This window comes from Mus caroli, unplaced genomic scaffold (assembly GCF_978045245.1).
Source record: "Mus caroli unplaced genomic scaffold, Mus_caroli_1 scaffold_17, whole genome shotgun sequence".
In the NCBI taxonomy this organism is placed as follows: Eukaryota; Metazoa; Chordata; class Mammalia; order Rodentia; family Muridae; genus Mus; species Mus caroli.
Window position 1 is genome coordinate 92,268,960 of NW_028227272.1, and position 72,089 is coordinate 92,341,048.

The 72,089-nt window shown below is 45.6% G+C and overlaps 1 protein-coding gene across 12 annotated transcripts; it reads left to right on the top strand.

Annotated features, from left to right (window-relative positions):
• The first annotated feature begins 14,282 nt into the window (after positions 1–14,282).
• Positions 14,283–58,715, top strand: Kcnj15 (potassium inwardly rectifying channel subfamily J member 15). Of its 12 annotated transcripts, XM_029470454.2 has the most exons (5): positions 14,284–14,413; positions 14,916–15,088; positions 47,966–48,072; positions 49,918–50,003; positions 53,689–58,715. In XM_029470454.2, the coding sequence occupies exons 4-5, from the start codon at positions 49,934–49,936 to the stop codon at positions 54,825–54,827; spliced, it is 1,209 nt and encodes a 402-aa protein (XP_029326314.1). In that variant the 5' UTR covers positions 14,284–14,413; positions 14,916–15,088; positions 47,966–48,072; positions 49,918–49,933; the 3' UTR covers positions 54,828–58,715. The 12 variants fall into 12 exon arrangements, with proteins under 12 accessions (XP_029326318.1, XP_029326319.1, XP_029326314.1 ...); XM_029470456.2 differs by lacking the exon at positions 47,966–48,072 and having other exon boundaries at positions 15,065–15,088; XM_029470452.2 differs by lacking the exon at positions 47,966–48,072 and having other exon boundaries at positions 14,285–14,413; positions 14,916–15,165.
• The last annotated feature ends 13,374 nt before the right edge of the window (positions 58,716–72,089 follow it).

Consider the following 72,089-nt stretch of genomic DNA (forward strand, 5'->3'; position numbering starts at 1 on the left):
CCACGCAGACAATGCACCCAAAGGCCTGGTCGTCTGATGGTGACGGGTTTGAAGTTGTTCTTCCCACAAGTCTTTCTCCCATGCTGGTTTCTGCCACATGAGCACTAGTCTGGCGTCACCTGAGAGCCCAGAGTTCACACAGGGTCACTTGTGAAAAAGCATTCTACAGTTTCACTCTCACACACTGATTCTCTCAAGTGTGGAGGGACTTGCCAGGACAAGCTAGGAAGACAGCTGGGAGTGAGGGGGAAGACCTTGATGAGAAGATTTGAGGTTGGGGAGGTGGCTTAGTCAGTAGAGGGCTTGCCACATAAGCCTGGGGATCCATGTCTGATACACACACACACACACACACACACACACACACACACACACACATGCCTGTAATCCCAACACTGGGCAGAGACAGGAGGATTCCTGGGTTTGTTGCCCAGCCTGTCCAGCTGAATCAGTGTACTCCAGGTTCAGTAGAAGACCTTGTCCCAAAAAGTAAGGTTGGAGGTGACTATGGAACACAATCATGGCATAGATAGTCCCTACACACACACACACACACACACACACACACACACACACACACAGAGTACAGGGAGAAGAGGACTTCATTCATCATTTAACTACTGAAGATTCCCAAAGCCACCTTGTACCCAAGTTCTTAAACCAGTGTGTGTAACTCTGCATGCCCTCTTGCTGAAATCCCTCCCCACTCATCCAGCCAATCCCAGTGCCAGGCTCCCCCACTAAGGCTTTATCTGTGTCTCTGCTGGTTAACTGCTCCGCCCCAAAGGGATCTTACAGCAGTCAGCTAGATCTTCCTGCTCCCATCTACCCTCCCAGCAAAGGCAGCTGGACATGGTTGGTTTTATTTATCATTGTTACCGTAACACAAGAAGAGTGTCCACCTACAATAGATGCTTAACTACAGCTTGGTAGATGCTAAGTAAATAAAATTACTTTACCAAATGGTACAATGCCCAGGAAGAAACAAACTAGAAGGATTCTACCTTTGCCTTCCTTATTTAGAAACTCAGTTGCACAGTTGGGAACAGTGCATTTTATGCTCTTTAGTCTACTAAACCAAGAGTTGGCAATCTAATTCTGATCTAGAAAAGGCTTGCAAGTATTCTTAGCTTGTGCTTTGTCAAAACCATCTAAATGTGACAATTGACCAGGAGAGTCTTGGTAAATAATCTGCAAATATGTGGACATGGCTGTGTTGCAATAAAACTTTATTAAAACAGGTGGTGGGTTGCATTTGTTCTGGACTGTCTGCTTGGTCTTTCATCACCATCAAGGAGCCATTTCCTAAGAGTTGGAATGTGCTGTGTTTCTGAGTTAGGAACATGAGGCAACTTTTCTTTCATTTAAAACTGAGTCCCTTAGTACTCAGACCGGGACTTGCTAAGTGGCTCTTCCTCTTGACTCTGTCTTTACATTTGATAACACCTGACCCACCTAAGAAATGCCCTAAGCTCTCTCTTCTCTCCTCCTCCTCCTCTCTCTCTTCAGCTCAGTCCAACAGACCAGGCCTATAGCCCAACCAGCCTTAAACCCCCTGCCTGAGCCTCTGGAGTGCTGGGGTGGCAGGCAGGTCACCGTTCATGTTTCCTGCAGTGCTGGGAATTGAACTCATGGCTTCTGCAAGCTTAGCAAGTGCTCAGCCAACCGACCACCCATCCCAGACTTCATTTCCCTTTTCTGCCTCATTAAAAAAAAAAAAAAAGTCTTTGAGAGCATCTTGTTTACTTAGACTACAGAGCTATAGTGCAGGGTTCCTGAGTTCTCTGTGGTTAAACTGGTTTCTCAACCAGCAGATTCTAGAAAGGAAAAGAAAGGCCTGGGGCGGATTAGACAGCTCTGTCAGGGCACTTGAGTGTAGAAGCCAAGCTGTGCCTCCTTCAGTGTACCTCAGAGTTAAGTGCTCAGGGCACCGTGTGGAACATAAAGTCAGCATAAAGGAGTGGACTCTAGCTCCTTTCTCACCAATCAGCTGACCACGGGTTCTTTTCCTTTTTGTGGACAGGGCTAAGATAGCAGTGTGATCTGGCCCCATGTAACATCTCTCGGCCTGAGGACAGTTCCGTGCAACTCTTTGGGTGACCAGAGGCCACAGGTTCTTCTTACTGGCTCCTTTTTTTTTTTATCAGTTCCCAGCTGTCACCAGTCACCCCTCTGCCTCCCCTTCCCTTCTTCCCACCCTGGACTCTCTCAGACTATTCAGTTACTGTTGTTGTCAGTGGCAACTAACAGGCCTCTGGGCACTGCCTCTGTTGCAGCAGCACGGGAGAGCCATACTGCAACTTGGATACCTGCTTGCTCAGGAGCCAGGGGAGCCAGAGGGCTGTTCAGTAACTGGGTGCCAGGTTCAGGACCACACATTTGTAGGCCTGCCCTCTCATCGGGAGGGCAGGATCCTGGCAGGTGTGAGGGATTGTCTAGAAGGGTTGGGGGGCTGTCAGGCTCCATCAGGTACATTCTGCCTGTGCTGCTGCTGTTGCTGGGTGGGGCCATGGCCTCCTTCAGCCCTCAGCAGATGTTTGGTGAGCTCTGCTGTAAGAAGAGCAATGCCAGAGTTTTTCTCTGGTCATCCAGGGCCCAACAGCAGACCAACACTGGGCTAGTGTGTGGTACTGAGTTTTCACGTGACAACAGGAAGTCTAGGGTCGACGGTGATCAGCAAACCACCTCTGTCGCCATCCTTGTCTGATGTGTTTTTCTTTACGCTTCCAGCAGCAGCCTGCATTGATGAACAGAGGCAAGGAGAGAGCGCTCTAAGGAGACCTGCTGTTGCAATACCAGATGAGGCAGCCTGGCAGAGTGTCTGCCAGCCTACTCTGTGAGCTTAAGCAACCTGCTATGCAGCCCCAGAAGGGGTCTTTGGACCAATCACAGCTACTTGTTTGGCCAGTCACTAGCTAAAGAGATTAAGACTTATGTATTGGGCAGGTTATGCTCTGTCCTTTAGCATTTACTGAAGAAAGTAAGAGCCTCCCCCAGCCAAGGTGGACACGGTTATTTGAAGGTCAAGGCTTCAGACTAGCAGGCTAAACTGTTTTAAACAACTCTGGGTGGGGCTGAACCTTTAAGATCCACAGAGACCAAACACAAGCTTTTATATAGCTGTCTCAAGGTATGTTTAAGGAGTGATGAAGATACCTGGTGCTGGTGTAACATAGTCTGTCTGTCTGTCTGTCATACTGATAGACCTTTTGCTCTGGGAGCTTGGGTAGTGCAAGAGACTCTAGTCTGCCAGCTGCTAACTAGATAGTCTTTATTCTCTGCTTTGAGAAAAATGAACAACAGAGAGAGTGCTTACAATCTGAGTTTATAGAACTTCTGTGAACAGGAGCATTGGTTTTTAGCAGATCTCAACTGTGCTTTGACAATACTTCATCCCTGTCTAGTGACCAGAGAGAGGTAGGCCCTGGTCTGTCTCACCCTCATTGACTCTAAAGCTAGCAAGGTAGCAGAGTCTATATTCCAGGCTGAACACAGACACCCAAGCAGAACCTGACCTTAGGACCTGAGTATAGGCAACCTGTCTCTCCTTAGTCTACTATGACCTGGAATGATCTTAGGTTTCCTCTACAAGAACAGGAGTAGACCTCCCTGGCAGCATGGGACACCCTGAATCTCTCTAACTCTCCAGCTGTGCTTTCTAGGCAGAACTGAATCCAACAGCTCCAAAGAGATCAGCATCTCTGGTTCCAGCCTTGGCTCTGCACACTGCAGAGTTCAGGGTTTCTCAGGTAAAACTGTTCATCCCGGGCACTGTGGACAGGAGTACGTGTGACTAATGACAGTGGTAGTAAGGCTTGTGACAATTAGAAATAATAGTGTGTGTGTATGTATATGTATGTGTTTGTGTGTGCATATGTGTATGTATGTATGTGTATGTATGTATATGTACGTGTTTGTGTATGTATATGTATGTGTTTGTATATGTGTATGTATGTGTGTATGTGTATGTATATGCATTATGTGTGTATATATATGTATATGTATGTGTTTATGTGTGTGTGTATATATATGTATGTATATATGTATGTGTATGTATATGTATGTCTGTTTCTGTGTGTGCATGTATGTGTGTATATATATGTATATGTATGTGTTTATGTGTGTTTGTGTATATATATATATGCCTGTGTTTATGGGTGTATGTATATATGTGTATGTATATGTGTGTTTCTGTGTGTGTGTGTGTGTGTGTGTGTGTGTGTGTAGGGGGGAAACATGTCTGTGTGCATGCAGAGGCCAGAAGACAGCATCGGGCATCTTCCTATATTATTCTGTGACAATTCATTTCAAACAGGGTCTCTTCTGATCCTGGAATGAGCATTTTATTATTTCTCTTAGCTGGTCTGAAAGGCAGCAAACTCCAGGATCACTCCCATCTCCATTGTCTTTGGACCTGGGTTCCAGGTACCTTCAGGATGCCAGGCTTGGTACTGGCATCCAAATTCTAGTCCTCACTATTACTTAGCAAGCACTCTTAACTGCTGAGCCATCTCTCCAGCCCCAAGCTTGTGACTTCTAAGGTATTTATTTTATAAAACAGAGAGCTACCAATAAGTCCTCTGGACCAATGAGAGTCTTCTCCTTCTTAATAAAAGATATTCTAAGTGATTGGATTGTGGGTTGAATGCAGTCCAGATGGCTAGCTAAGGAAACTGGACACATCCTGATGCAGATGACCACACGGGCATTGTTGGTCTGAGATGCTCTTTGAAGGGTGGTGACTGGCTCATAGCTGGCAGAAAAAGGCAGAGCCACCACCATGCCCACAAGAGGTTGCTATAGGTACCATCATCACAGACTCTGGGAATAGCAGAAAGGCCAGGGAAAGGCATACTGAGCCAGAGACCATGAGAAGTCTTGGGGAAGGAGGCAAGAAGGGGCAAGGAGCTGGAGACCCAATTCTAAATCCAACTCCATCCTTGTTGCTGGTTACTGTCAGTGTAAAATGATGATACCAAAGGCATCTTTCTACAATGCGGAGCAGATTATTCCGGGTCGGCCTTGGCTTTCTTGGCCATCTGTATGAGGGCTGTGACTACTGTTGGGGCCCCTACTCTGTATGAAAGGGTCCACAGATGGCCTGGAGGAAGTATATTAAAAGTCCTGTAAGGAAGTGTGGGGCTCAAGACAAAACTACAGCTGTAACACCTGAGAATCATGGTGATGGTATCTGCCTCAATCCACGAGTTAACATGTGGAGATTGTTCTCTATACTTCAATAACTTGTGCTTGAGACCCAGCTGGGATGGAACCTTCTGACAGGAGGTTTTTCACATCAGAAGTTATCCTCAGCCACAATTTCAAGAGCAACCAAGCTCAAAAGTGAAAGCGACGTGAGTACTGTCATGACTTGAAGAAGAACTTTTTTTTCGGATGACCCATGCTTTGAAGTCATGATTCCTCAGCTAGGGGTACATTATTTTGGAGGTTCTGGAAACTTTACATGTGACCTAATTATAGAAAGTAGGTCCCTGGGGTCGGGTGGATCCTTGGAGGTGTCTTGTGCTTGATCTCTCACGGTATCTTTATGTTCTCCCTATAGAGAGCTGACGAGGTCTCTAGGCCCACACTCGCTCTGCCATAATGTCCTGCTCAACTATCAAACGTGGATCAACCTGTCTGTAGCCATGAGCCAAGGAGCCCTATTCCTTCAGATTGGTTATGGCAGGTATTCAGTCACAGTGGCACATAAGAAAATGGTGCATGTCAATAGAGACAGACATTGATAGAAAGATTGGCTGGAGTCAGTCACTGGCGTCAATGCTGTCCCTGCAGTTCTGAGAGCTCCTATGCCCTTCACAGCCTCTTGTCAAGTTCACCTCAGAAGAGCGAGTTGGCTTTACTCTTATCGTTTCCAGTTCATCTTCTGCCTGAGCTCTTTGTTTTCTCACAGGCATGCATCCAGCACTCAGAACTGAGGGAAGTACTTTTCACTTCCTGCCTTCTCCACACCCCCCCCCCACTCCCTGAATTCTGAGGAAGAAACTCAATACCCAGCAAACACTGGAAAGTGCCCTGCTGACGCAGACTACCCTCTTAACCTAAAATTCCATCTCCAGGACCCACTGAATGATCAACTGTTGTTACTTCTAAATGTGGGCCATCCTGGCTCTGCTCATGTGAGTTTCTGTGATTCCAATGGCAGTTTGGACACAGAGGCAAGCAGACAGCGTTATATACACACCGCACTTGCTCAGATCACTATACTGCCTCTGTTGATTTGGCCCAAGGTTGGACAGCATTAGGACTCCATTAGCAAACAAACAGAAAGGTTGTTCCAAGCACCATCAAATATTATCTCAGGTTCTATAACTACGAGAGGAGATAGACTCTTGCACTTGATTTCTGGGAATGCATGCATGTGATCAAAGTCAGAAAATAATCCTAAATAAACCTTACAAATTATTGTTGCAGCACAAGAAGCTCCAGGAAAATCAGCTTGGTTAAATTTCAATTTCCTAAGAACCAGCTAATGAAATTCTGTTCATTTGAGTAATACAACCTACTTAGCCACTCAAATGACTTGACCCTCCCCCCAAAACAGCAGTAGAGTAAGGAGAGGGAAAACAGTGTTCCTCCATGTTCTTGGGGGAGACTCTGGTTCTTTAAGGGATGTAAAATTTCAGAAGTATTTTAAGGTAGTTCAGGGTCACAGGGTACAGATTTTGATCTCACAGTTCTCGAAGGGACTGGATTGTGCACAAAGTCAAGAAGCAAGTACCTGGGATGTGCCCAGGGTGGGCGGTTCCTGCACACAAGCACACGTTAAAAACACAGCAAAGAACTTGCCACAGAGAGGAGCAAAAGGAAAGCAGGAGGTGAACCTTGATTTTTGCCATTATTGAAGCCTGCTTCTCAGTGTCTTCTAACAGGAGACACAGGACATGGGGTCCTATGATTCCCATGCTTATGACATGGGGTCATGTGACTCCTGTGCTCACAACATGGGGCCATGTGACTCCCGTGCGTGCTCTCTGCTATCAGCATCTTGCAGGAGCCCTGGAGGAAAAATTTTTGTGCTCAGTTGACTAGTGCAAAAAGCAGTTCAGGTAAAATTTAGCTTTTCCTAGGTCTGAACCAATGGCTAAGAGAAAACCTTAACCCCTCCACTCGCCCCACAGCTGCTCAACTTCTTGCCAAGAAGGACTAGCTTTGTCAGTGACCTGGGCAAGGACTACAGCACCGTTCTGTTCACTATAGCCATGAAGTGGCTCAGAAGATCAGCCACTGAGGAACTCAAAAGACCTGTTTGCCCAAGACATTAAAAGGAGGCTAAATTGAAAATCGAGCACTCTAGTTGGGGTGCATTCTTCAGGGAGTATAATGAATTCTTCGCTTATTCATAAATCAGAGCCTTACTGTAACCTCCCCCCTCAGCCTGAAATCTGGCTGATCAGGTTTGACTGTTAGCACCATGAGAGCATCTGGGGTGGAGCCTGCCACCCTATCGTTCTGCCACTCCCACTGCTACTACCTGCCACCTAGCTGTTCTGGAGCCAACACGTGGTCACCTGCAACTGGACTCCAAGGATGATTTGGCGGGAATGGGCCCCTCTCTCTTCTTCATAACCCCATGTCTCCGAATAGTAAAATTGAACCTTGATCAAACTAATGTCTTGGTTTCATCTTTTCTCGTGCTGCCTAGGTCCCTCTTTTCTTCCAGATTCCAAGATGCCTCCCAGGCTCGAACCCAGACATGTGAGCTTCTGGCCAGCTCCAACACCTTACAGTGTCACAAATACCACTGCCTAACAAATACACACGGGAAAATTCGGAAGGGAAGTCAGCTGAGCTGGGGTAGCCAGAGATTAGTGGAAGTTGCTCAGTGAAAGTCATTTGGAGAAGGACAAGTCCTCACTCAGGTCCACTGTGGGTTAGAATGGCCACAAGAACAAAGCAGGCCAGAAGGACAGGGCAAGAGGCAGAGGCAGAGGCAGAGGCAGAGGCAGAGGCAGAGGCAGAGGCAGAGGCAGAGGCAGAGGCAGAGGCAGAGGCAGAGGCAGAGGCAGAGGCAGAGGCAGAGGCAGAGGCAGAGGCAGAGGCAGAGGCAGAGGCAGAGGCAGAGGCAGAGGCAGAGGCAGAGGCAGAGGCAGAGGCAGAGGCAGAGGCAGAGGAAGAGGAAGAGGAAGAGGAAGAGGAAGAGGCAGTATCTCTCCTTCTGTATGTGACCAAGAATGAATGCAGCAAAAAAGCTGGGGAGATGGCTCAGTGGATAAAGTGCTTGCCACACAAGCATGAGGGCTCGGTCTCAACTCCCGACATCAGTGAAAAAAGCCAGCCAGTGTAGAACACACTAGTAATTCCAGCACTCTGGAGGCAGAGACCATTGGATCCCTAGGGCTTGCTGGCCAGTCATACTAGCCGAATGCCTGAGCCCAATATCTCAGTGAGAGACTCTCAAAAATCAAAGTGGATGGTCCGAGGAATGATACCTGAGGTTGACTTCTGGCCTTCACACATACACACAAGCACCTGTACACATAGGAACACATGAACACACACACACAAACACACACACACACACACACACACACACACAGTTGAGAGACAGAGACAGAAAGACACAGAGAGAGAATAGATAAACACTAGTTCTCTTTCTTAATGGAGTTGCTCAGTAAATCCAATCACTCTGTTTTGAGTCTGAGTGTAAACGCTCAGGAAATCAACGGTGTCTGAATATGGTTTGGGAAGCTTGACCTTGGCTTCTTTGTAACTCTCCAGATGATTTAATTTTCTATGCTGGCTTGTTGAGGAAAAGGATGGTCAAAATGTAATCTCCAGGGTGTCTCTTGGTGTGCGCTTCTCTCAGATAGACTTGAGGGGTGAGTCCTGTGAGGTGACCATGGATTTGGCAGCAGAGCAGATATCAGGGCCCAGCTCTTTCCTCTCAGCACAGTCTTTCATGTGCTATGTGGACATTGCTTTCTACACAATGTCGCACTAATTCCAACTGTGATTTAGCTAAAAAAAAAAAGAAAGAAAGAAAAGTGGGGTTTGCAGGCAGGTCTAGAAGTCAGGAGCGCCCTCTTTTCCCACTCCTATTCCTTCTTCAGCACACATTCTTGGAGACCTTAATGACAGCTTGGCTGAGCTCTGTCACTTGGCATCATTACGCCAATTTTCATTGCTCAGTTTTTCCACAATAACTGGAATATTTGGCAAGAAGTGACAGTTGTGCAATGGGAAAATTTCCAACATCAAACCCCAGAAAAGCACAGGTGTTCCCCCTTCCCTGCCTATAACGAACTCTGAGGGTATGCTTGGAGGTGCCCAAGCTTTTCTGCCTGTATGCACAAAGGGGACAGGGTACATATGAAGAAGCAGGGTTCCTACAAGGAATCCATCATGGTGCTTTAGGGTCACAACATGGCTCTACCACTAAATGCTAAGTTAGACAAAATAATGCCTCCCACCCCCCAAATTTCCCATCGTCTCTGGCAGAAGCTAGGTACTTACTCGGGGAAAGTAGTAAAGAGGCCCCGTCTATGTCCAGGAGTGGAAGTATCCTTAAAAGGCATATAAGAACAAGGGAGACCTAAGAGGTGGAGTCTTTGGGCAACATGACTGAAGGCTCTCAGTAGATAGAATTACTGCCCCCATTGATGGCTGTCACTACCCCAAAAGGAGAGGTACCCCAATACAATATCCAAATGATCATCAAGGACCCATTGGGGAATTATAAACACAGGGAAAAGTGAAACAACCTGTAACTGTCTTCTCCAGTTAGTCTTTGAAGTTACATAGGGTGTGACCATCCCAGGGCCTACAACACTCTATTTCAATATATAAAAGTGATCCTTGCAGTATTAGGCTGAGGAGAATCAGCCTACTGTACATGATAGTCTCTGCTTGCGATCTGGTGGAGACATGCCCATTAGAAGCTCACTGTCTGGTTTAGGGAGTTACCCATCTACTCTATGCAGAGTTAAATATCAATAAGACTCAGTAGAAGAGTTAACATAAGCCAGCACACAAGCACACCTTTGGATAGATGTCCAGGTTAGAGTATGGAAGGGAGGGTAGATGTGAATGCAGTGGACCAGACCTGGTGACTCCACCCTGCAGGCAATGCTTTGCCATTTACCAGTTCACACTGTCAACAGTGCCTTTGTTTGTCTTTGATGGGAACAGCTTGGAAATGGTTCCATTGCCTGAAAATGCGCTTGATTGAGGTAAACAGGCTGCATACTGAGGGAGATACGAGGTTGCACCAGCAGCAGCTAAACTAATAAAGTCTAAATTGATAAAGGCGAGAGGAAATGTGACACCCTCTCCCCGCCCCCACCCCCCAGCTTGGGCAGCACTCACTGACACTGACTGTGTCACCAAGAGTCACATAGACTCACCCAGGAACTCAGGGGAAGATTAGAAAGTAAACAGTTCTTCAGCAGAGGCCATGGGTGGTGAACCTAGCTTTTTAAGTGTGCATTTTTACATTGGATTAGCATTATAGATGTGTTGGCCACTCTCTACTTGGTGTGAGCATACTGGAATATCAGAATAATGATTTTTATTTTCAAATACACTTTCTGATATTAAATAAGTAACCCCAAGATGAGAGGATGACTGGGTATGGTCATGGATAGCTTTAATCCCAGTAAACTAGGTAGGTCTCTTTGTGAGTCCCAGGCTGGCCAAGATGGCACAATAAGACCCTGACAGAAAGGAAGAAAGGAGGAAAGAAAGAGAAAACAAGAATAAAAAAAGAAAGAGAAAACAAGAATAAAAAAAGAAAAGAAGAGAAAAAGAACAAAACAAAACAAAATTACAAGAACAACAAGCCAAGTCACACTGGAGCAGGGTGACCCACAGTGGGTCCTCGGAATTTTTTTTAGCATCTTTAGTGTTAGATCCTGCATTGTCAATCACCCACAGAGAATAGCTCGGAGGCAAATTTCCACTGAGTCACACGTCTGTGTCATCAATTATTTTGTGCCATCTGGCTACAGGAGAGCAGGAAGGAGCCCTAATATTGCCTTGCGGCATTCCAGAGGGGAAGCCTTCCTGCTGGAGATGGTGCTGGAACCTTAGGTGGCCTCCTTTGAGAGGCCAGTAGTTGCCATCGGTCTAGACAGGGCGTTCCATAGATAAAGCCATTTCTTGTGACTCCTGCCCCATATATAACCTGACTTACAGAGCTGTTCAAAGGTAAATATATAGTTATTACTTTCACCCCACTTCCAGGTTCGCCATGCTATGATTCAGCTGAAAGCTCAAAGCACCACGGTTTCCATGTTGCCTTTTTAGAAATTACTTTTGGGAACTGGATCTCTTGAAAAAGCCCATGTCCAAAATTTGAATGTCTTATCAGAATTTCAGATACAGATGCAGATTTTAGATTATATTCCATGCAAATTATACACACCTATTGCTTTCACTGAACTGGAAGGAAGAAAGGAAAGAAAAAGGGTAGGAATGGAGGGAGGGAAGGAGGGAGGGAGGGAGGGAAGGAGGGAGGGAGGGAGGGAGGGAGGGAGGGAGGGAGGGAGGGAGGGAGGGAGGGAGAAAAAGACACTAGAAAGAAAAGAAGAAAGGAAGGGAGGGAGGAAGGAAGGGAGGAAGGGGAAAGAGGAGGGAGAGAGGAAGAGAGGGAGGGTAGGATGGGTAAAGAGCTTATTGACCAGTCATTCTGGTTGGGTTTTAGGCTAGATCAATTACCAGATCAATTACTTTAACCAACATGGTTGACAACAACCAGGCCTGTTGTTTGGTGCAGCCAGTCTCAGATCCTGCCACTTAATAATCTGCCCTTTAGCCCCAGGACAGGAAGCAGATTTTATTCATTGGATAAAGAGAGATTGAGTGACTCAAATTTTGTCAGGATTAAAAGGTTTACCTACTCCCTTCAGCCTCAGAAATTTCCAGAAATACCCAGACAGGTCATTCAGTCTCCTGTGACTGAAATCTCACCGAGGGGCTCGACTAGAATTTTCTTACTTCCTGGGTGAGCACCCCAGTTGATTATTTTTAATGTCTCCTCATTTGGTGAGTTCTGTCGGATTTGCAACCAGAAGATCTCATTATTGATATACTATCAATTATAAAGAAAAGAAAGGTAAACACTATCATGAAGAATACTGTCTTAGAATGTGATGTTTTAAATGTGTGTATACTACTTTTGATTAATTTTCTTTTTTCATTGCCATTATTATTATGTTATAAATTATTATTTTCTTCATATATAAATGAATTTTGACTCTACTAGACATGAACCTACAAGAAACAAAACTGTTTTAAACTGTAAGGGGCATGTTATATGCTGCTCAAAGGAACCTGTACATATGCATGTGAATAGAAAGGAACCTGGACACATGCATGTGAATAGAAAGGAACCTGGGCACATGCATGTGAGTAGAAAGGAACCTGGACACATGCATGTGAATAGAAAGGAACCTGGCACATGTATGTGAGTAGAAAGGAACCTGGACACATGCATGTGAATAGAAAGGAACCTGGGCACATGCATGTGAATAGAAAGGAACCTGGGCACATGCATGTGAGTAGAAAGGAACCTGGACACATGCATGTGAATAGAAAGGAACCTGGGCACATGCATGTGAGTAGAAAGGAACCTGGACACATGCATGTGAATAGAAAGGAACCTGGAAACATGCATGTGAGTAGAAAGGAACCTGGGCACATGCATGTGAGTAGAGAGGAACCTGGGCACGTGCATGTGAATATTCTCAGTGGACTAAGAGGAAACGTGCAGAACAACCAGACACACATGGACTGAGAATGTGGAAAGAGCTGTCCTGAGGATGTCTATCTGCATCCTTGTAGATCTGGCTTTGGGCAGATCAACTTCTCTGTTTTTTGTTTTGTTTTTTCCCCCTTCCTTATAAGCAACAGCTAATCATGCAGACATTATGGTCTAAGCATCAAATATAAAATTTTTGCAGGAGTTTTATATTTTTGGATAAGAAGATTTAAATAACGGAAGCCAATACTGAAAGAATTGAAGCTGTACTGTGATAACCTATGAAAGACCTATAATGGTCTTTCATTAATCCATTGGCAAACACATCTGTATTATATATCTATATTTATATCAATATCATCTAATCTATATTTATATCCATATCCATATCTATATCTATATCCCAGTATGACTGACTAATTTTTAATGATTATCCATATATATATGGATAAACTTATAAGGAGCTAGGATACGTGTATGAGAACTTATGCTGTGTTGGTTGTCCCCAGAAGGATGTATCCAATAACCATGCAAATGAGGAACTCCAAAATGGAGCAAAGACAGTAAGTGCTGCAGTCAGGGCAGTTTCCTAGAGTGGTAATGACATGTAGCAAGGAAAATGGAGGGCAAGAGTAGGGCTGGGGATATGTAAGATAAGGACCCACCTGGGAAGGTGTACCTGTGGGCCAAAGCCTGGTCAATGGTGGTAGGGTGGGCCTTGAATAAGAGCAGAGGTGCAGCTGCCTAGACACAGGGGACAAGTAGTGTGACATCCTATTCTCAGTGACAAAGCCTTAGTTCTCCTGCAACTCAGGAAGCTCCCAGGGAAACCCCGCCCTCTCTGAGGATGCTTCAAGATACACACACACACACACACACACACACACACACACACACACGAGCTCGTGTGCGCACACAGCCATGAGATGGCAGGAGGGTACAGAAGTCGTGGACATCCCTCCCTCAACTTTGGGAGTGTAGGAAAGACACAGACTGGAGACATAATCACTCTCTTCCTATGCCCCAAAACTCTCCCGTTAGGGGTGCTCCCGGTATGACTGACTAATTTCTAATGATGATGATGGTGGTGGTGGTGATACCAGAAAAGCAAGAATGTGAAAACCCTAATTTTACCCCCAGAACTCCAGCCCAATTCCCATCATCCCATCTAAAAGAACCCAACTTTATTTAACCTCTATCTTCCCAGCTACTGGAAGGAAAACAAAGCCCGTCCAACCAAACCAAACCAAACCAAACAAAAAACAAAAACAAAGCAAAAGCAAAACGAACAAGAACAAAACCCATCACTGTGGCCACAGAGGGCAGAACTGCGAGCAGCAGCTCCCTCCTCTCAGTGCCTTTCTCCCTCCCTGGGTAGTGTCTGACCCAGAGAGGGTAGGGCTGAGCTTGCTGGTCCCCACTTTCCCTGGGAGCTGTGGATTCATTTGGGGTGGGGAGAGGGAAGAGGGAGGGAGGGGAACAGGCAGTTCGGGTGGTTGGTTCCTTAAGAAAGATAATCTGTTTGTTTATAGTTTACTTAAGCAGAGGGACCTTTAAAAACGGACTTTGATAAGAGGGGACAAAGTTTCTTCAGAAATGAACCGGAGTTCCTTAGTAAGAACTTCAGTGTCTTTTATACACAGGTGCCTGGAGAACTGGGGAGTCCTTGCCATTCCAAGCCACCCTGTGCTGGTCTGTAAATTTCCTTAAAACCTTAGACATGCTGACATCATGGGCTCCTTCCTCCTGGATTCCTCTCCCTCTCTCCCTCTCTCCCTCTCTCTCCCTCTCTCTCCCTCTCTCTCCCTCTCTCTCCCTCTCTCTCCCTCTCTCTCCCTCTCTCTCCCTCTCTCCTCTCCCTCTGTCCCTCTGTCCCTCTCCCCCTCTCTCCCTCTCTCCCTCTCCCCCTCTCTCCCTCTCTCTCCCTCTCTCTCCCTCTCTCCCTCTCTCCTCTCCCTCTGTCCCTCTGTCCCTCTGTCCCTCTCCCCCTCTCTCCCTTCCCCTCTCTCCCTCTTCCCCCTCTCTCCCTCTTCTCTCCCTCTCTCCCTTTTACCTCCCTCTCTCCCTCTTCTCTCCCTCTCTCTCTCTTTCTCTCCCCCTTCTCCCTCCCTCCCTCCCTCACCCCTCCTTCTCTGTGCTTTCTTCCCCTCTCAGTCTCTTCCAATCTCCTCCTTTCTCTGTTCATTTCCCTCAGGTAATTCCTCTCAGAAACTTGTACGAACTTGTTTTTGACTGACAGTGAACAGTAAGACTGTTTCTTCACTTTGAAAAACCCTCAGCACCTACCTTTCCAAGGCACCCTGGATCACTTCCTTGCCTGGTCTTAATTTCCCGCCCATCCAGGAGCCTGCACTGGGCACTCCGCAGGTAAGAAGCTGAAGTGTCTGTCACTGTGGGGGCGCGCAGCATGCTGAGGATGCTTCTGAAAACCTTGACTTCCAAAGGTAATGAAAACGTGATTCTTTAAAAACAAAAATAACCTTCCTTAAGCCATTCAAGTCGGCCAAGCTTATCTGGGGGAATTTACAAGTGTTGTTTACATGTGGGGAAAAAAAGGTTTTTCCTTAATGATGGGGCAAAGGGAAGGGAGAGTGCTTTATCCTTGTCTGCAGAAGAAAAGCAACCAGATGTTGCCCAGCGGGCTGAGGCTGTGAGGGGTCTAGAGAACCAGTGTGTTCTCCTATGTCCTGTGTCGGAGCCCGTGTGCTACTGATTTTTCGGTGATTATATAGTTCTTTCTTAAGTTCCCCGCCTGTCATTTTTCTTTGTCAGTGAGAAGTCAGCTTAGGTGGAAGTAAGGCAAATTCTCAACCAAACATTTGACAATCTGCCACCTGTCCCAACAGAAAGAAAGAGTACAGTGGGTTTCTGAGGTAGTCAGAGAGTGGAAGCAGTCTGACTGGAGAAACGGCTTTGTTCACGGCCCATGGAGAACACTGCTTTCCCCGGTGTACGTATAATTTCATGTGGATTTAGGCTGTTTTCAACTAATGAGTGCATGACCAGGTGAGCCCTCCACGCTGGCCCCTGAAAAGCCTGTTTCTGTCTCAGTCCTACACTTCCGAATTCGGTCGCCTGAAGGGAATAAGCGTTTGTTTCTTAGACATTTCATGAGCTCACTTAAGTCACAGGTTAGAAAACTCAAAACAAATGAAGAAGTTACCTTAGGAAAACTGAAGTCCAAGCCGAGCCCTGAACAATCCTAAAACTTCCCTTCCTTGACCTGAATGTGTTCACCACCCCAAACCTCAGCTTACTGTCAAGGTTATAAATAAGCTTCAAAGATCCTTTCTGGCAATCTCAAATCTCAGGCTCACACTCACAAGCAGCCTCTGTTACTTCTGTTCTGCACTCTCTCCTGAAGGTTTAAACAAACAGGTCACCACCAGTAATAGCCTTAGGTGACAAATTCTCTCCAATTTACAACCATGCTTTAAAAAAAAAAATCAAAGAAAAGTGTCACATAAAACCAGAATGTGCTTTTAAATGCCATCCACGTGTGAATACTGCATATCAGGGTAACTTTAGGTGAAGAATTAATTACAGACTCACCTCACCCATGGGTCCCAGGGCCAGGCTCTTTCCAAACTTTCCTGGGGTTCGATTTCCTAACAGCTCCCTCCAGAAGGAGAATAAGTGACCACAGAACATGACCCAGAGGTCACGCGTGGCGTTTCCACACATGGCTAGAGACTGGCAAACTTTAGCCAGATTGCCTGTTGTCCTAACACACCCCAAAGAACATGATTCAGTAAGGAGCAAGGGAAGCCTGAGTTATGCACTTCAGTGGTGGTGGTGGTGGTGGTGGGGGGCGCTTAGGGAAACAGGCTTAGCTTCAGGAGGCTTCAGCAGGCTCCAAGAGGCTTCAGCCGGCTCCAGGAGAATGCATTTTCAAGAAGCCTCACCCCTCCTTCCTCCCACCAACATCCTTGGCCAAAAGTGCTGCTCCCCAGTGTCTTCATCTCCCACTTGTAACCAGTGTGGATGGCTCACATTTTGGGGGACAAAAGAGTGAGTGAGCCCACAGGTGGCTTATTGCCAGCAGGTCCAGAACTAAGAAAACCAGGGTTCCTGGCTCCTTTCTCCAGGGCTGAGGCCATGCTTCCTCCCCACTTCAAGGAAGAAATCTGAAAAGGCTTCTGTGCTTGTTACAGGGAAGGTGTGTATGTATATGTGCATGCTGTGTGCACATATATATGTGTGTGTGCGTGTGTGTGTACATGTGTGTTCTTGTATGTGCACATGTGGATATATGTGCACCTATGTTTGTATGTGTGTGTATTTGTGCACGTGTATGTTTTATTATATTTACCTGAATGACAGCATGTGCTGAGAACATAAAAGCCCACCTATGTGGCTTTAGGCAGTAGATACAGAGGCAGCCTCTCTCTGAATCATACAATGGATGTCAATCATAGCCTTTCCTAAGCAGTCAGCCCACCTGTTTGAGCCCTGCAGAAAGCCACTGCTTCCAGTTGAGTGTACCCCTTCAGAGTCCCAGCTTGAGTCTAAAATGAATTTGAACATAATCCCAGGATCAGCACAGCAGCCCCTGCAGTAGAGCTGACAGTGAGGGCCAGCCCAGAAGCACCCGTGGAGGTTGGAGACGCCTCTGAAGGGTTTCCTTCTGCTTTTCTTATGGAAGCAACACAGTTTCCATGCAGTCAATGCAAGGGCCTTACTTACAGTCTCTCAAATGAACATAGTTATTTTCTTCACTGCAAAAATAGCCAGGAGGTTCCTGTAAGAATTAATATTGTTTTCTACACCAGCAAAGAAGAGTTAATGACTGGTGGTCATAGGCAAGAGGCAAAGCCTAATTTCCTGGGTTCTCTGGCACATTTGCCTCCTCAGAGCCATCTCCATTTCCTCGGAAGGAGGGGTGGCAGGCGGCACGGCACAGGAGCAAAGTGAGGCACAGACAGGCCTGGCCTTGCGCCTCTCAAGGACACTGTGTCCTGCAAAGAGGCAGACATGACTCAAACTTCTTGGCTCCTTGCAGCTGCTCAGGTGCCAGTTAACTGACAGGTAGGAGCTTGGTGATCAGAAGTTCAAAGCCAAGCAGAAGAGGCCAGTCCTTAGGACCTCACTAAATTAAGGGAAGGAAGGGAACCAGCTTTTCCCTCCCCTTCAAATGGCTCACTGGGGGCATCAGGTGGAGAAAAAACGATTAATATGCTTAAGTGAAGGACTCCCAGAGAGAAGTGTTGTTTGGTTTGTTGAGATGGAAAACAAATGGGAACACAGACATTCCTTACAAAAGGCAAGATGGGGGCACAGCTCATAGTGCTTAACAGGCACAAAGCCCTTCTGCCTCCAGTCTGTAGGAAAAGGCAGGAGAGGAAGGCTGGGTTGGGGTGGGGGGAGGATGGGAGGGAGAGAGGGTAAGGGAGAGGCAGATGAACTTGAAAAAAGCACCAGCTTGTAATGTGCTCTTTGGATTCACGGAGACAACTGTAGGGGAGTTTCCTGTTCTAATACAGCTAGAATCCTTGTAGAGGATTGCACATATTCTCAGGGAGTTTGAGTCACACACGTTTGTGTTTTTTCCTTAACAAGGCATCAGAGAAATGCAGCTACCTGCATTCCCTCTGATAGGGGAAGGCTTATTGAGTGAGCCAAGGGTTAACCAAAACCCAAACACAGAGCTAAGTGTGCATGCGCTTCTGCAAATGATGTTCTATACCATACGGCAGTACAGCCCTGACATTTCAGTCACACTACAGGGATGAAATCAAGGTTGCCTAGTCAAACTCACCTCAGAAGACACACGAGAGGAGAACAGGGTTCCAATTTGGGGCATAAAAGCACACACGTGCCAAGAGCTGGTTTGTACCCAGGAAGAAGCACTTAAGTAGAAATGCATGTGTGTGCCCCATCCTAGCTGAGGTCATAATGAGAAAAACATGGGAAGAATTAGTGATGGAAGAAACTGAGTCTTGTTTAGAGTTTCCCCCCATGATCCAACAGTTCAAACTGAACACACACCCGCAGAGCCATTTTTGATACTAGGATGCTCAAGATCTCAGTGACAGCTGGAAGCTCCTGCTTCACCCAGAGGTCAGGGGTCAGGTCGATGCTGTGACCCTGGAGTGTCCAGTCATACTGAGCCACTGAAGTTCAGGTTGGGTGAGGCTGACACAGAGAAGGAGCAGGGCATTGAAGAGGACCTGGAAGGTCTGGTTTGAGTTCACCCTGCTTCAGTCACCGCTGACTTGGTGTCAGGCTGACAGTTACAGGATTCTCCTGCATTTCTTTCCCAGTGCTCAAAGCAGAGGCTGGTCAAGGTTCTGCAGAGCTCAGATTATCCAACACAGGGCTTTCTTTAAAGAACATAAATTCAAAACTGTGGCCATAAAATTCAAAGGAGGTTTTAAAGAGGGCGTACCCCGTAGCTGGAGTCTCAGGAATCCTCTAAGTCCACTCTGGAGCTTATGTCTTGAAGACTCAGTATGTTTCCCTGGTGGAGGGATGGACGGATGTGTGTAAATGGTGGCTGCTGGCTACCCAATGAGTAGTCACTCTGGGAAATAGACAGACATACGGACAGACCTGTGTCTCTGCACTTCTACTCACCAGTGGGATTGCAAGTCCAGTCTCCTGCCTGGGATGCTCCTTACCTCACTGCCTTGTGACCAAGGGCAAATTTCCATTTGATGGCTGGCCCTTTAGGCACATCTAGGCCTCAGGGTAAGATGCAATCAGTGTATTCCTCTAACGATAGAGTACTGGGGTCCACGGTGCATACCTTCTACCCAGAAAGCCAGGAACTTAAGGCACAGAGACTTTGTTTGTTGACTTTGCCTAGTCAAGAGCCCAGAACCCAGAATGACATCAGATTTGTCAGCAAGTCCCAGTCTTCTCCAGTGAAATCTGGGCAGCTGCCTCAGGAAAATGCCCCCCTCCACAGTTTCTGTGAATAAGAGCTGTTTTGGATTTCATCCACCAGTAACTGTCATTTCTTGGGGTGACTGCTTGCTAAGCTCGTGCCTACCAAATAACACTCTTCTGCATGGATGTTAGTGCACTCCCGTATTTGTAGGCTGGTATCTGCTCTGTCCTTACCCCCTTCACTAAAAAACACAAGATCAAGGTCCAAACCTTACTGTCTTAATTTCTAGACTTACTCTTTCTGTCCTTTCCTGTGCTTTAAGAAAAAACAAAGTTCACATCTGGTGACCCCACCTCTCAGTCATTCCCACAGACCTGTTAGGAGTTATGAAACCACAGGAGTCTCGGAAGCACCTGGCTGCACGGGGTACGGAAATACTACAAAATAAGAGTCCTGCCAGGTTCTTTGTATTTTGAGAAGTCTATGGAAAATATTTATAAATGTCTAGCAGGCTACACCACACACGTGTGACATATTCAAGTGACAGACTGCAGGAGCTTTAATAATAAAACTAAGATTGTGTAAGTCTCGTCAATTCTGCTGCCAGCCCTGTCTTAACGCAGCTATACTTTGTTTTCAGTGACTTGTTTCATACACTTCAAATCCGATTTTTGGGGGGGGGGGAGTTGGGGTTCGAGACAGGGTTTCTCTGTGTATCCCTGGCAGTTCTGGAACTCACTTTGTAGACCAGGCCGGCCTCTAACTCAGAAATCCTCCTGCCTCTGCCTCCTGAGTGCTGGGATTAAAGGCGTGAGCCACCACTCCCAGCTTCAAATCTGAATTTTTAAAAGATTTCATCTTTCCATTATAATTATGTGTATATATCTGTGCCTGAGTGTGAGTTTGTCCATGTGAGTGTATCCTCAGAGGCCAGAGGAAGTCATCAGATCCTTCGGAGCTCAAGTTGCAGGGCTGGGAATCTAACTCCGGCTCCCTGCAAGTGCTCTTAGCGGGTTTCTATCCAATTTCTCTAACTCTAAGGGGCCAGTACCAAAGGCTGATCGTAGCTGTAGGGTGTAGCTCAGCAGATGATGGGGTGCTTGCCTAGCAAACACAAATCCTTGAGACATATCCCCAGTGCCACACCAACTGTGTGTGGTGGCACAAGCCTGTAATCCTCATACTCAGGGTATAGAGATGGGGAAACCAAGAGTTCAAGGTCATTTTCAGCAACATAGTGAGTTCAAGGCCAGTCCAGGAAACACAGGACCCTGCCTCAAAAGCAAATCAATAAATAGCACATAAAAGCTAGCTATAAAGAGTCAAGTCCTCTAAGCTGCTTTTAAGTGCTGATACAGTGGGGTGGAGATGTCACCCATGTTCCCATTGTACATGTGTGTATTAAATGATTCTATCCAAAACATTGCTATGACCCTCTGACCAGCAGACTCAGGAATCTAGCTTTTAGCCCTACGCATGGAAGATTCGGTCTCCTGGGACTGTCCAGAACCCTCTCAGATGCTGTCCCAGTTTGTCTACTGTCACATTGGGTGCTTCCTGCTTTGTTCTATTAGTGTGCACAGTACAAGGAGGGTCCCATACAAGTCCAGCTCTTCAGGAAACAAGCAAGCCTTGTTCCCAGGCTCTGGAAGTTCCTTCCAAGCCTGCAGGTCCTGGACATTAACACATTAAAGCTCCAAGCCCCACAACAGAGCAGCCTTTAACTGTGGCTCCCTGATGTAAACCTGATTTAGACAGGGAAATCTTCTCACCCTCTGACTCATTTTCACATGGCTCCACTGGAGACTTGGGTAGACAGTGATTGCTGTGGAAAGGCAAGGCGTCATCTGATCCTCTGAGAACTGTGTAATGACCTTACAGTAAGTTGTGTCACTGGGGCCTGAGATATCCCTACAGGTGACTGCAAGCAGAGTGCCTCAGGGTGCAAAGAGGACTTGTTCAGTCAACCCTAGAAAACATATTTTACATTTGGTCTCAAACCAAAATGTCATTTATTTCCCTTTATCCACTTTGTTTCAAAGTTTCAAAGAACTCATTTGCACTTCTTGCATAGACGTTTTCTATGAATCACAATTAAATATACCAATACCCACAGTGGTAGAACCTTGTTAGTAACTTCCAAATTAAACATAGCTTTGCATTTGAATCTGGGAATCAATTCAGTATTTGCTAGATCTAGTTTTTGGTTTTGTTTAGGGAGCTCTCCTTTTCTCCTTCCTTCCTTCCTTCCTTCCTTCCTTCCTTCCTTCCTTCCTTCCTTCCTTCCTTCCTTCCTCCCTCCCTCTCTCCCTCCCTCCCTCCCTCCTCCCTTCCTCCCTTCTTCTTTCCTTCCTCCCTTCTTCTTTCCTTCCTCCCTCCCTCCTCCCTTCCTCCCTCCTTCTTTCCATTATTCCTTCCTTCCTTCTTTTGTGTATGGACACTTGTATGTGTGCAAGCATATGTGTTCTCACATGTGTGTGTGTGTACCATGTGACATATATGCAGGTCAAAGGACAACTTACAGGAGATGCTCTGCTCTTTCTATCATGTGAAGTCTGGGATCAAACTCAGGTCCCCATGTTTGGTGTTAAGTACCTTTACCTGAGCCATCTCTCAGGCCCCATGAGGAACTACTTTTGCATTCAACATTTTATACTTAACATTTTATAATTCTTCTGAATGACGATGTTCATTCTCTGCTATTCGTGTTTTTTAACTTAGGCTGCTTCTTTACTTCTGTCTGGATCTCACTTAACTGCCCACACTCAGGCTTTGCCCACACGGAGGGCTTTAAACTTTCCCCACTTGTTTACACTCAGATCTAGTCTCAGCATGATCAGCATGAAGACACCATGTCCAGATTACAACGCTGGGGCTAGGAACTTTCCAGAATTTCCTCCTGTCCCTGGGTATGGATAGGAATTTACTGACATTGTGATGACCTGGTTAGCCATCTCTGCAGACCTAAGCCCCTTTGGCAATGGAGGTGTTACCTGGTTCTTCTCTGTCCTCTCAGCATTTTAGCTGGGGACTCCTGTGGGCCACACTTACTGAGTCTGTGTGTACCACATGAAGGTAGATGCTCTTTTGTCTTTTTCTCATCTCTTCCCTCCCACGTCTATCCCAGTACAGACTTCACATAAGTGTTTTGAAATACACATCTGAGAACCAGTAACTGAGACTCTTGCTTAGCCAACTCTGCAATCTGATGGACTATCTGCTGGGATTGGATCATCAGGGGGCTTGGGAGGGAGGGCTGCATGTAAGTGTGTGGTGTATGGATCTGTGGTCTGCATGCATGTGTGGACATCATAGATGTGGGCTGCATGTATGTATGTGCTACATGGACATGTGGGCTGCATGATTGTGTGAGCTGCATGTATGTGTGGGCTGCATGTAAGTGTGTGCTGCATGAACCTGTGGTCTGCATGTATGTGTGGGATGCATGGACCTGTGGGCTACATGGATGTGTGAGCTGCAATTCTCGGGAAGAAGAGAGGTGAATGGAAGTGAGGAATATAGTGCAGCCTGGGTGAGAGGGGGTGACTCCATCCATGGCAAGGCACGCCCAGGAGCCTACTGAACAACATCACGTTAGCTCCCACAGATGTCCTGTTGAGGAAGTAAGGGCTGTACTGGGTATATGGTGTTAAAGGTGTACATTGGCTCTCAGAGGTTTTCAGATTTTAAGTCGAGAAGAATTTTCTATATTTTCCCTTTTAGGGCATGAAAGACTCTTTCAGACTCAAAGACTGAAGAACTGGTTTACTGTGGGTCCAGTCAAATGAACCTTGTTTCAGTGGGGAGCGGCCCAGGTCTCCTTAAGGTTTCATGAAAGTGTGCACATTTGAACACAAAAATTCTTGTAACTGTGGGTATTAACCTGTCTAGTTCAATCTCCTTGGGAGGCTTTGTGAACTATGCTTTCTATGCAGTGGTTTGTTGACTTTTCAGTATCTGTGACTCCTAGGGTTGGTAGAAATGTTTGTTAAGTGAGATTTTTAAATCAAGTACTCTTTGTTTCTTGAGTACTTTGGCTCTGATGCTCAGTTACCTCCCTAGAGCAGGTTCTTGCTCAGAGCTTGAAAGTTAAGCATCTAGCCAAACGATAAAACATAGCCCTTTTTATAAAATTAAATTATAATTATTTGGTATGTGTATGCATTTGTGTGTGTGTAAGTGAATGTATGTGTGTGTTCTTATGTGTATATGTGTGTATATGTTTATGTGTGTATGTATGTGTATATATTTTTGTGTATGTGTGTGTGTATAAGTGAATGTATGTTTTTATGTGTGTAGATGTGTTTATGTATGTCTCTGTGTATGTTTATGTGTATGTATGTATGTGCTTATATACATGTACATGTGTGTGTGTATGTATGTGTGTGTAGAATGTGACAAGAATTGATTGAAGGACCTTCTCAGGGGGCTGGGAAAAGTCAAGGGGAAAGGTTTGGGGGAAATGTACTGGGGCATTTGAGACAAGCCTTGAAGGACATAATGGACTCCAAAAGTATGGGGAGAGAGATCCATCAGAGGAGCAATAAGAGTGAAACAGGACTGGCCAGGCAATGCAGGTGGCTGCCATGTGCCCAAGGTTTGTGTTTGTCCTGGGGAAGGGACAGGAGAGAGGGGACACCAGCCAGCATGCCTAATAGACTCGACTCCCAGACGACTGGACATGGGCTAGCACTTCCGACCCTCTCAGAGGGAACCTTGGAGGTTAGGCAAGCAGGAAGAGAGGTCAAGTCACTTTCTTGTCAGTTGCAGGCACCAGGCAGGGGAGCTGTGCTGTCTTAGGAAAGATTTCACTTAGGGAAGAGGGTGGGTGCCAGGATAATGCTTCAGTTTTCCAAGACAATGAACAACAAGCCCACTCTCCAATGCGTTTCCAATTAAAACAAACAAACAAAAACAAACAAACAAAAAAGGTAGGAAAGATACTGCAAGGTCCAAATTTGCTAATTACTGCTGTGATTGAAGCAAGACCTTTCATGTTAAATCCTTCATAAGGAGCCAGGCTTGGTGGTGCACGCCTTTAATCCCAGCACTCGGGAGGCAGAGGCAGGTGGATTTCTGAGTTCGAGGCCAGCCTGGTCTACAAAGTGAGTTCCAGGACAGCCAGGGCTATACAGAGAAACCCTGTCTAGAAAAACCAAAAAAAAAAAAAAAAATCCTTCATAAGGTCGGCAGCCTTTGAACACCAACAGGACCTGAAAGTTCCTAATGTGGAGGCGATGAGAACAAGAGTTTCTTGCCAACTCCTCAGGGGCCATGGGCCTTCCTACAGCTTCCAGTTCCTGTTGGCGGCTCTGTCTTCTGGATTTTCAGCACTTGATTGTGGCAATGCAGACTCTCAGCAGAACATAAGCAATAGCAAACTGGAAAACTACATAGACAGCTTTAAAATGTAATCATAGTTTTTTGTTTATTTTATTTTATTAGAAAAAGACAAAGGGGGTCTGGATGTGGCGATCCATAGCCTCCCAGCTCTCAGGAGAGAGGGACAGAGGGGTTATCAGCTCAAAGTGTGCCTAGGCCAGATATTGACATGCTTTTGAAGAAAGGAAGGCAAGAAGGATGAAAAGGACGGACGGACGGACGGACGGACGGAAGGCCTGAAGTTAATCAAGCTCATAATGCATATTTCGGGAAATTCCTGACAGGACAGAGAGTACAAATGTATGGCAGGCATGTTTAGAATTCTGCAGAGATGAGAGGGTTTCTGAGATGACAGAGGTGGTCCCCGCAGGCCGTGGAGGAGGGGCCGCAGAGGCTCATTCTGATGAGACAGACAACCTGACCCCATGCAGAGGTTTTGATCCTTGAGGTCCAGGCATTCCTGATGTGGACTCCAGGCACCCGAGGTGCTTCAGGTGGGGTGGAAGTGATCCTCAGAGTATAGACTTCCCTAGGCACTCTGAGCCCCAGCCTTCCCCCTCACCACCATCTTCTCAACAAGCCGACAGTGTGCATGTTCTGTGAGTTGGTTTCAGGGAGAAGGCAGATGTTGGAGGAAGAAGGTCCAAGTGGGGTTTCATCTTGATGAGCTATCTCTCCTTCCCATTCCAAACATCCCAGAGAAGTGCCTACCTCAGGGGTGATGAGCCACCTGTGATGATTTTAGTAAAGGGGTCAGTAGCACGTCTGTCTGTGTTCCATGAACTGACAGGGAATGGATGGCTTCACATGACCAGAAAGTGAATCCTAATAAAGGAACCAATTCCCCTATTAAATGGTCTGCCTAAAATTTCATAAAGAAATTCTGAATTCTGGTGTCTAAGTTACCAACCCTTACTTAAGAAGTGCTCTTTAACCTATGAAGGGCATCACACGGCTGGGACATGGCTTGTTGGTAAAGTGCTTGCCCTGAAACATGAGGGCATGAGTTTAGTCCCCAGAATCCTCAGGAAGAAACAAAGGAACAAACAAAAAGTCAGGGCATGGTGACGAGTATATAATCCCAGTGCCTGGGAGACAGAGAGAGACGATTCCCATGAGAGGAGGGGGGGGGGTCAGGGGAGCTCTTGATTAGCTAGTCTAGCATATGTGCAGTGTTCCAGGCTGGTGAGGGACCCTGTTTCACTTGATAACAATAATAACAGGCCTGAGGAATGACACCAAGTTTGCCGCACATACACACTCACTCTCACACTGTATCATACTGCATAGCTGCTGAAACTGACACACAAGACCTGAGATGGGAGAGAACTGATTGGCTAGTTTATTTCTAGAGGCAAGATTGTTTACCATGCAAAAGGAGTTAAATGTTATTCTTCTAATTACTTAGTAGCCTTGTTTGTTTGTTTGGTCCTGGAAGAATATACAGAAGCCCTGGGAAGGTAACCCTTCTCTTTCAGTTGGAGAAAGGAGTAACAAAGAGTCTAAACTTGGCATGCAAGTAAGCCGTGCTCTGGAATCCGGGTGGGTCTAGGAAAAAGCACAGACCTCAGTGGAAAACGTGGATGGGTGTGCAGGAAACCCCCATAAACTATAAACTGGCTGCATTCTGCTCGAGTTGGGATGGAGAGAAACCTCAAGGCTGTTGGAAATGAGAGGGGAGGGAACATCACGTACCTCCTGCTCTCAGAAGCTCCTCTGCTACCCTGGGAACCAGAGTGAGGCTAACCACCAACAGCTTGCATGCATTATTCAACCTGAGCTTCCAAGGCACCTATCATTGTAGCCCAGGCTGCTGGGAGGATCGGGCAGTGTGGCCTGCTTCCCTCCAGATTCCCACCTCCAGCCCTTGAACTTGATCACCCTCTGGTCCCGCCTCTCCCTGTGAGGTCCTGTGAGGTTGGGGAAGGCTTCTTGCCCCACCTCATTGCAATGGCCCTTCCGGGAAAGCCAGTCTTTGCTTTTCCTATTAGCACCTCATTATCCGTTTCCCCAGGCTGGCCCAGACTTGGATTTTCCAGCCTGGTAAAGCCTGACCAATTCTGCAGTCCCTGAACCTCATCCTCTCTAGACCTAACAAGATCTCGATGAGTCTGTGATGTGTCTGTCACTCTGGTCACTGTGTCTGCCTCTGAGTGTGTGTTTGGGGTAGATACCTTCCCAGGAGCTGATAAGTCCCTGGAAGACTGATGACACCTTGTGCTTGGCTGTGATGGGAACTGCCACCCTTTGCAGGATCTAGCTCTGCTCCAGGGTGCTGTTCAGAATTCACCAACAAGTTTATTTAGCTTATGGGTTATAGTCTTTTAGGAAGAGAAGTCAAGACAGAAACCTGGAAGCAGAAACTGAAGGCCACACACTGGGCCATCCAAAAAGATGTAGGGAGAGACCTACTGGGAAGGGCCTAGGCCAGTGTCTTCGGAAAAGTATGCTCTTCCTTCAGCCCCCTCTTTTGGAGACAGTGGGCTGGGACCCAGAGTACCCACAGAAGTCCATCCTCTGAGGACCACTTCCATCACACCTTGCTTTGAAGTGGAGATACCTGCTGGGTGGCTCTAGAAAGCAGATCTAAGCAGCCTTCTCCGTTGTTTCTATCGGGAAAGGTGTGCTGATTATGCCTCAGTACCCACAATCCCTTGCTGTCATCATTCCTCTGTGCCACGCAGGGCACTGTGGGCCTGGATATGTAGATTAGTTCATAAAAGTTTATAATTTAACTCTTATTTTTCATTTTAACTTTTTAAAAGAATATTTTATTTTATGTACTTGGGTATTTTTCCTGAATGTATGTCTGTGTGCCGTGTGTGTGTATGTGTGTGTGTGTGTGTGTGTGTGTGTGTGTGTGTGTGTATTCAGTGCCTGTGGAGGCCAGAAGGGGTTGTTGGGTCCACTTGAAATGAAGGTACCACTCATTGTGGTGGCTAATAGTTGGAATCGAACCTGGGTTCTCTGGAGGGGCAGCCAGTGCTCCCAATTGTTGGGCCATCTCTCCAGCTCTTTGTTCCAATATGTGAGAGGAATAAAAGGGACTGTCTGCATACTGCTGAGTTCACCTGAGCTCCTTGAGGAGTCACAGTACCTCAGCATCCTGACAGAAGAGAAGCCTCTTTTCTCTCAGTATTCACAGAGCAATCTGTGACCTTGACTTAAGACATTCCTAATCATTTTCTAGATGGTCTGTTTCACTGTTCAATCCATTGCCTATCAATTACCATGGCTGATTCTCCAGACCCCTAGGGATTTCTCCCAGCAGAATTTAGGTTGTGTATGTTCACAGGGCAATTTATTTTAAATCAGGCAGGTTCCTTTAAAGCACAGAGCTTTGAGGATATTGCCCTGGTACCGAGTGTTTGTATGTAGGTAGTTCAACATTCAAAACTCAGTGAAGATGTCTGTGAACTTTCAGACTTTCACCTTCACCAGGCACCAGGCTGGAAGACAACCTGGAGGTCATTTCATCTAAACCTCTCATTTTACAGATGAGGAAAATGGGAGTAATTGTTGGGCAGTGATGCTAAATTATATCTCTTCTCAAACCAGCTAGCAGGCCAGTGGGCTCTTCTGCATGCTCCGTTAGAGATTGCACAAGCCGATGAGTAAGCTGTGACCCCAAGAAGCCACCTTCTGTGGCTCGAGAGTGTTTATGTTCCCGATGTGAGGTCTGCAATCTCCTGCGACAGTGACCTTTACCATTAAGGCTTGTAGTGCCCCCAGACAGGGGGACTCACTTCTTCCACACTTAGCCAGCAGTATCCAGGCTGCTCACTACCTGTGAAGTATAACAGGTGGAACAAAACACAACTCCAGACTTGGGACTCTCTGAAGGAGAAAGTCTTTCTTCAAACTTGTTGCCTCCCATCTGTGGTATGTCTCATGTCCTAGTTCCTTTGGCCTTCTTCCACCAAAGCACCTATATTCACAACTCTGAATGTGAGTTCTTGTCTAACTTGTTTGTCTCACGGAAGAATCTCAAGTAGCCTAGGCTGGCCCTAGCTAGCTATTAAGCTTAGGCTGGCACCCAGCTACCTATATAGCCTAGGCTGGCCCCTAGCTACCTGTATAGTCAAAGATGACTTTGCACCTATGAACTTCTTCCCTTTGCCACTCAAGTTCCAGAATCAGGGACACGCTACCAGGCCCAGTTTCTGTGGTGCTAGGAATGAAACCCAAGGCTTTGTCATGCTAGGCAAGGACTCCTCTAACTGATCTACATTCCCATCTCTCTTCACTATGATCTGATCTGATCATTTCACATGAGCATAGAGCCCATGGAGCAAATGCCTTGCAGGTCCATTGTATCCCAGTGTCTAAGTTGTGCATTAGTGTGCTGGCAGTGGCTCTATTCATTGAAGCAGGTGACTCTTCTTCTCCAAAGCTCACTTCTGTGAGCATTAGTGCCTCTTATCCTCCATCAAACCCTCAACCTCTGGGTCCTATCCACTGTCACCTTACTGTTTAGATAAACTTTATGACCACATGTCTGCTCTTGTTCTGACCCTTCTCCGGAAAGTCCTCCTTCCTCCCTGTTGGTTCAGGCAGCCAGTAGGCTTGTATCAACCCCAGAATTCACTGTTTCTTCCATGTTTCTCCACCCAAGCAGCAAGTCCAGAATCCTTCCCACTTCCAGTCACTCATCACCTCTTCACATATAACAGCTGTGTGAATTTTACCTGATGGAAAACCAAGGTGCAGGTTAATCTAGACTCATCTGCTGTTCATCCAAATTCAAAATCCTCCAGATAATCTCCCATGGCCTCAGTCCACCAGCTCCACAAACCTTCATTCTTTCTGCTCAATGAAAGGTAAATCTTCTCAGTTTGACTTCCATCCACTTATAAGATTTAATACTAAGGTATCCTCAGCCTGGTCTTGTTCTGCCTTTGTGGTATCCCAGTGATTTGTACCCAATAGACATTAGAAACAAATTAAGAGCTTTTTTTTAAAACGAGCAAGACTTGGGTTCAAGCACATGCTTCCCCTGAAGGCTCTGATTTGATTGGCTTGTGCTGGAGCCAAGACATTGGCACATCTGAGAAGTCCCTGTGTGGTGGTTCTGTGTCATTGAAAAACTCCAGTTTTTCAATGATGAACCCTATTACCCAGCCAAAGGAGAATACTGAACATTCTTCACCAACCCACACTTCTGCCTGGTGATTTCTCCCTTGTTAGCATTTTTCCCCTCTAGGTTTCTTCTTTACTACAAGAAATTTACAAATACTTCTTTGACTCTTTGAATTGACACTAATCTCTCTTTCTCCTGGAAACATCCAGTCTTCTTTATTGATTGTACTCATTCAAGTGCACCCAGCCACTATGTCAGACACAGGCAATGTAGATGTGAAGACCAGATCCTTGTTCTTGCTCACTGTCTTTTGGAATAAGTGAAACTCATGAACCAGGTAATATTGAACTTTATCATTGAAATGGATAAGCATCCATGAATAAATGCGAACTATTTCAATATTAAGGTATCTGTTGTGCTGGGTATAAAAACAATGTAATGCCCATCACCTCCTCTAGTGAATGGTATGTGTTTCAGTGCTTGAACCTTTTCACACACATCCTTATATGTTTAAAAGGCAAAAAAGTGTTAAATTCTTGCAGAATGAATGAACAAACAAAATAAATAATATTTTGATGACTAGGAATAATTGGGAAATAATGGAATTTCCAAGAAAATAGCTCTATAGCTCAGAGTTTGAGCCAAGAGTAAGAGCTCAAAGATTCATTCATTATTTTTAGTCCTAAATTGTTTATTAAATTTCTGCCACCCTCACCATCTTCCTATAGTGTTTTTAAAGTGAGAATGAGAATACTGTATTTAAAACCAGGACCCATTTCTTAATGTTTAAGAGGTGACTTTAAGATACAAATGCTGGAGATGAAAGGTGATACTTAGATGGGTAGTAGAAAGAATTGAGGGGTATTAAGAGAAATCCATCCAACAGATCGATAATTCTTCCCTCTCTCTCCCTTAACCTTGCCATGATTCCCAAGTTGAGAACTCAGACTTCTTAAATGTGTTATTGATAAGGCTGTTTCAATGGTCACTGGTGAGTGTAGCAGTATGTTCTGTATGTATGCTTTCACTAGGGGCAAGTTAGGTGAGTGATGAGTTGGTATGCCTGTAAAGGTTGTTACTTTTTCCAGTGTAAACCTCTAATCAAACACAGCCTAAGAAATCCAACATTCTTGGCAAGAGGACCTACCTCTGAATGTGCACAGGCTCCCTCCGAATACCAATGACACCTTCAAGAGTGTCTGAGTCAAAACAGGTAAAAACACATTCTTCTTAACTCAGAGGAGGATTTTAACCATGAAGACTCACTTCTCAGAGAGGTAGATCAGTGCTCAAGCACATACCATTTCAACGTCAGCAACTTAAAAGACTTTGCATGACAAGGGCCCAGGAATCACTCATGTATTCCTAGTCATGCTTTTGATGGTCATTCATATTTCATCTTATGAACTGACTAGTAATCCATTTCCTGGTTCATGTGTTGACACATTTCTAGAGTCATGAGTCATAAAAACAGATTTGGAGACCTGGCTTGTGCCAGAGGTTTGGCTGCTGAGAGCACAGGATGGACTCAGCCCAGCCCATGTCCTTGAAGGGTGGTATTCTCCCTGCCATGCAGAAGGGAAGTGCACACGGCTCTGGAGCATCAAGCTATAAGAGTAAGGGTGGCGATGTCACACTCCTCAGTTGTGAATGGGAAGAAGGACTCTTCACTAACTCTGCACTGGGAGCCAGGAAAAGCAAGCACTGACTACAGCTTAAAGAGACAAGAGATCATGGTGGTTGGTGTTTCACGTAAGAAAGGCAGAAGGGCAAGTGGAAAGACAAGGTGACCTGGATTGTAACAGGCCCTGAGAGCAGCTCATGCTCATTGAAGTGGGGATGATAGAGAGGCAACTCCGGAGATGTGGTCCAAATGGTATGGAAGCTACAAAAGACCCAAACTATGGGTTCAGAAGTTCAGAGTTCATTAAATAAAAAATGAAGAGCAATGACACTTGACAAGGGAGAAGAATGGGGTGGGAGGCTGCAGATCCCTGCCACACACAGGTCCTCACTTTTGAGAAATTGTTTTTGTAGTTTAGAAACATCAGTTATAATGGGGAGAGTGGTGTGAAGCCAGGTCAGTTGAAGCCAGAGGAACAGCAGGCAAGATGTTAAAGATGATTTGCAGAGAAGCAGCACAGGGCTCTGTACCAGGATAGTTTCAACAAAGCAGAGGAGCAAGGCTGGAAACAGCATCATGCAGGAGATAAAACTAGAGATTACAGGGCTGTGGATCCTAAGGAAAGGAATCCAGGATGGACTTCTGCTCTGGCTTGTGTGAATTGGGGCTGTTCAGAGAACATCCAACATGAGTAGCTTCAGGAGAAAGGTTTATGACTTTCCCCCGGTAGCTCCACACTATACCCTCCGGGGAAGGCTGACATCTTCCATCAGCAAAGAGTACGTGTGGTACAGAGGCAGAGATACCACACACACCCTCCTTTCAGCTCCTAACTGCAGTGGCTATGTGGGAACATCCATTCTGAGACTCTGGACAGACTCTCCTCAAGGTGCACTCAGGTTCCTTTACTTCTATTCACACCAGCGTGTACCCAGCACACACTTCGGCCCTGCTGTGTCCTGGCTCAGGCACATGTAGTACAAATAGCTTATGATCCAGTGAAAACCCTCTGGGCTGTGATGAAGGAGGGAGGGCCGGCTTTGGAGGGAGCCAGATCTCAGTCTAGACATGATCTCAGGCTAACTTTGTATCTGAGCCCCAGTTTACTTATGTTTATCAGAGTTTCCCCAGTCATTCTGAAATTTGGAGTTAAAAGTATCTGCACTATCATCAACACAGTGCTGGGCGCATGTACATTCCTGAGTCTGATATGTCTAACTACCTTATTAGTATGGACATGAAAGCAAGCAACTCCACATACTGAACTAACTATTTTGGAGATAAGACACACCGTCAAAGGGAAAGCACTGAACCCATTACCACAGCTAAGGAAAGCGCCTGCCTACAGCGATCAGTGTCTCAACACAAAATCTGAAAACTCAGGAAAAGCATGGGTTTTTCAGAAGGGAGGTTGTGGTAACAGGCATCACTAGCGAACAGGACCAGCTCACTGGGACAGCTGTGAGTCACCTGACTTGTATAGGCAGCAGACTGAGGAGTGGTTGTAGAAGGGTCTCAGAGCCATGTTCAAAAGCTCAGAAATGAGGTTTTGACTAATGGATTGCAGACACTGCTGAGCTAGACAGCAGATGGCTTCACGGGAACTGTCGAGGTTGTAGTATATAAAACATACATCTTTTTAAAAAAAGATATATTTATTTCATTTATATGTAAGTACACTGTAGCTGTCTTCAGACACACCAGAAGAGGGCATCAGATCCCACTACAAGTGATTGTGAGCCACCATGTGGTTGCTGGGAATTCTCTGGAACAGCAGTCAGTGTGCTCTCAACCACTGAGCCATCTCTCCAGCCCATGCAGAAGATTCTTAAAGAGAACTTGAGACAGGAATCTCAAGTGTGACACTATTGTAGCAATCAAAGAAATACAAGATAATGGGGTCTTGCACTAGAAGGTTCTACTGAGGGGACATGAAACGTTAAGTGTGCGAAGTAACCGTTAAAATGTAAGTGTTAAAGTGTAAGAACGTGTAAGTCTTAAAATGTAAAGTGTAGAGAGTTCCACGAGCAAAACTTGAACGTGCCACACACACCAAGCACTGTTCAGATCTGTGGGAGTGAAGGGCCATGGAGCCACACCCTGCTGAAGGCTATAGTCTCCCCCAGTTCATAGATCCAAGTCTGTGGCCCAAACAGCCTGAGCATGGCTCTCCTTGCCTCTACTTCTTACACTATGTGCCAAGGACTGAAGTCCTTGCTTCTATACTGGCATATATGGTTCCCTCCTGGTCACACCTTCTTTAATAATCTAGTACAACTATTTTCTAGAACCACGGCCAGGCAGATGGTACCTGCAACAGATGCATGCTTGAAAGGTCAGGGGTAAAGTTTTGACTAATGGGGAAACCCTAGTGTAGACAGTGGGGGCTTCTAGACCAAGTGAACAGAAGCTTCTCAGTGTAGAACATTCTAAGAGGAAGATGACTTGAGATAGAGACCTCAAGTATGAACCTGTTGGGGTTTCACAAGAGCCACACACAACCAGAAACGAACTGAAGTATGCGGAAGTATGAAGAGGCATTGGCAGCGGCCCAGGGATCACCAGGTTCATTCTGTGAAACCAACTAGGAATAAACATCTGGAAAGGACAGAAGACTGACCAGCAGAGACAGCGAAACAGCTCCCTTCAGAAGGATCCAGGACAGAGAATCTAGTAAGCAGAGTCTGTTAGGTGCTCTACTTAAAGCCATGGTTCCCCCCATCTCCCTTACTGGTAGTTGCTGAAAGAAGGCATCTTGGACTTTCTTTTTATCTCAAGTTCTGTTGGTCTGACTGAGACGAGACCAGGAGGAAGAGGTGAGGATACAAAGGGTGACAGCACTGCCAAGTTCTTTCAACCACAGTCGAGTTCCCAGAACTACCTTCAAAGTTGGGTATCTTGTCTGCTAATGGGGCTAAGAAGTAATCCTAAGAACGTGGGTGCTGACAACTAGGTTTTCTTTAAGCATTTATTCAATTCAACTGGTAACCTGACTGTTCTTCCACCACGTCCATCACTCTCTCGGCCTTTGTCCATTTTAACATCACTCTCTGACATCAGATGGTGGGTGGAATTCTGCTAGGTTGCCTCAGCGTCTATAAACGGTGGCCCTAATATTGCTGGTACTTAATATCATTGTTCATAAAACCATTTCCACGGTAGAGCATATACTGTATTTAAAACTTACATGTAGGTCTTGGGTGTAGCTCAGATGGTTAAGTGTTTGCCTTGCAAGCCTAAGGACCTGAATTTGATTCCCCAGAGTTTGAATCCACATAAAAAGCCAGGTGTGGTGGCTTACAGTCTCAGTATTGAGAAGGCAGAAATGGGGGTGGGGGATCCCTGGGGATCTCTGACTAACCGACTTAGACTATTTGGCAAGCTCTAGACCAATGAGAAATCTTAGAAACCAAGGTGCATGGCTCCTGAGGAACCACAAGCAATGTTGTCCTCTGACCTCTGTGTATACCTGCACGCGAGTGCATATGCAGCTCCACACATATAAACAACACACACATACACATGAAAACAAATCTTTTTCATATTGCAAGCCAACTCAGAAATTAAGAAATACATAGAAACATGACAAAAGTAATAGTTGGAAAGCTGTACACAAAGCTGAACACAAAAACATGAACTGAGAGATTTGATTCATTCAGTCAATGATGTCGTGTGTTTATGTGTGTCTCTGTGTATGTGTGTGTGTGTGTGTGCACTGTGTGTCTCTGTGTATATGTGTGTGCTGTGTCTATGTGAATATGTCTGTGTCTGTGTGTATTATGTAAATGTGTGTGTGCTCTATATGTATGCTATGTGTGTCTATGTGTGTGTGTGTGTGTGCTGTGTGTGTCTGTGTATGTCTAAGTGTGTATATGTATGTATGTATGTGTAGGTATGTGTGTGTTGTGTGTGTGTGTGTGTGCTTGTGATGCTTCTCTCATTCTGAAGGAGGAGGACCTGTGTGCCCTCCCTGCAGTGTGAGCCCTCTCATACAGTTGTGCAGAGAATTCTGGTCAGAGAGACCAAGCCAGAGCAGCCTGCCATGACTCAGCACTCCCAGCTCAGTGTGAGCCCCACAGGGGCAGTGTGACCAGGCAAGGTCACGACCTCAGTCTCCAGCCATGTTCCCCTGAAGGAAAGCATTCAGATCTGAGCCAGCACTGGAGGGAGTCTCTCAGTACAGGATCCCCTTGTAACACTGCATAGTGCTGTGTAAATGATGCTTTCAGCCTTACCATTCTCAGAGGGAAAGCCTTCTTCTGTTCAAGCAGATTTCCCCCAAGGCTCTTCCTACAAGGACAGAGGAGGGAGCTGACCTTTGTGTCTCTGTGTCAAATGTACAGGATGGACTATGTATCTCTTGCATGTTTGTGGTAATACCTGTAACTGCCACCCCCAGGAGAAAAGGGGAGTCAGTCACTCAGGGCCACTTGGGCTCTTTCCTGTTCCCTGTTTGCTGTGGTTGAGGTGGAGACCCAGGCCCACTGCTACACAATGGGAGCTGTGGCCCTTCAATCTTAGTTAGCATCATACAGGGGTTACTAGAGGCTGAAGATCCTTAGACTTCAGCTCAAGGATTTCGGAATAAGAATTTTCATGTTAAGTGATCCCTAGGAAATGTATGCATGTCTTGTATCTAATGCAATGCTCATTGATATCTAATGCAATGGATCTACCAGGCCTGGTAGCTTGTGACTGTAATCCCAGTAGTCAGAAGACAGAGGCAGGGGGAACACCATGAGTTTAGTTCTGAGTTCACTCAGACGCAAGCTCTGCCCACATTGGTCCTCCCTCCCCTGTATGTGTCAAGCTTTCTCTTTAGCATTAGTGATTTAAAATAGATTAATGGCTGGGCCTCTACCCAGCCCTCTAGCTCAATCTATTGACCTTGCAACACGCACAGTAGGACCTGTATTTGATCCCCAAACCCATAAAATAAGCTGAGCTGGTGATATGCATCTGTAATGTTGGTGCTGGGAGGTGGGGAGAGGGGGATCCCTGAGTCTTGCTGACCAGCCCAGAGGCCAGAGGGAGTATGCCTCCAGGTCCACGGAGACTCTATGTCAAGACATAAGAGGAACAGTGATTGAGAAAGACATAGACCATCAACTTCCAGCCTTCATACACATATGTACACACATGCACCCACATACCTGCATGCAACACACACACAAGCACACACACACACAAGCACACACACACAAATACATACACACAGACACACACAAGCACACAACACATACACAGGCCCACACATACACACACATACATATACATACATAAGCACACACAGATACATAGTCACAGACACATACATACACATAGACACACACATACACACATATACACACACAAGCACACACATACCACACATACACAAGCACACACAGACACACACATGCATGCACACTCACACACACACAGACATAGACACATAAACACAGACACATAGCCACCGAGACACACACACACACACACATTAGATAGGTAGATAGATAGATAGATAGATAGATAGATAGATAGATAGAAGATAGAAGATAGATAGATAGATAGATAGATAGATAGATAGATAGATAGAAGATAGATAGATAGATAGATAGAAGATAGATAGATAGAAGATAGATAGATAGATAGATAGATAGATAGATAGATAGATAGATAGATAGATAATGAACTGAAACCCATCCCTCCAGAACATGTCTTTTAGTGTAAAAGGCACATTCCAGATCACAGTTTTACAGCAGCAGGGGAAGTTGTCAGGAGTTGCTGGCAAAGGAGAGAAACAAGAGAAAGTCTGCCAAGAATCAGAGCTGACGCTTCAGCTGGGTTATGTGGAATGAATAGGAGTTTGCAAGAGGCAGGAAGGGCTCTGGAACAACTGGACCTGCCTGAGCAAGGGCAGCAAGCAGGATTCTGCTTTATCAGCAGCCCCTCTGGGCCAAGTACAAACTCTTCAGCCAATTAGATGGAGCCTTAAGCTAACATAAGAGAATAGTCTTCACTGCTCACTGCAAACCGGGCTCCTGGATTTGAACAGCTGGGACGGGTCTGAGAGTAAATGACTCCACAGCGTTGGCTATGGCAGAGTGTGGAAAGTTTCTCAGCTGGACACTGTAAGTACATCTCGTTTACAGTAATAGCTGGACAGCCTGAGAATGAGCCATGCCGGGGAAATTCAATTTTCAGATTAAGGGCATAAAATGGAAAATCTGGTTGGAAGTCCTTTTCTGATTGTGTTTCCTTTGAAGAAATGAGTGCTGTTGGCATTTTAAAGCCATCTCACTTTAAGCTTACCTGGAAAGACACACAGGGTGGGGAGAGAGGGAGAGAGAGGGAGGGAGAGAGAGACAGAGAGAGAGAGACAGAGACAGAGACAGAGAAACAGAGACAGAGAGAGAGAACTGTGTATTCTTGTGGGTTTTTTTTTTAAGACATTGATGCATACCTGTTATCCTAGCACTGGGAGTACAGAGACAGGGGGACTACCACAATTTAAGATTAGCCTGGTCCACCTTGTGTGTTTGAGGCCACAGAGTGACACCTAGACCCTATCTCATCCTCTCTGAGGTCTCCTTTCCCTCCTGTCCGTGCCCCAGCCACCTGTTGACTCTCCAGGGAACCTATGAGCTATGGGTTCTCAAGCATCTAGCACCAGCCTGGCCCACACATGAGACATTGCATCTTGGATGACTAGAAGTGCTAATTAAAAAGGATGTCAGCATCTAGGTTTGCCAGACCCTTCACCATGGTGTCAAAAGCAATCACCTAGAAAGCAGATTAGATCTTGTATTTTCTTTGAATAAAACCCGAGGAAGACCCCCATTCTCCTGAGACAAAGATGTGGCAGCTCTCAAAGAGCCCACAAGGCCCTAGTTTTCCCCTGTTCTCACCTACACACCCTTCCTCCTTGCTATCCACCTTACCTTCTGAAAGGCACCAAGCTACATCTGTCTCTGCCACAGTCAATGCTGAAGTTCTTCTGTTTCTTCACTTTTGGGGGAAACCTTCCAGGAATCCCAGACAAGAACATGCCATGTGTCCATGTTCCATCTTCTGACCGCGACTCCTTCCCCAGCTTACCCACAGACATCTTTGAACTGTTGTCTAATCTGATGCAAGGTGCCACTTCCCTGTCCCTTTCTAAGCTATAGGAAACCAAAGAGAAAGTGGCTTATATTCACTGCTGGGTCTCACACAGCAGCATTCAGCACATCGTAGGTACACATTAAGTTCTTGCTTTAGATGAACAAATAGTGAAGAGCTAAAGTGTCTTGATCTGTGTGTTGATACATGCTGTAGATGATGGTTCTTGTGGACTTACGAGAACTTTGTAGACCCAGAATAGACTTCTCCGCTCTTCCTTTGTAAATATAATTTCCTTTTGTTGTTTCATTTACTCTGAGTTGTAACAGTCAACTCTCACTCGATCCTTGGTAGACAGATGGATTTTAACTTCTCACAGTCTCTCAAGTACAGGGATATCATTAGCTCCATTCTGTACTTGAGGACACTAAGTCTCAAGGGTTAAGAATCTGTCCAAAGTCACACAGCTAGTGTCGATAGAGTACTCTGTCCTTCTTTACACAACAATGACTCTGAAGAAGTGCTCAGTGTGTCTTTAAACACAGACGAGGTTATGCTCAACCTGACTTCTGAAGGAGTGGTGGGATGAGCCAACAAGAGAAGAAAGGAGGACCTTTGGGACAGAATCAAGTGTTCCCAGACACAGAGCCCTGAGGGCACTGAGCTGTTTTGGAAGAGGCAAGTCAGGCTCCATCCTAGAGAGAGCAAAGCTTAAGTTGCGAGCCTGAGCCTGGGCTGAGCGGCAGGCAGGGCTTATAAAGGTACTTAGGACCTGCCCTGTTGCTGTGGGAGCCACTGGAAGGTTTGTGAGGAGCAGTGGCATGTGGATAGCTGCCCCCACAGGAATGGGGTGCTTTCTCCTTCCTGGTAAGAGCTTTGCCGCATCCACGGTGATCTAAAACCTGTGTGGCACCATGTGGCATGCTAACGAAAACTCTGGCTTGTAGTTCCTGGAAATACCACGTAACACTACGAAGACCAAGGCTGGTGTACAAATCTCAGCTGTTTTCTGCCATTTCCTCCTTTGTTTCCGTGTCAGTAGAAAGGGTACGGGGACTTCTAGAGAGGAGAATGTTGGGCTGCCTCTCTTGGGTCTCATCCCAACTGTGTAGATACTAATAGTGTTCACAACTAACATCAGTGTGTGTCATCATGTTGGAAGGGGGATTGATTGTGATTTATTTATTTATTTATAAATGGCTTTTGGTTACCTTTATAGTGTGTGTGTGTGTGTGTGTGTGTGTGTGTGTGTGTGTGTGCACGCGTGCGCGTGCCATGGCACACATGTGGAGCTCAGAGGACAACTTTCAGGAGCTTGTTGTCTCCCCCTATCATGTGGGTCCCATGGATTGAATGCAGATTATCTCACTCTATAGCAAGTGCTTTTACTTACTGAGCTAAGTGCTTAAGGGTGACTTAAATTATATTAAGGATCCATGCTATAGATAGAAAAGAAAATAATATATTAGATGCCTGACTGTTCCTTTAAGGAAAGTAAATCGAGAAGGTTGAGCTAGGTTGGTTGGTTGACATTAAGTATAGCATTTAGAATGTATAAGCTTAATTTAAATCCAGATCCACCATGCCTGGAGAACTGAGGAGGGCCAAGTACCTCAGATGAGAGGAGAGATGTTAATTTTCAGTGACTTCTCAGTAGAGGTTCTGTCTTCGTTACTCTCAATGGGTACAGCAAACTATAACTGTATTAGCTCCAACCGTGACCCTGTCACAGTAACAGCCATAGACAGGTCACTGCTACTTTGTTGGCTTCCCAGAGATCTTAAATGTATACTTCTGTCCACTGTACTTCAGAACAATAGCTTTTATGTGATAACTGGAGAGGAAGCACAATGACTTGCAAAATTGTAAGGTTGGTGCTTTACCAACAGTAATGCAATGCTGCCTGTGCCCTGGACCGCCCGCTGCCTGACCCTACTTACCCTTGGGGATTGGAGGTGAGGTGGCAAGGGATCAACAGCATGGACTCCAGGGGAAAGTGAGAAGCATTGTAGCAAGCTTGTTTGAAAGCTGCTGCAAGCTCCTTTGATACCCTCCACCCATGTCCCATTGGTCCCAAGAAAGTATCTCTTCTAAACAGCAGTTCCTGATTGGCTAGTGTTGTCTGCACCAGCAATCTTTGGTTTCTCAGGCAGTCCTCAATTAGGTCCTCCTGCAGGAGATGTCTTTGCAACTGTGAGGCCCCCTGTGTTTATACTGAGGCATCCCCGCTGTTCTTCCTACATTGTTTTAGTAATTTCCATGGGTTGTTCTTATCTACCTAAAAATTATATTCCAAGAAAAATTTATTCTCCAAAATTATATTCCATGTGTCTTTATAGCTCACCCCTACCCCCAAAATAGACCATACTACAAAAAATGGTTAAGAATCCCTGAACTGACTTGTTGAAAATGAGACCAGGGCTGGGGAATGCTCACATAGCATGAGCTAAGTCCTAGGTTCACACCCTGGCACTTCACGAGCCTAGCATGGTGGTGCATGTTTGCAATCCCCCAAGCAAACAAAAGAAAAGTCTTGATTACTAGCTTACAGGCTGTTTCTAAGAATCATGCAGGAAAAGGCTGTACCTGGTCCCACAGGGCCATAATGACTACATTTGTTTTTAGAGTTCCTATTACCAGGATGGTGTTCTAAGAACGTGGCATATAAAACCTTGTCTTTATGTGATTTGGACTTCTAGTCTGCTTTGTTCTTCCCTAAAGAATATCATGTTTAGCCAATAAAAATGAGGTGGCCAAGCTATCTGTATGTCTCTACATAGCGCATATATAGAGAATATGTATAAAAACATTTTAGATCAACGAGGAATAATTTTGGTATATGAATATTAATAAGTATTAAATATCACCATAATTATAATAAAAGTATTTGCTATCCATCTGAAATTCAAATTTTAACTGACCATCTCATATCCTATCTGGCAACCCTAATACGACCAAAATTGAGCCATCCACCCTCCAGCTAATAAAGTACAGATGGCTTCAGTGTCTTGTGCTTCCCTATTTACTGATGGAGATTAGCTAACTGCCAAAGGGCTAAGATTCTGATTGAACATGAAGGTGTTTTGAAATTAGAAAACACCCGTCACTCAGAGATCACGTGTGAGCACATGTGTAAGAAACAGATGACTCAGGCATAGTCCATGCCCTTGAAGTGCACTGTCTTCCATGTTAGGCTGTCGGTGTGAACTGTGCTCCCCCGAGACCTGAGAGCTCTGCTTTCCATATCACGGACATGTGGTCAAAGCACGGACTAAGAGTGAGACTGGATTGTGAAACATTTGGACACGGGTCCTGCTTTTAAATAACTTGGTTCCAAACCAAGCAAGAGTCAGTCATTTCCTTTGTCTGGTGTACAATTCCCATTAGGGTAATAAAGTCCAGGAAAACTCACAACGGGAGGAACTCCATCCCCAGTGACAGGTGAATCACACCGAGAGCCATTCCTTACCATTTAATCACTCAGATCACAATCACATTTTTTTCACCTTTTTTTTTAAAAAAAAAAAAAGGAAAAAGAAAAAGTATCATAAGGCCAGAAGACTAAGACACCATATTTAACAAGGTCTTTCCTGTGCCTTGGTCACCTTAAAGTGAAATAGGTGCTTTGGGGTGGTAAAAGGTTCTCCACACAGTGGCTTCATGAGAGAGATTTGTTTAGGGGAACTCAATCTGAAGTGTTGCATATATACTTTATTTAAGGACACGTGGTGAGAAGAGAGTGCTGCCCGCTCAAACAACCTCCCACTGCATCATAGGAAGATGGGAATTAAGGGAAACCATCCCATTGGCTTCACGCTTCCTCCTTGCAAGCTCTGTCTGCACCCAGTTTGCAGTTTGATTAAGTAAAACACGTGATATATAAAATACTTGTGTCCCCTCCTGGGCTGTCTGAACCAGATGCTTCCTCTCTGACTTACTTCACCACACTCAAATCAAACAACCCCCAAGGCTGTCTCTCCTTCCTGCATCACAGAGAGCCCTGTTGGCCCATCTTCTTCTCTGTTTGAATTGATCTAGACAGGAGCAGCAAGTGAGCCCGTGCTAGCCTCTTGGAGAAACACCTTCCCTGAAGTGAACAATTTGGGTTGCGCATTTAGGGAAGTTAACATAACACCCTTTGCCTTCTTCTCGCTGCTCCCAAGACATGAAATTTCCTCTTTTATCTCACAACAATGTGCATCCAAGTCACACTGTGTTTAAAGGGGAGGATATGCTTATTATCCACGTTCTTCGCATGTTGGAGCATGCGAGACCAAGGGCAGTAAACCAATGGAGATTTCCACTTGCCTTTAGCTGCTGTGCATTCTTACTCTATAAGAAAGCCCGCTGTTATTAAGGAAGAATGTTCGGCTGAAGTTGGTCACTCGTAACAACAGACAGATGTATAATGTTTTATTTGGGCTAGCTAGCTCTCCTGCAAATTAAGAGCCTAACATTAAACTGTCTTTACAAAACTACACAGCAAATGATAGCTCTGACTACTCTAGAGCTCAGATCCTGAGTCTTTGCCATGGAAAATGGAAAATGAGTCTCTGCCGAGCCTGGTATCTGTTTAGACTTGTCCTTGCTGGGGAGAGGAAAGGTTGACGTTCTATGGAACGAAAAAAAATTAGAAGGAATCTGCACTGAGAAATAAGGGTATAACTATGCAAACCACATTTAAAGATGGAAAAGGACTTTAAAAAAATACTTATGGAATTTGAAAGAATAATAGTGGAACAGAGACATAAGAAGGCGGCTAAATATTTGACCACAGAGGCAAATGGGTTCCTGACAGGGTCACATGGTATGTGAAAAAAGACGATTAGTCACTGAAGGAACATCTGTTGCTTCCCCTGTATGCAACAGGGTAAAGATTAAGTGTCTCCAAGTCACTAAGATGCCCTTGTAATCTTTCGGGAAACTGAGTTTCTTGTAAGACTTGAGTTCTTGGAAAGCACCTTCAGAAATTTGGGCTTCTTAGCTCTGGGGTGGGACCCCCGACCCTGTACTTCCTATGAGCTCCTCAAGGGAGGCCGATACTGCAGTTGAGGGATATAGTCTCCTCAGGGTCTCCTGTCTATCTGAAGAGACATTTTACGTTAACCAGGAGTGACATCTGCTCATGGAACGCCTGAGAATCCCAAGTACATTCCAGCCCTATGCCAGTTAGCTGCTGGGTGAGGAATCGTCAACAAATCATCCACACTCTTGGATTCTCTTTTAGAGTTGTTCAGTGCCGACCAGATGATCAGCACTCCCTAGAGTGCTTCCAAAGATCACACCTATGCTGGGCAGTTCCGCTCAGGTGTGGGGTGAGGGACTTTCAAGCATGCCCCTCTTGGCACAGGAAATAACACTCAGTCCTGAGGTAGAGTCAGGGAAGGGTGTGGCAGCAAGCACCTCCTACATGATTCTGTAGCATTCCTGACTACAGGATTTGTAGCAGCCCAGCTTTGGCTGGTAGTCGGTATCCTACAAACGCCTTTAATAGTCTTTGCCTGAATCATGCTTGAGCCAGGTGGTTCCAACCATCCTATCTCTGCAGGGGAGGCCTCCAGAGGTCTTATCCTGCATGGAGCTGTGGCTAATGTTGCTGTACAAGGAAGGATCTTGGAGTGATCTTCAGTTGAGTGTGCCCTCACCAGTCTCTCAAGTGCTTTGTTGGTCCCTTATTTGCTAAGAGAGTCCACTTGAGCTTCTGTTCTCCTGGACAGTCTCATATGGTACCTCATGAACTTCCTGCTACCACCCCACCCTGTGTTCTCCATATTCTCTGTAACATGTGTGTAGACCTCTCCAAGTGTGACCTCAAGGCTTGCAGCAATATCACACAGGGGCTTAGACCTTTGGATGTCTGGCTCCATAGGTATTATCCTTCTTCCAGAACCCTCCAGGGGTCAAAATGCTCAGAGACACATGGTGAGAGTCTTTATCATCTGAAATATGGAAATAATAGCAATATCTGGTTAGATATGGCAGAAGATGATCAATGAACTAGAGAGGGCTTTTTATTCTCTGATGAGCACAATCATGCTGCGTGATTTTCATCATGAGCCACCGGGAGAAGACAAGTGTCACTGTGTCCTCATAGTGGTGTTGTAGCTAGGGGGCCAGTGCCAGAGGCTGACAGAGGCCAGTACCAGAGGCTGACAGACCTGGTTCTCTGGCTAATATCTTCTGTCTATTGGCTTTATGTATGTGCATAAGTTATTTAATCCCTCCCATCTTAAGATCCTAATTTAGAAAATAGATTTGCTTTTCTTCAACTGGTAAAGAGAAGGATGGAATAAAAAGTGATGTTGCTTTGAAATGTCTGCCTTCTGAAACCAAAGCTGTTGGTATCATAAAGGTAATGGCCCAGGACAGTCAGTCTGCCTATGAGATTATAGGTCACCAAGCCAACAGATTCACAGATCAAAGGAAGGCTGGAATGGAGGAGGAGTGGGTCACCCATGCACCTTCTTCTGAAGAGCCACCCTGCACCTTGTATATAAGTGCTGACTTTGAGATAACTCAGCAGCAGGTCAGACACATCTGTCTTCCTACTGAAGTTTGGTTAGACTTAGATTATTTCTCTGTTCCAAGTTCTCATCCTAGACCAGCATTTGGAGTTCACATTATGACTATTTCAGATTTTTAATGTCATTCCTTTAAATTCCGTATCGTTTAGACTAGCATACAATCCTAGTACCAAATCACAGTCAGGGCTTCTCTGGTTCCAGTTTTTAGCAGGCTTTATCTCTGGAACCCAGAACTCCAAAACCTCCATGACTCACACAAGCATCCTCTCTCACCTGTTACAAGTTAGCAGTTGCTCTGCCATGGTCCAGCTCTGGACATTCTCCTCCTCCTCCTCCTCCTCCTCCCCTGCCCCAGAATAAGGAGGAACTGATGAGCATCCCAGGGACAAGATCTCTACGTGAGTTCAGTGCCTCTGCTTAGGCATGGTGAGCCATTGCCACTCACAGGCCATGGCTTGGAAAAGTCACATGACCTCCCACACAGGAAGCAGAAACACATCCCACTCAAAGGGGCTGGCCTAGGTAAGGACCCTTTACAAGATCCAGCAGAAAAGTGGGGCTAACGGGAATCCACATCCAAACACACACGGTCACCAAAGTCTGACACAGCTCTACCTGCACAGAACACGGACAACTGCCTTGTGAATATGCTGGTGTGTGTGGGCAAAGCCACTGGAGTCCTACCCTGTATTGGTGAGCTTAAGAACTGGGTTCAGAACTCAGTCAGGCTTTGAAATGAATGGGAGGTGGTTTTTGAAGAGGGGAGAATTTGGTCCAAGACTGTAGCAAAGGTCCCCTGATATGTCTGTGTGGCCCGTCACAGGGTCCAAAGGACAGCAAGCCTGGCTGGGTTTATTTTCAATTACTTTTAAACCCTCTGAGCTCAGTGAACCCTGAACAAGTTCTTGTTAAGCACTTTTTTCCTACTTAATATTTAATCCTGTGTCTACTTAACATGAAATTTAATCTACATAATCTTTGGGCTTGTAGGTCATCAAAAATACCAGTGTGTCAGAAACAGCTGGTACCCAAGCTTTTCATATCAGCAAGAGGTTAAACTCTTGTCAGAGTTTAAGTCGGAGCCTTTGCATTTTGTTGGTCCAGAAAAGCAAGATATAAAGTGATTCAGGTCTCATTCCCCACCTGTTCCCAGCCCTTTGAAAGGACATGAAACAGGGACACCAGACACCTGAGGAAAAGCAGAACACTGCATTCCCAGAAGGAGGAACATGCACATTTTTTTTTCTGCCATCTTGTTTGTCTGCCACAGAACACATGATGTTTTCCCAGGATAAAAACAGAGAAAACTTACAAAATTCAACAAAAAACTAATTTCAAACTTTTAGAAAGTCCTAAATCTGTGTTAACCAGGAGGGGAAAAATGATTCCTAAATGAATCTATTTTTCTTAAGAAAGTATCTGCGACAGGAGGAAGATTCTATTTTTGAGAACTAGAAAAAAAAGGTACTGTGTAAATAGGTGTGGGTTAGCAAAACTAATGGGTGAAATTTGTTGTGAGAGTTAAAAATATCTCTGTACTTATTTTTTTCTAGAATTATTTATGTTATAGTAAAGTATGTATTTAACACAACATATAAATAAAACATTTATACAATTAGTGTAGATTAATTTTAGAGTTATTGGTACTGCACAAATAACTAATATGATATAGTAATATAAAATTTATAACATTTATATATTTGGTATATATTTGACTATATATATATTTATATGCTCTATGACCCATATGACATATTAATATCTGTAAAATAAATATAAATAATATGTCACATTTTTTACTAGAATATCTATATATTTCTGATACTAAAAGCCTCGTCCCTGGCTCTGGGCACTGGGAGTAGCATTTTACCTACAAGGATGAAGGAGTTGGATATGCCTGAAGAAATATGCAGGTACATTCAACATCTGGGCAACAGTATTACTCAGGATGCTGAGAGAAAGCAGGGTGAGCAAGATGTATCCTAAAGAAATGGAGCTGTACATCCCACCATGCTGGAAACTGCGCATGCCCCCAGAGCAGCAGTGTCACATGGGACCCTATCAGCCATGCACATTGTTTGACTTTGAATCATCTGGTTGGTTCTGAGGCCTGAACCCAGAGCCCTGTCAGGCCAGTAAAAGATGTGGCTCAAGGAGCCCAGCTCTGCCCCGACACAGCGTTGGGAGCCTGAATGAGTCACTTCTCCACAGTGCCTCTTTGAACATATGTGGCAGTGCTCCCCTTGAAGGACTGCAGTGATGCATAGTAAAGGCCCCACGTGGCAAGCTCATGGCTGAGGGGTGGCTGCCATGTGAGTGTTGTATTAGCTATGTGGATTCTACCTGCCACTACTGTTATCCAGGGCTTTCTGACCTGATAGTGTATTACTACATTATTTTAATCTATCTGCATCTTCTGCACTTTGTATGCTTCCTGCCCGTGACATGCTTCCTCTAATTGGCCACAGCTTCCTGGTTGTTTACTTTCAGCCAAGGATAAGCCCAGTGTTCTCTGCCTCCTTCCCAGATCCTCCATTCTCACAAGGGACCCATCTCTCTGTTAAAAAGATTTTTTTCTTCCATTTCCTGCCACCCTGCTTATTCCTAGCACTGCAAACGCAGCTCTCCTCTGCTCTTCTTGCATCCAAGTGCCTTCCACAGTGTGCCTGCTGCATAGTTTCATTCCCAAACCGGACTTTATTCTCTCCTTTATCTCCAGAAAACAAACGGTGTACCACAGAGCAAATGCTAAACCAAATTCATGCCCTGTGTCTTTCTTGGCTGGCGGTAGGAGGGGACAATCCTGACTCGAGGACTTCAGTGAAGGTATCATAGCTCTGAGAATTATCATCCCAACCAGGAAGCCTCAGCAGCATGAGAAACCTGGGAAACTGAATGCTATTCCCAGAGACTAACCCTGCTTGTTTGTCCTGGGTGGCACTCTGGAGGATTAAAAGAGGGAACACCTCACAAAAGCCCATTTATCAGATCACTCATAATTAGCTTGTGGAAAATTATGGATGTCTCTTAACACTTTAGAAGATAAGCCATGCTGATTGTAGAACCACTGAGGGGGGAAATAGAAACCAAAGGCAATAACATAAAAGCCTATAAAATAGGTGTGCAAGAAGCAGAGTCCTTTATTTAAATGTCATGTATTTATGTACCGTGCATGTGTGAATGTGTGTGCACCACGTGTATGTACCTCCCATGGAGGCCAGAAGAGGGGCTCCAACCCCCTGAAACTGGAGTTACAGAGGGCTGTGATCTGCTTGTAGCTGCTGGGAATCAAACGTAGGTTTTTTTGCAATAGCAGCAAGTGCTCTTAACCACTGAGCCATCTCTCCCTCCATCCCTGAGAAGTTCACTTCTTGAAAGAAGGCTGCTGAGGAACTAGAGGAGAGTCTGGGCATATTGTGAAGTGTAGAAGCCAGTGAATCAAACAGCCAAACTGGTGTGTACAAGGCAGATTACCAGTCTCAGCAGAGCAATGAGCAAAGGCCTATGCTCCAGCCATGCAGTGGACCCACTATGATCTGGTATCTGTTAGGCTGAAGGGACTGAGAGGAGGAATATAGTAACTATAAACCAGTAACTACCATAAATAAAGGACTGATCGGCAATCTGAAGCCTGTGAACCTGAGACAGACACGAAGGTGCAAAGGTTGACCAAGAAAAATAGAAGACAGACAAGGAAGGTGGCTGGATGGAGAACATGGGTAGCCAGGTAATAGACGATATGCGGATAGATAGTAGATTAATTGGATATTTGATAGATGCTGTAGAGATGACGTGTAGATTATAGATAGTAGATAAAAGATAGGAAAACGACAGGTAACTGGTTGATAAATGATTGGTAAATTACACACACACACACACATGGAGGGCGGAGGGAGAGAGGGAGGGACGGAGGGGGGGAGAGAGAGAGAGAGAGAGAGAGAGAGAGAGAGAGAGAGAGAGAGAGAGAGAGAGAGAGAGAGAGAATGAATGAATTTCAAAAAAGAATTTTAAAAAGCTCCTTAACTTTAGACCGGATCACACAGAGCACAAGATAATGGGGGTGGGGGCGGTTTGGGAAAAACACTGGTGTGGCTCCCACAGCCTTGGGAGTGCATGGGGAAGAGCACTGGTCTGCCTTCTATAATTTTGCACCTCCTTCCTCCCCTGGCTCCCCAGCTGAGCCTTTCCCCCGCCTCCCAGGCTTCAGTCTCCTCTTCTAGAGTCTCTTGTCATTTTTTGAGATGGTGCTGACAGCCCTTTTTACCTAACTCTGTGTCTCAAGAGTAGCAATGAATTTCCACAGGCAGTGGGACTATTCCGGACTCTTCCCCTCAACTGTGCGCTGTTTACTTCCTCTGCGCTTCCCCTTCCTGCCTCCTGCTTGGATCACTACAGCCTTGGTGGGGGTGGGTTGACCCTTCTCTCCAGTGCCTTTTGCCAATGAGCTCCCTCCAGGGGCTGGATTCCTAGCGAAGGCTGTGGTGGTAGCAACGGGGCTTCATTCTTAAAAATTCTTGGCCATGTAGCCTGTCCTGGGCATCCTGCCAGATGGCCAGGGATTCGAAGGTAAATGCCACACCCAGTGCTCTAAAGGAATCCTCAGGGACCAGGCTGGCTGGGTGCTCTCCGTTCTACCTGTGAACAGCACATGTCTGTCCCTCTTTCTTTCAGGCCATAGCAGAGCCCCATGGTAGCCAGGTGGGAGAAGGGGAGCGAGGACGCGCCACTTGCCCTGCAGAAGATTCCTGACCTACAGAGTGAGTGACCAGGTAGTAAAGGGCTTGGAGGGCAGAGGGCTATAGACTGGGGGCAGGGGTTGGAGGATAGAGGAGGTGGCTGCCCTGCGACCTTCCCTTAGCTCTTGTTTCTCCCTCAGAGAGATCCTGAGCCATGCACTTGCAGGAGGCCACAAGTCCCAAGCCCTGATTGCTTGGATCCCAAAGCCAGGTGCTCAGGCTTGCAGCCAGAGCTTACCAGAAACAGGAAGGCACACGGTTGGTTCACCCCAAGCCAGTTCAACCCCCCAGCAAGAGTGAGGGAGAGACAGGAGGGAGAAACAGAAGCCCCAGGAACAAGGCCACAGTCCCCAGAATCTGAAGAGCGCTGTACAGGAAGAAGCGCCTCTTCGGTGTGCAGGACACTCACGTTTCACTTGTCCTGGAAAAACTTAAGCCCTTGTTTTGGATTCAGTGGGCTGAGTGGCATGCCTGTTCCCCAGAGCTCTCCTTTCTCTGTCTTTCTCCTTAAGCACAGCCGGCCGGCCGCTTGCACACTTGCAGGTAAGCTGTGCTTGCCTGTGGCAGAGCTTCTGCCACAGCCTGCTTCTGCATTCAGTATGGTAGGCCCTTTCCAAGCCTCAGCAGGGTTACTTTCTCCCTCATTATAAACTAAACAGTGTGGTCTGAGGCACAAGAAGGAACTTCCATGCTCCCTGCAATGTCCCTGGCTCTAAGGAATAGATCCTAGGAAGTGTAAAGTAGGCTTCAAGAAGTTGAAGCTCTAAGTAACTTACGGTCTTCCTTTCAATGAAAACAAAACGTGTCTTTCCAAGAAAAAAAAATTTTTCAAAAAGACCATTTCAAGGGGTGTTCACAATGAAACAGGAAGATTTAATGGCCCGTGGCACCATTTTACATCCTGAGTAGGTGCTGGCCTTCAATGGGGACTCTTGTTTCCATGAGAGATTTGCCTGCATTCATTTTAAAATGAATTTTATTGCCCAAATGCCCCTCTACCAGAAAGATTAGTGCCTGAATCATAAGACAATGCATACCCATTTATTGCTTTTTAGAGGGGAGATCCCCCCCCATTCTTAGAATACCAATGAGGTAGGGGAAAACCATGCCAGCCAGGTAGAGTTCCCCTGTAATCGCCAACATTATCTTTTCCGAGAATGTTGGAGTCATCAGTTTCCGTCAGCAGGCAGGTGCTATAAGATGCTCTGCGGCCTTGAGGCTGGCTCTTCCCCTGCTGCTGGCTGCCGAGGCAGGGCAAAGGGCTCACTGGGGCTGAGTGGGGAGCCCAGAGCTACTTCTCGGTAGGTTTGTTTCTTTTCTGCGACTGCGTTAGATTTCTCCACTACATATCCTTTCTCTTGTTCTTAAAATAGACTCCTCCAGCTGGCTCTATTTTGATCTAAAGAATGGAGCAGAATTGTGTGTGTACCTAAATATCACACCTAAAGTGACATTGGTAGCACTTGTCTAAGAATAACCTGCACAGCACTGGGGATGTTCAGGAAGTTTAATTACTTGCTACTGGAAGGGCTTTAGTTGCTTGATAATTGGGCTTTTCCTAAATGTCATCAGAAACAGGAGAAACCATAGATGCTAAGTTATTCACTTGGAAGAGGGTGGCATAAATGAACTTGCTCCAACATATGCAAGTTAAAAGGGAGGTCTAAATAGGTATCGATACTGCTTTGTCTCTGAAAACTTGGAGTAATATTGCTACACCCAAACTATTTTATGAGTAGTCAATCTGACATTTATAATTTCATAAGTAAGATAAGTTCTGGATCTGGCCAAGCAAGCTTTAAATAAATATTATCATGATAAATCATTGAAGCTGACTGTACACAAATGCTGGTAACACTTTTGTAAGAGATTTGCATAACTTCTGGTATAATCAAGAGAAAAAATAACTTATTATGTTTTTAGAGTAAGGCTTTGTGAAGGTGCTAATTTAATCACGACTGTCACAGTTCTTCTTTACCTAATCATAAATACAGAATTACCCAGAAAGGGGCAATCTCAATTGAGGAACTGCCTCCACCAGACTGACCTGTAGGCAGGCCTATGGGGCATTTTATTGACTGGTGACTTATGTTGGAGGTACCAGCCCACTGTGGGCAGCACCATCCTCTAGCAGGTAGGTCTGAGCTGTATAAGAAAGGTAGCTGAGCAAGACAGAGGAAGCAAGCCAATAAACAGAGTTCCTCCCCAGTCTCTGCTTTAGTTCCTGCCTTGGGTTCCTACCCCGACTTCCCTCACCAAGACTTGTGGCCTGTAAGATGAAATAAACTCTTTCCTCCCAAAGTTGCTTTTCATCAGTGTTTTACCGAAGCAACAAATAGCAAACAATGGCAGAGATCGGTACTGAGGATGGGGTAAAACCCCACACTGGCATAAAGGACTTACTCCCAGTTAAAAATTAAAGAGATGAGGTCTAGAGAGGCTGAAAGTTTTTGTGGCCTCACATAGACAGTTTCAGAGTCAAGAGTGTCATCTATGCTAGTTCTTTCAAAGCTTAGGTCCCTTACTCAGCTGCTTCCACAGCTCTGGTTCAAGTCAGCTAGCCTGGCTCTCATAGTTCTATTTCCTTCCTTACATCCACACTCAGTGTTTCCTCGACTTCTTGAGTTCTCTATCTGTAGGTTGGAGATGCTGAGGCATGAAGATACTGGGTGCGGTTGCACCTGCCCTGGACATATGCAGACATCGTTCTAATAATTATTCCCCAAGCAGACAGCACAGTATTACTTCACCATGTATTATGCATACCATGTTAAGTTCAATAAATGATCTGGAGATGGTTTAAAGTACTAAGATTGATATGCATAGATTGCATGCAGACAGTTTGTCATTTCCATGAAGGAATCATGGTTCACAGCTGGCCTTTATATCTATAGGGCGTTTTCGAAACAGGGAGTCCCTGGAAACTGTCTCAGTTTTACTTCCTGTTGCTAGATAGCATGACAAAAGCAAATGAGAGGAATCATGGGGAGAAGGTTCAGGAGCTAAGATGCTCTACTCTTGCAGAGGACCCAGTTCCCAGCGCCCAAGTCAGTCAGTCACCATCACATGTAGCTTTTATAGCTCTGGGGAATCTGATTCCTTCTTCTGACCTTGGCAGACGCAATCTCCCAACACACGTATATGCACATAAATCTTCTGTGTGGGAAGCAACTAAGTGGAGAAAGGGCTTGTTTTAACTAAAAATCAGATTCCAGTTCGTCATGGGGAGGAAGTCACAGAGACGGGAACCTGATACAGCCGGCCACATCATCCCCATCTAGAGAAACGGAGCACAGAATACATGGCTGCTTAGCCCACTTTCTCTACTCTTGGTAGAGGCAATCAGCTGCAGAATCAGGGCCCCCCGACTAAGGAATGGCTCCACTTATAGCACACGGGTCTTCCTACCTTAACTGATGGAATCATAAAAATCCACCGTAGACACACACACACCAGCCAACTCGACCCAGACAATCCATCATTGAAACTTTTCTCCCCGTGTGGTTTTAGATGATGCTGAATTGATGATTAAAACTAACTGAAAGGCACCAAGAGACCACTGTATATTTAGTCTTATGGCACAGGGTAATAGAATATAGTTATTGCCTTCGGTAGGAGATTAACACCATACTGTAACAAAGGGATTCTGCTATTGCCTTTTCTGCCTTCTTGACGTAAGTCACATCTTTCTTTGTTATTTCTTTAGGTGGTTCAAAGATGGATGCCATTCACCTTGGCATGTCCAGTGCCCCACTGGTGAAGCACACCAACGGGGTTGGACTCAAGGCCCACAGACCCCGAGTCATGTCGAAGAGTGGGCACAGCAATGTGAGAATCGATAAGGTAGACGGAATCTATTTGCTCTACCTCCAGGACTTGTGGACAACCGTCATCGACATGAAGTGGCGATACAAGCTCACCCTATTTGCTGCCACCTTTGTGATGACCTGGTTTCTGTTTGGAGTGGTCTACTATGCCATAGCCTTTATTCATGGTGACTTACAACTTGGGGTATCTAATTCCAACCACACACCCTGCATTATGAAAGTGGACTCTCTCACAGGAGCATTCCTCTTTTCCTTGGAATCTCAGACAACCATTGGCTATGGGGTCCGTTCCATCACAGAGGAGTGTCCCCATGCTATCTTCCTCTTAGTCGCCCAACTGGTCATCACCACCTTGATTGAGATCTTCATTACGGGGACCTTTCTGGCCAAAATTGCAAGACCCAAAAAGCGAGCCGAGACCATTAAGTTCAGCCACTGTGCCGTCATCAGCAAGCAGAATGGAAAGCTATGCCTGGTCATCCAGGTGGCCAACATGAGGAAGAGTCTCCTGATTCAGTGCCAGCTCTCTGGAAAACTCCTGCAGACACACGTCACCAAAGAGGGAGAGCGCATTCTCCTCAACCAGGCCACTGTCAAATTCCACGTGGACTCCTCTTCCGAGAGTCCCTTCCTCATCCTGCCCATGACCTTCTACCATGTGTTGGATGAGACAAGCCCCCTGCGGGACCTCACACCCCAGAACCTAAAGGAGAAGGAGTTTGAGCTGGTGGTGCTTCTCAACGCCACGGTGGAGTCTACCAGCGCCGTCTGCCAGAGCCGAACGTCTTACATCCCGGAGGAGATCTACTGGGGCTTTGAGTTTGTGCCTGTGGTTTCTCTCTCCAAAAATGGAAAGTATGTGGCTGATTTCAGTCAATTTGAGCAGATCAGGAAGAGCCCGGATTGTACCTTCTACTGTGCCGATTCTGAGAAGCAGAAGCTTGAAGAACAGTACAGGCAAGAGGACCAGAGGGAGCGGGAGCTGAGGAGCCTCCTGCTACAGCAGAGCAATGTCTGACTCTGCCGGCCTCTGGGCATCTCCTAACCAGGGCTCCTCTCAAAAGCAATGGCTGCCATGAACACGGGATGGGTGGCCCCGCTACCAAATCACACAGACGTGCATGGCCATCTTCCCCTTTGTTCTGATGGCTAAACATGCATTTCTGAATATAAAAAGATATCTTCAGAGTGCCTGGTCAGAGATGAACACTCAAATTCAGATTTCCCCCCACCCCTAAAATGGAGCTATACATTGAAGAACTGAGTGTAGGAAGATGGAGAGAATTTCCCGCTGGAGGGCAGACACAGCAGTGCTGACAGTGGATGGCATGTATGTCTATTCAAGAACATCTGCTCATAATGCAAAGTATTTATTTAACCCACCTAACAAGGGCATTGGTGGCTGAGGTCTGAGGTGTAATTCACTATTTGCTCATAGCACTGCTTAAGAACGCACTCCTTCTCATGTTCAAGTGCATACGTTTTTATTTGCAATGACGGTTATCTGGATATGACCAAAAAAAAAAAAGTTGGGAAAGCAGGGACTTAAAGCTTGCAGAATAATACAGCCATTTTATTTTTACATTCTTCCATAGACTTTGTGTGGAGCGAACATCCTCAAATCAGGAATCAAGAGTTCAGAAAATATGTCCATCTCTTGATTCTGTGGTCCCCATCACTTCTGGAGGAAGAATGTACTAGCCTCTTTTTCCTTTAAAATGTCCTTCACAGACAAGCCAAATAGCACCATTTAGGGACATATTGGCAACACGCACAGCTGGGTTTCAGCCAGGCTTCCAGAAACCTCAATGTTGCAGGCTCTGAGTAATGTTTGCAATGTCATCTGTCTAGATCCACATTGGAAAAAAGGAGCGTGTGCATTCCGAGTCCATGTGCCCTCCAGGTCTGCCCTCTTCCAGCGTTATCAGTCAACACATCCATCTCTCAGCTATCTCAGCTTTTCCCTGGGAACATACCTTAGCCACAAAGAAATTGCACAGAGTTACTAATGCCTTAAGAATGAGACAGTTCCCTGAGAGCTGTGACTGTCGTCATTGTGTTAATTCATGGACTGAAGACTACAGTCACCACAAAAGAAAACTGAAACCGTGTCACAAATAGGAAGTCTGCATTAGATGCTGCAGTTTGCAGCTCATGACACAGAGAAGAGGAGCCAAGGGGGAGAGGTGTCTGTGAACAAGAAGAGCCCTTGAGCAAGGACCTAGACAAATATGTAGTACAACTCAGTGTTACAGGGGTAACATTTTACCTCTGAAAAATATAGGAGTATAATGCCTGCATTTCCTTGGGAAAGAGAATTAAGCAGGCTAGGATTGACTGAATAGATAAGCGCTGTGTGCTCATTTTATCTGGACAAACTAGAAATTCACTCAAGTGCCATGTAACCATGAATGTGTAGGCAATACACACACACACACACACACACACACACACACACACACACGTTCCTCATACAATATGCCAGAGTGTGCTCTGGCTCTGCAAACACAATACCAGGCATGTGGGGTCAGAGGTCTCACTAAGAAAGTCTACCAAGTTATCCTCATGCTTATCTGATTCTTTAAGAAAAATGAACATTTGGGCCCAGAGAAACTGGGGAGACTTGAGCTGGATGTAGCTGTTAGTGTGAACAACTGCACACCCCGTCATAACCGTGAGAGGCCACATTCACACTGTCTTTCCTTCAAACAACAACAAAATGTGGAAATAAAATCTTTGGGTTGGAACCGAGCTAATGTAGTGAGAGCCTGAGACCCATGGAAGAAAAGTTTGCAGAACGATTTCTATTAAGGAAGATTTAGGGCTGGAGAAATGGCTTGGTCGGTAAGGGCTACAGCTCAAATGCCTAACACCCTTGTAAAATGCCAGGGAGGAGTTCATAAGCCTATAACTGCAGGATCATGGGGAGCTGAGACAGGGGGATCACTGCAACTTACTGGGTACCAGAGAGCTCCAGGCTCAGTAAGACACCCTGTCTTAGGAGAATAAGGCAGATAAAGGAAAGTGACCTATTCCTCTGGCCTCTAGACACATGCATGCTCTCCCCACCCCACATACCAATCTGTCTGTCTGTCTCTGTCTCTCTCTTTCCCTCTCTCTCCCTGTCTCTTTCTGTCTCTGTCTCTCTCTCCCTCCCTGTCTCTGTCTCTCCCTGCCTCTCCCTGTTTCTCTCTCACACACACAGAGAAAGACAGAGAGAGGTTAAATCATTCAAGAGAATTTTTTCCACTCCTTCCTGATTTCATGGCAGCCTGTGTTAGTTTTCCCCCTTTTCTGAACTGTTAGATGTTTGCCCATTCAGACATTAGTCCCTTCCACTATTAATCTTGTGTATTTGTGTCACATATTACAGTAGAATCAATAGGAAAAATCATGCCATGAGGGCGTTTGTGGTGGCCTTTCTATTGTTTTATGAAATTCCTCACCCAAAATCCACTTTGGTGGCCATCTGAATCTGATTAATCCCAGTAACTCAGCTTGCTTCTGTTGTATACGGTACACATGGTAACACGCCAGTCTCAAAATTGTCTTTGTATAATCACTGAGCATATTTATTCATCAAGATTTGGAATATGTGATCATTTGAAAATTTTTTGTAATACACACCAATATATTTGGTGCCTTCAAAACCACTGTGTGGGCCAGGCGTGCTGGTACATGTCTGTGATCCTAGCACATGGGAGGTGGAGGTACCAGGATCAGGAATTCAAGGCCAGCCTCGATGACATAATGCCTCCACGACATGAACCCCTCTAACAAAATATGTAATGTTGAGGTCAATAAATCATATTGTAACATAATATCTAGTAATTCATTCTATAGTTGACTGGTTTGAAACTTAACATTTTTCAGAATCCCTTAGATATTATTTTGAACCACATATCCTCATGTTAATGTACCGGTGGAAGAGTTAAATGATAAGCTTACTGGATGTTATCTAGACAGCTTGCTGATGGCAACAGATTCGGAAGAGTCATCAAAACAATCGAGTGTTTAACCTGAAGAAAGCTTTGTGTTTATTCAGAAACTCAATGCATTCACTTTCTCGATGACTCTGAAATTGTTCTTCATTTGGGAGACCACAAGGCAGCAGATCAATGTATACCGTAACAAGCCACGTCTTCTGCCTTGCCGCCTGTGACCGCAGACAAAGGAGAGACGCACCTCTGACCCACACAGTGAGCCACTTTGGGTCGAGGGTGGGAGTTAAACATTGGTTCTCTGTTTTCTTTTTCATGGGGAAATTAACAGTGACGTTTTTTAATATCTAAAAACAAATGCATAGTGGCAAGAAAAAATAATATTCATTAGAGTGGATCAAATATTTAGATAAATGTAAACACCCATTTTGTTTGATCTTTAATTGAATTAAATTTCTACTTTGAACTGGCTGTGGTTTTGACATCACTGAAGTGTAAAATTGTATATTAATTAATCAGGGCTCATAGGGGCTCATGGAGGCTGAAGTGACAATCGGGGACCCTTGTGGGTCTGACCTAGGTCATCTATCAGTTATGATTGTATAGCTTGGTGTTCTTGTGGGACTCCTGTAGGGGGAGGTGTGATCCCCTGATTGGTTCTTGATTGTGTCAATAAAGAAGTCAAGAGCCAATTGCTGGGTCTTGGTAAAGGGAGAAGGTGGGATTTCTGGGTCCAAAGAGGAAGAGAAGGGATGAGAAGGAGGAGAGAGGCTTTCAGCCAGGTTTTGGAACTAGAAGCAGGAACAACCACATAAGATGTTGGGATAGCTAGAACCGAGGCCTCCAACACTGGAGGAAGCTGGCTGGCTGATATAGGTTAGCTGATACGGGTTAGCTGATAAGATTAGGGAAAGAGATTTCAGCACCCAGCAATTGTGCAATCTGGCTAGTTTTAAAATAACAAAGCTCTCTAGTGTTTTTCTTCCTCAGAGCTAAGGTGGCAGGAGAAAGAGAGAAGATGGGGTGGTTGGTGATGGCTTGACAAAGCTAGCCGGGAGGAAGAGGTAGCCAGTGGAGCAGGGATAGCAGCTCCGGGCTTTCTGAGGTTGGGGGGTTGCTTGTGATAGATCTGGAGCTAAGCTGGGAGCTACACGCAACAAACTCCTAACGGGGAGTGGGGTGTGTCTCTGCCACTTTTGCCTGCTCTTGGGACCCCTTTCCTCCTAGTGGGTTGTCTCATCCAGCCTCGATATGAGGGTTTGTGCCTTATTGTGACTTGTCATGCTGTGTTTGTTTGATATCTCTGGGAGGGCTGCTCCTTTCTGAAGGGACATGGAGGAAGAGTGGAGGAGAGGGGAGGTGGGAGCTGCTGGGAGGAGTGGAGAGAGCAGAAACTGAGGTCAGGATGTAATGTGTGAGAGAAGAGTAAGAAAGAAAAAGCAGCAGTGGGGAGGTGAAAGCTAAGCTTCAGCCATGTTCCCTCTTCCCCATCTATGGCCTCCAGCTGCGTCCTATTTCCTTGGCACCAAACAGGCAAATCATTTACCTAATCTAAAACCTGACCACAGGAACTTTTGCTTTCCAATTCTTATGCTGTAGAACTAAGGGAGGCAATTAACAGGGGACCTGAGTTTGTTTCCCAGCTCCCACAGGGCAGCTCACAACCCCCTGTAACTCTAACTCCCTGAGATCCAATGCCCTCTTCTGGACTCAGTGAAGACCAGCATTAATGTGCCCACAGCCCCTCCATCTGCACACATACTCATAGACAAAGTCTTCAGGTGTAACTGGACATCTTTATCCAGCTTTGCAAGCCTGTGGAGAGAGAGCATTGTCATAGCCTGGGCTCGAGACTCCTGTCTAAAAGGGGTGTGAATGTATGCCCCTCTCCTGGAAGTGAGAGCATTCGCACAGCTACTACCACAGAAGTGGGTAATGCAAAAGTACATTCCCCTGGCCTGTTCAGTTAGCAGACGTACATTTCAACAGAGTGTGGAGCCACTTATGGCTCTCCTATCAGTATGGGGCCTGCTTAGGTGGGAAAAGCCTTTCCAGGTTATAGCCCTAAGTCAAGAGTGCCAAGTCACCCTCTCCCAGGTGTGAAGAAACAACTGTGGCCTGGACGTGAATGGGGCTGATGTTTCTAGGCTCCCCACCATCACTGGAGATGCAGAAGAGGAGGAGCTGGCCTTCATCCAAGCAAGAATAAAAATGTCACAATATAACCCATTTATTTGAAAGATAATCAAAAATCTCATTAAAACGTTGAAAAATGGGGTTATCTTAAAATCCTGTAACCAAATGTCCTGTTCAGCTCCTTCCTCTATATGATATGGCCCTGAACTATGTCCCTGCTTCTTTATTCTGGGTCAAATTTCATTTATTACCTTTGTTTCCCCATGCTAGGTGACATCTAGTCTGGTACCCTTCCCCAAAACATAAATAAAAGTTATAACACATTCAGAGTTAGTCTCCAAAAGGATCGATCGCTGGATCATTGATGACGATGCAGCCTGTCCCTAAGAAGCTAAAATTCAGGAGTTGCCATCTATGAACTGAAAATGCCTATCACCGCTTAGCTTACTGAAACTACGAAACGTGGTTACACATTTATCTCATATTGTGGAAAGGCACAGAGCTGCCGAGTGGGCTGGCGGGAAGGAAGCACAGGGGCTTTGAGATCCCAATCCAGTCAGTGAGTTTAACTCCATTCTACTGTCTGCTGCTGTCACGGCTGAGGAGTGAGGATGTTGAACCAAACCGAACTGTTACAGGAAGCATGACTGGTGGGGGCTTTTACAAAAACAAGCCTCCAGAGGACAAAAGGAAGCTGTCTGTGTGCAGACAGAGTATTAAATAGCAGGCAGGAGAGGAAGGCAGGATGATAGCCAGCCAGGTCTATTTTTGAGAGATTATTTCTGTAGGCTGTGGAGGAAGCCTAAGGTACAAAAGGGCTCTGGTACGCAGAATCAGTAATCCAAAAGGACACACTACAGGAAACAGCTTAGTCAAGTTCACAAGGAAGTAATGGGGACCCAATCCCAAAGAACACTGAGTTTAGGAGCCAGCAACTCACTACTTAGGACAACAGTCTCTCAGATCGTCATGACCCAGCTCCTTGTTCTCTGTAGAAAAACAACTGACTCTTCATTGTGCTCTAAGATGAGTGGTCCTTCTTGTTGTGTTTTATAAAAAGATAAGGAGAGAGAATATGTTTGGTGGAGGTGCAGTAAAATGTGGGGGAAGAGGGTGCCTCGGAGAGCCCATGCTGAGGCATCCCTTCCCCCTGAGGTACCCACAGGATGGTATGGGGAGGAGAGATGAGAGAAAGGCAGAGGTAGAGGAGAGAGGCCAGCCATGAGCACGTGGAGAGAGAGAGGGGAGGGGAGAAAGGACAGAGGGAGAGCAAGAAGGTAAGAAAGAGGAGGGAGCAAGCAGCTCCTTTTATAGTGAGTCAGGCATACCTGGCCTTTGCCAGGTAACTGTGGGGCAGAGCTTAGACAAAATGATAACACTGCTTTCCCCCTATCCTTACCTACTCTGACTTAGGTATTCACTGTAGCAGGATTGCTGGTTTCTCAAACTTGGGCCATTGTTTGGTGCATGATGGAAGGATCACACTGACTACCATATGTGTGCATGTTACTCCTGAGCCCGGCCACATAAGGGGCAGACAACTCTAACTGTATCTTCTAATACTCTCTGAATCTGTTTCATTTTCAGAAGACTTATTGCCACATGTATGACCATGAGCAGCCTTCTGTCCCCACTACTGTGTGGACCATCACAACCCACGAAAGCCTGAGGTTATAGGTGTTCTGGTTTCATTCACGGGATGTCAGTGGTGTGGTGCTGATGCTGGCTGTGATGGAGAGGGTTCTGTTGTGTCCTCAGAAATCTCAGGGATAAACTTACTTGAAATAACTTTTCCTAGTTATAGTAGTCACGGGAATGAGTGTGTGACAAGATACCAAAGACTGGGCTGTAGCTGGCATTCGTGTGCAACAAGCCCAATGCTCAGAACCAGGGTCTTGAGCATACTAAGCTATTTCTCTACCATTCAGCTCTATTCCCATCCCTGTTGTTTGTTTTATTTTGAGATAAGGTCTTGCTGAGTTGCCCAGAGTGTACGCAAACTTCAAATTTGCAGAGTCTCCCTAGTAATTGAGATTCTAGAGTATCCCATCACCCATGAAAAGAGCTATTTTATATCTGAGCCTAAAGGAATGTGTTTGCTGCCTTTCTAGCCCAAGGACAGAAGATGAGATCCCTGCCTTATCTCTTTCTTCTAATTCCTTTCATTTTCTTCTACGACCAGAGATCCACCCAGTTGCTTTGATATGCATCCTTTCTGTCCTGAGTCCTTGGTGTTCCAAGGCTTTCTGATAGGTTCAAAGACACTTCTTGACAGATGTCTTGGAAGCCTGGATATGGGTGTGGCTGTAAATCAACACACCTATTTAAAATCCACATTGCAGAGGTATGCATCCACAAGACAGCTGCTAGAGATCTGCTGAGCAGTCTCCCATGGAAACTATGCACACATACAACAACATGTCTGTATGAGTCCCTTCTGGAGGCTTCTCTGCAGGAGGCTTGGCTCGTCTGATGTGACTTCTTGGTGCTGACAGGGCCTTGTCCTTGGTGTGAATATTTGGTTGTTGGAAATAAGCAAGCCATGCAGATGGTAGGATAACTTTGAGGGCTGCATTTGGAGCGAGGAGAAGCCTGTTTTGTGGAGCGTGGCAGTGGCACTAGGCTATGACCTTTAATTCTTTCCAAATTTCTCACTCTGTTTTCTACTCCGTTATTTCTCTGGGTGATGTCAGCTGAGAACCGTCTGACCTTTCCCATGATGCACAAAGCCTTTATCAGACCCCACCCTGGGGACAGGAGATATGGAGTTTGTATGTGACACTGTGACTCTGGAGCATGGTCTGGGAATGTCATTCTCTTCTCAGAGATCCCTGAGTTCGTTCATCTGCCTTCAGCCTTGAAACATTGCACACAAAGGCTAGAAAGATGAGCCAGGATGAGCCACCTTGGCAACCCCTGCACCATCCCCAAAACCCACAAAAAGGTGCAAAGAGGGAACCCATCACAAAGTTGCGCTCTGGCCTCCAGGAGTCCTCCATGCATGCCTTCAACACATCTCTCTCTCTCACACACACTTAGCAGTAATAATTAGTTAAAAAAAAAAAAGGCTGAATTGCTAATTTTTTATGAGAATGTCCATTCTTTCCCAGAAATACTTGGCTCCTGAAATCTGTTCTTCTGACATCTGGCTGCTCCCCTGCTTGAGTTTTGCACTGTGTTATTTTTGCACGCTCCTCGAACCTGTTACTTTTCTTTTTTTTAATTATGAGTTTGTGTGTGTTTCTATGTGATGGGCGTGTGCATGTGAGTGTCAGTTCCCTAGACGCCAGAAGTGTTAGACTCCATGGAGCTGGAGTTATAGACAGTTGTGAGCCATCTGATTTGAGAACTGGATTCCTCTGCAAGAGCAACATGTGTTCTTAACCACTGAGCTATCTCCCCAGCCCCCAAGTAATATGGAACAAATTTCCAATGAGGTAGGCCAAAATCTAGGCAAATGTGATATTGGAATGGATTACCCTGGGAAAATGTGATGGCAGATTGGATTACCCTGGCATTCATTATCCAGGGGTGGGATGGAGTCCCTAGAGGCCTTCTATGCTTCAAGAGATATGTTATTCAGAGACTGAGGACATGGGTTAAGAATCCAGATGTAGCCATGATGCACAATGATCAATTTAAAAATATTGAGGATGGTCTGGGAGACCACTCAGTGGGTAAGTTGCTTGGTGGGAAAGCATGAAGACCTGAGTTCAGAACTCTAGCAGCCACATAAAAAGCTGGGTGTGGCGAGTACTAGTCAAGCAAAGGCTGGCAGGCCTCTGGAGGTAACTGGCCTGCCAGTCTAGCCAGTCATAAGGGCAGGTTCAGTGAGAGAAACTGTTCTCAAAAAATAAAGAGAACAACTGAGAAAAATATCCAAGGTCAACCTCTGGCCCCCATAGGCGTGTGTGTGTGTGTGTGTGTGTGTACACATACACTCACATACACACACATAATTACACACATGCACACACACATACATATACATACATGCACGACACACATATACATACACACACATGCAAACATATGCACTCACATGTATACACATATATACATACACACTTACACATAAATATGCATATATACATATAGAGATATACACACATGCACACATATATACACATTTATACATACACATGCATACACACATACACACAAATGTAAACATACACACACATACTACACACATTTACACATACACATGCATACACATATACACACAAATGTAAACATACACACACATACTACACACATTTACACATACACATGCATACACATATACACACATACAAAATCATACACACACATACTACACACATACATACATGCACAACATACATACACACATGCACACACACAAACACACATGTGCATATACTTACACATACACACATGTACACACATCACATACACACACATATTCACAACTATACATTACACAAGCAAAACAAACAAACAAAAAATCAGTACATGGGAGTAAGAATGCCAGCCACTGAGATCAAAAGAGAGTACCCAACTCTGGTGTCCAACCGAGGAGGGACAAATGCTTGCCCAAAGACGAGACATGGGGTCGGGGGGAGACCAGAGTTAAATGACACCAGAGGAAAGGTCATAGTTCCAAGATGCTTTATGGTTAAAACTATATCTCATCAAAACAGGTGAGCACCCCTGGGACTTCACTTTCCGGCGATGAGACTGGGTCTCAGAGAAGATAAACATCATTTTGTCTCCAAGGTTACCCATCTAGTGAGCAGGACCGACCCCTACGAAATCTGCTTTCTGTCATGTGCTATGTCCTACTGCAGAGACCATGTCAGGAAGCAGGCAATAGCCAGGAGGACTTGGCAACTGACCAGCCTACCTAGAGCAAGATAGCATGCCATAGGTCCTCAAGTATTGTATCAAACAAAAAACCATGTTAGAATTGCTGTTCCACTTCAAACCTAACCCCAAGCACTGCTTTTATCATAAACAACAGTATAAACAATGGAGTTTTACCAGAGTGCTGCCAGCTGCAGACAGAGCAGATGAGCCCTGGTCGTTCTGTAGAGCTCTGAAAACCAGATTTGAGAAACACTTAAACAAGTATTCAACTTAATATCATGGCTGACTGTGCTGTGTAGTGATAGGCAAATCCCATGGAGTTAGCAGAGCTGACTAGAATCTGATAGTCAGCCTTTGAAGCCAACAAGGGTAGGTAAGCAGTCCTAGAACAGTGCCACTACAATGACCAAGCCAGAGCTGGAATGATCCTGCTCCGGGCACCAAAAAGAGCTAGATACATACATCAGAGAGCAAGGGCATGCTCAGAAGCTGACTGCAGAGAACTGTTCTGACAGAAATGCAGGTCATGGCATCAGGGAAGGCTGGCCTGGGAACAGGCATGCTTTGTGAGCTTTCTACCACTGGAACAAAATATCTGAGGTTAAGGAGGAGGGGGGAGGAGGAGGAGGAGGAGGAAGGAAGAAGGAAGAGAGGAGGAGGAGGAAGAGGAGGAGAAGGAGGAAGGAGAAGAGGAGGAGGAGGAAGAGGAGGAAGAGGAAGAGGAAGGAAGAAGGGGAAGAGGAAGAGGAGGAGGAGGAAGAGAAGGAAGAATGAGGGAAGGAGGAAGAGGAGGAAGAGGAAAAGGAGGAATAGGGAGAAAGAAGGAAGGAGGAAGAAGAGGATGAGGAAGAAGAGGATGAGGAAGAGGTCATATGGGCTCATGATTTTGGAGGTTCCAGTCCATAGATATTGGCCTTGTTTCCTGGCGCCTACAGGTAGGCAAGAAGTCAAGGAAGGAATGTATGGCAGAACAAAACCCTTGGATAAGAAGTTGTAGAGAAAGAAAAAGGAACCAACCTTCCCTCTGTCACACTCACAGGTACATCCCAGTGACCTAAGGGCTTACCAAGGAGGCCCACACCTCATCAAGGCTTGACAACCTCCTAATATCACTGAATAGAATAAATCCTTTAGCGCATGGGCCTTTGGGGGAGCACTCAGGATTCAAACAAACATAATGAGTGAAGGGGTGAGCAGGAGTGGAGCACAGCACAAGTCTGCAATGCTGACGAAGATCAAGACCGGTGCTCTCCTAGTGCAGGTTCAGACACGGGCTTCCAAAGCAGGACTGTGGCTCTGGAAGGAGTCAGCAAAGAAAGGAAGCAGGTCAAAATTCTATTTCTGGTCAAAACAAAACAAAGGCTGGACCTCCAACAGCAAGAAGCTGGCCAAGACAGAAGTGGAAAGTAACTGGGAAGAACCGAACTGGGTGAGGCTCCCGGATGTGCTAACATATCTCTGGAAAGAGGGTTTCTGGAGAGCTGGACCTGAAAGGCTTGGTCCATGGCACCTTTAGGTCCCTCAATGTATCAGAGAATGTCATGGAGATCATTTCAGGGTGAAAAGTTGGGGGCCAGAAGGAAGGACCACACTGCAGCCTGTCTGGTCAGTTTCAAATGTCAGCTTGCCTCAAATGAGGGGCTGTGGAGTCCAGCTTGGCCTGTGGCATGGCTGTGAGTGACTGTCTCCAGTTAGTTGATATAAGAAAATGGAACCCATAGTGAGTGCCACCATTCCCTAAGTCAGGAGTCTTGAACTATGTGGGACAAGAAAGGGCTACATAGAAGCTAAGTAGGTAACATGGACATGCTAACCTCTCCCTGTTCTTCACTGTGAACAGGATGGAACCAGTCACTTCAATCTCATGCCTCAACTTCCCCTCAATAACGAACTGCAAGCTGGAAATAAGCCAAATAAACACCTCCTCCCCATCCTGGGAAAGTGACAAAGTGACAATCTCAGTTCGGTGGCTCTGGTCTCTTGTCAATCACAGCTGATTCTTCAGCTCCAGCTGACCAGACACCACATATTTTTAATCAAAATATCACACAGACAGCCCCAGTGCAGTCTTTGCTTCCCTCTAGAAATTCACAATGTGTAGCAGGAACAGCGGGGCCACCTCTATGTAAAGGCTGGGGGCCTGCAGCTGCAAAAGCACCTCTTACAGGAGGACCTAATTGAGGACTGCCTGTGACACCAGCATTCCTGCAGGAGGACCTAACTGAGGACTGCATGAGAGACCAAGGATGGCTGGTACAGACAATGCCAGCCAATCAGGAACTGCTGTTTAGAAGAGATACTTTCTTGGGTCCAATGGGGGAGTGGATGGAGAGTATTAAAGGAGCTTGCAGCACCTGCTCCCAGAGTCTGTGTCATTGACTCTGCACCAACTCATCCCCAACCCCCAAGGGCAGGTAGGGTCAGGCAGAGAGCTGTCAAGGGTACAGGCAACAGCAATGGAGGCGCCCACTGTCTGCAGTGCCTTCAATTTTCTCATCTTTCAAGCACCCACAAAACATCCCAATGAAATCTGTTTACTCAACAACTTTTCAGGCCTAAAGCTCAAACACCACAATCACTTTCCTTAAGATACGTGGCCAGATCTGTCTCATTAATCCCCCACCCCTGGTATCAATTTCTGTCCTGGTTAGGTTTCAATTGCTATGATAAAGACTAAACCTAAAGGCAAGCTGTGGAAAAGGAGAGTGTATCTCACCCTAGAGCTCCTCATTGCAGTCCGTGGCAGAGGACTTCCCTCCAAGGAGCACTACAGCTCCACATTGCAGTCCGTGGCAGAGGACTTCCCTCCAAGGAGCACTACAGCTCCAGATTTCTGTCCATGGTGGAGGACTTCCCTCCAAGGAGCACTACAGCTCCAGATTTCTGTTCATGGTGGAGGACTTCCCGCCAAGGAGCACTACATCTCCACAATGCAGTCTATGGTGGAGGACTTCACTCCAAAGAGCACTACAGCTCCACAATGCAGTCCATGGTGGAGGACTTCACTCCAAGGAGCACTACAGCTCTACCATGCAGTCTATGGTGGAGGATTTCCCTCCAAGGTACAAAACTACTTTGGGCTTCTGTACCATGCAGAACACACAGAGTTTGACTTCTATCAGAGGCGCAGTATTGCAGGACATTTGATCAAATTAAACAAAAAGGGGAAATGTTGCAGGATATTTGATCACACTGTGAACTCCAAGATTGTGTTGTTTACTGAAAATACCCTGTTTCTAGTTGTGGTGTGAATCAGCCCTTAGCACACACCTTTAATCCCTCTGGCTAGAATGCAGACATGCCCATAGTACACACCTTTAATACCAAACAATGAAGAAAAAGTTAGTTTGTAGAAGGAAGCACCCATGTTTGAAAGTGATGTCTAATTGAGTGGCAGACAAAGTGATGGATCGGAGAAAGATTTGACAGAATATGATATGCCCAACTGTCATGAGAAGAGAGAGGAAAGGGAAGCTACTTATGAGAGAGAAGTGCAGAAAGAAAGGAAGGAGGCAGTTTTTACTGGGAGAGTTTTACAGAGAGAGAACAGCTAGACACAGGTGAAGACAGAACAAGGCAGGGAATGAGAAGGAGTCAGAAGAACAGATTGCCAGAGTTAGTTCTAGATCAAGCAGAGCTATACAGGAGAGGTAGAGAGAGAGAGAGAGAGAGAGAGACAGACAGACAGACAGACACACATACACACACAGAGAGAGAGAGACAGACAGACAGACAGACAGACACACATACACACCACAGAGAGAGAGAGAGAGACAGACAGACAGACAGACAGACAGACACACATACACACAGAGAGAGACAGACAGACAGACAGACAGACACACATACACACCACAGAGAGAGAGAGAGAGAGAGAGAGAGCCCAGATTAAGTCAGTCAGCTTGGAGAGGAGTTTGAGTGAGAATAGTTAGGTTGAACCAGCCAGCCAGAAAGAACTAGAAAGGGTGAACATATTCAGCAGTAAATTGCAGAGACTGAAAACATTCAAGGCCTAGATTAGATTGTATGGAGGGTAGAGGCTTCCAGGTCTAGGCCTAGGCTAGCAGACAGAGGCATTTACATCAGGTGAGTGAAAGTGACTTTTACAGTTCACCATGCTTCTATGATAGCTACAGGGAAGCTATGCCAATGGACACTCTGAGACAGCCTAAGACAGTTTCTGGTCATCACCAGAGCTGCTACCGTTTCAGTTGTGATTGGCCATCAAAGACCCATGTGTTGAAAGCTTGGTCTACAGCCTGACATTATTTGGGGGGGGGGGTGGAACACAGAAGGTGAAGCCTAGAGGGAGAAAGCCGAGGTGCTGGAGGTGAACATTCGACAGATGTTCTAGGACTTCGAACACTTCCTTCTCATCAGTTGCTTTCTAGATGCTGCTAAGTGAGTGGCTTCCTTCACTGTTTGCTCCCAGCCATGATGCACTGTGCCTCTACTGGCCCAAAACAACACAGATAAGTATAGACTAAAACCTCAAAGTCTAAGAAGAAAACTCAACCTTTCTTCCTGCTACGTTGATCATCTCTGATTCTTTGTCAAGGTTGGAAAGCCACTAGCACACGTGCCCGATGGGGACAGGTGAATGATTGGGAATGACAAGCTCCATCTCTTGGCAACTGTCTCCACCACTCCATGCCAAAGAGGATATTTCAGCAATGGTTTCTCATAGTCAAACAGTGGCGTGCTCTGTGAGTTAATCATACACCAAGCCACCTCTTCCAGTCATCACCTAAAGAATCCATTAGTTCCCTAAAAGCTTTGAGACATTTGAAAATAATTAACATCTGATGCAGGCATTTTGTAATTGAGTGTCTACCATTTGGCAGGAAGTGTCTCCTACTACACAGGTTGAGAGGATCCCCTCTTACAACCCACAACATTGGGCACAGATTATCACACTGGTGCTGATGCAGCTGAAGCTAGCATAAACTCCTCCCATCTGTGAGCACATGGCTCTGAGGACAATGTTCACATGCACTGCAGTCCCTTAAAGCCCCTTCTCCGGTACTAGAAAGCTACAAGTCTCCCTTCCTCTGCTCCAAACCCACCCATTTCTAGTACAACACTATCACTGTCCACCATCTGTGTGTACTAGGTGGTTTTGTGTGTCAACTTGACACAAGCTGTAGTTATCACAGAGAAGAGAGCCCCGCCCCTTGAGGAAATGCCTCCATGAGATCCAGCTGAAAGGCATTTTCTCAATTAGTGATCAAGGGGGGAGGGCTCATTGTGGGTGGTGCCATCCCTAGGCTGGTTGTCCTGGGTTCTATAAGAAAGCAAGCTGAGCAAGCCAGGGGAAGCAAGCCAGTAAGGAACATCTCTCCATGGCTTCTGCATCAGCTCCTGCTTTCTGACCTGCTTGAGTTCCAGTCCTGACTTCCTTTGGTGATGAGCAGCAATGTGGAAGTGTAAGCTGAATAAAGTCTTTCCTCCCCAACTTGCTTCTTGGTCATGATGTTTGTGCAAGAATAGAAACCCTGACTAAAACACCATGGAATTGCTTTCAGGCCCCATCTTCTCCATCAAACCAACCCTCAATATAGTCTATATATATAACACCTGCCCTATGTTGTTTTAGCATCTTTCGTTAACGAACAGGTGCCAGAGTCTTTTTTCCAATTTTTTATTAGATATTTTCTTTATTTACATTTCAAATGCTATCCCGAAAGTCCCCTATACCTTCTGTCCCCTCCCCCCGCCCTATCCACCCACTTCTACTTCTTGGACCTGGCATTCCCTGTACTGGGGCATATCAAGTTTGCAAGACCGAGGGGCCTCTCTTCCCAATGATGGCCAACTAGGCCATCTTCTGCTACACATGCAGCTAGAGACACGAGTTCTGGGGGTACTGGTTAGGTCATATTGTTGTTCCACCTATAGGGTTGCAGACCCCTTCAGCTCCTTGAGTACTTTGGAGATAACGCCCTTCACAATAGTCACAAATAATATAAAATATCTTGGTGTGACCCTAACTAAGGAAGTGAAAGATCTGCATGATAAGAATTTCAAGTCTCTGGAGAAAGAAATTGAAGAAGATCTCAGAAGATGGAAAGATCTCCCATGCTCATGGATTGGCAAATTAATATAGTCAAATGGCTATCTGCTGAAAGCAATCTACCCATTCAATGCAATCCCTATCAAAATTCCAACACAATTCTTCACTGAATTAGAAAGGGCAATTTGCAAATTCATCTGGAATAACAAAAAACCTAGGGTAGCAAAAACTATTCAAATAAAAGAACCTCTAGTGGAATCACCATGCCTGACCTCAAGCTGTACTACAGAGCAATTGTGATAAAAAAAAAAAAAAACTGCATGGTACTGGTACAGTGACAGACAGGTAGATCAATGGAATAGAATTGAAGACCCAGAGATGTCTAGAGTCTTATCCCTCTCCTTTGCTCACTCTAAGACAGATGTTGGGCCCTGTTCCTTAGTAACTGATCTTTCACAATAAGGGTGTAGTGCATTCTCCACCCTGGACCAGGTCTGGATAGTTTCCCAGGTCTGCCCTTTCCTGTTCTCCGTGTCTAGAGTTCTGCAACACTTGCAATCCCCACATTTCCTCCCTTCTTAGCCTCTGGGTTTTTCTCATCTCCTCTCTTTGTTCAGGATGCTCCTACACAACCCTGGCCAACCCCTGCTTGAGGTGCTGGTCACTTGGTAGGCATGGCTTTCTTGATAATGTCCATTTTCTCCCTGTGTCAGAATGGCCCAGTGATGGCCTCCTCTTGACTCCCATGACCCACCTTTCACAAGCCACCTGCCATCATGACTGGTCTCCTACTTAGCTTCAGCTGTCAACTTGACATAGCCAAGGGTTATCTGAAGAAGTCTTAACTGTGAGATTGTCTTAATCAGACTAGCCCATGGGCATAGCTTCTGGAAACTGTCCCTGACTACAAATTGAGGTAGAAGAGCTTAACCTATTATGAGTGCTGCCATGCCTAAGTAGGGGCTCTGGATTCCTATAAAGAGTACCATAACCTCTGCTTCAGTTCTGCTACAGCTTCCTGCCCTGAGTCTTTCATTGACGAAATATAGAAATATAGGATGAAATAAACCTGTTTCTCTCCTAGGTACTCACTCTTTGGCCATTGCTTTTATCGCTGCAACAGAAAGCAATCTAGAACAACAGGGCTTTCCACCCTCTGGATGATATATGACCATCACTAGAGTCAACCTTTGCAACCATGGTGCACTCACCCAGGCTCTAGACTAATCCGTCTCAAAGCCAATAGTATCAAGAATGAGAGGAGAGCCTGCTTCAGGTTGAATGTCTGGGAAGTGCTAAGATCTCAGCAAGCAAGATAACATCTTAAGTGATAAATTTGTATATAAAATTAAGGTAGCAT

Bases quoted from the DNA above. Each gene is read 5' to 3' on its own strand.
- Kcnj15 (XM_029470454.2), top strand. From the start codon at position 49,934: ATGGTAGCCAGGTGGGAGAAGGGGAGCGAGGACGCGCCACTTGCCCTG. The intron at 50,004-53,688 runs GTGAGTGACCAG...TTATTTCTTTAG, and splicing joins GAAGATTCCTGACCTACAGA to GTGGTTCAAAGATGGATGCC.